General features: G+C 36.5%; 1 protein-coding gene across 1 annotated transcript; it reads right to left on the reverse strand.

Annotated features, from left to right (window-relative positions):
* Positions 1–1524: 1524 nt before the first annotated feature.
* LOC118729852 (ovostatin homolog 2-like) lies at positions 1525–42738 on the reverse strand. Its single transcript, XM_045587742.1, has 36 exons — positions 42588–42738; positions 42118–42301; positions 41437–41593; positions 40092–40144; positions 39636–39656; positions 36929–37097; positions 36345–36429; positions 34176–34293; positions 32735–32846; positions 32205–32314; positions 31710–31868; positions 30508–30735; positions 29497–29551; positions 27778–27923; positions 27247–27396; positions 23901–24071; positions 22981–23122; positions 20224–20320; positions 19554–19782; positions 19041–19170; positions 17833–17948; positions 17194–17245; positions 16329–16412; positions 15193–15369; positions 13826–13907; positions 13084–13240; positions 10832–10915; positions 9813–9978; positions 9031–9242; positions 7301–7510; positions 6740–6864; positions 4296–4386; positions 3857–3925; positions 3135–3237; positions 2072–2145; positions 1525–1653 (listed from the first exon to the last, which is right to left on the reverse strand). Exons 1-35 carry the CDS (start codon positions 42650–42652, stop codon positions 2093–2095), a joined length of 4362 nt encoding a protein of 1453 aa, XP_045443698.1. The 5' UTR covers positions 42653–42738; the 3' UTR covers positions 1525–1653; positions 2072–2092.
* Between the last annotated feature and the right edge of the window lie 26624 nt (positions 42739–69362).

Here is a 69362-nt window from a genome sequence, read left to right on the forward strand (position 1 = left end):
AAATGTACTAGAAGAGTCACATTTTTCCTTGAGCGGAATCTTTGAATAGCTATAGAGCCTGGGGTGGTTTTATTTATTTTTTTAAAAACTTTAACTTTATTATTTAAAATATTGCAGATGTCTTCCATTGACCCCCTCCACCCTGCTCATATCCCCCCTAGGCCTTCACACACTATTGTATGTGTCCATGTGTTATGCATATATGCATATAAATCCTATGGTTAATCTCTCCTCGGATTTATTAGTCTGTCCCATGCTTCCAGGTCTCTGGATCTATTTTGTTTGTCAGTTTATTTTGTTCAAGCCTGGGGTGTTTTAAAATACAAGAATAATGATGTCTTTTTTTTTTTCTTCTTAATCCTCACTTGAGAATATTTTTTCATTGAGTTTTAGAGAGAGTGGAAAAGAGAGAGAAAGACAGAGAGAAATATAGATCTGAAAGAAATACATAATTGGCTGTTTTCTGCACACACCCAGACCAGGGCCAGCCCCGTAATCAAGGTATGCGCCCTTGACTGGAATCAAACCTGTGACCCTTTGGTCTACAGGCTGACGCTCTATCTAATGAGCCAAACCCACCGGGACAAGAATAATGTTGTCTTATCTACACATAGGATGCGGCATGTTTTGGTAAAAACAGGAGAACTGAGATGGTAAGAAGAAATTATTAACACAGTAAAATAAACTTCTGTAGTATCAGACATGGATGGACCTTAACAATTCATCTATAATTAAATATTTATTAAGAGCCAGCTGTAATTTAGCTATTATAAGGGAGACTACAAAAATAAATAAGTCTAACCATCTCCTATTAAAACACTATATTTTAAATTTGTTGAACATTGACAGAGTCTAGGACACTCTGTTTTCAAATTTTTTCAATCCCAAACTGGAAAATTTATCTGTGGATTTTTCTTGTCTGCAACAGTAGCTTAGCATTCAAAGGTCTGTGTTAAAGTTAGAAGTGAAATCATTTCCCATTCCTATTTTCTCCAGTTCCTTTCTGCTCACTTTTCTCAATCTGAATTCATTATATTGATAGTAGTGTTAGGTTAAGCAAAGGACAGACTTTGTATATCACTTTTCAGTAGTAAGTGATAAGCTCAGAAAAAAAAATTTATTATGATAAAATGCTCTTGGATTACCTTCTCAATCATGAACATAAATTCACTCAGTGCATCTGTCAGTCAATTTGTGACTCTGCAATTCTCCTCTCCCCCCCCCCCCCCCATTTTTTGATAATCTTTTACTGAAACATTCCTGTGTGTTTTGGTTTTTATTTTTGTTTTCTTGAACTCACATGCAATTCTCTTCAATTTATTCTCTTTCTTTACTCTTCATCAACTTTGACTTTCTCTGGGTATTAGGGATTCCATATTTTCTGTATATCATAATGGCTAAAAACTTGAATTTAGTATTGACAATACTATGTAGTTTGCTAACAAATGAAGTCCTGCATTTTTTTTTTTAGGATGGAAATTATGAATAAAGTACTGAAAGAAAAGAAATTCATAGACTCAAATGTGAAATCACAGCATTTAATGGGTAATAAGGAAATAAAATTTGAGAAGTCATACAGGTTACAGACTATGAATGGTTTTCTTTCAGGTTGATTCAGAAGGATAAGTTTGTTCAAAGCAAATAGCTTTCCACCTGGGATTTAAAAACATATGTAGACATCAATAAATATATAAATATACAAACATACCTATACACACACACACAAATACACCCACATACACATTTAACATATACATGACTATTTATAAATATATGCATATACAGCTTAATGTATATGCATATACAACATAATGACCTATCAACTTATAAAACAAAAAAGGAGGATTTTATTAAGTGAGAGACTTGTAAAAGGCATGTACATAGCTATACATTCTTTCAAGCTATTTTAAAGAAATTAATAAAATCTTAATGACTATGAGAATACTCATCTAGCATCCAATCTTCCATAAATAAGAGACCTTTCTTTGTGTCATTTATTGTTCTATCTTTAGGTTTTCATTTGCTTACCAGTTGTGTTTTCAATGTTTTATGATATATTCAATTTCCTTACCTTTTCCTGTGCTTTGTTTTCTCAAAGGGAAACTGAAACACTGTTGACATTGTAAAAAACAATGGCATACTCATCTGGAAAATAAAGGAAAAATTCATCCTTCTTAGATCTCCAACTTTCTATAATCAGTTAAGTCACACAATTGTAGATACACTAGGTCTAATCTTTTCAGTAATTTTGCAAGACAGTCAATCACTTCTGTTTTTGAAATCCAAAAATGTCTTATTACAATTTAAGGCACTTGCCCTTGCCAGGTGGCTCAGTTGGTTGGATCATCAACCCTTATAACAAAAGGTTGCCGGTTCCATTCCTGGTAAAGGCACATACTTAGGTTTTGGGTTTGATCTCTGTTGGGGAATGTATTGAAGGCAACCAATGTTTTTCTCTCACATCATTGTTTCTCTTTCTCTCTCTCCCTCTCTCTCTCTCCCTCTCTCTCTCTAAAAATAAATAAAAATATATTTTCCAGTGAAGACTAAGAAAAAAAAGTTTAAGGCACTTGATGAAATATATTCTATTAGTAAATGACAGAGCCAGAATTTAAATACTTCCTGACAAACTTTATCTGACATTCATCAAGGAACTGATATCATTAACAATCCAGGGAAATTCTGTATGGTCTCTATGACACCTTAGTAATTGGTTTGGAACCTAATCAACCAACATTTTCCTATAACATTTCAGAATATTGCCTATTCCCCTTCTCAAATTGAAATTCATAAAGGTAGCATAAAATGGTAAGACTTGCCAGTAATAATAATAACAACAAAAAGGAGATGACACTTAACATAGTTTATATTTCAAGTTAAAGGGATGCTATTACACGTAGTATCTAAAGGATTCTAGGTTTGAAAAATTCTGGTAATTGGAAACTGGCCCTCTCAGTAGATATATCATGAAGTAAAAAACAAACAAAAAAAAAACACCAAAAACAAATCATCAGTATAAAACCATTTGCTATATAGTTTTTGTAGACTGGAGGTGATTTTAGAAAATTTGGCAGCTCAGGGATTGTTATATTTAGATATTATGTTCACTAGCTTTAGGGTTGTTGCTCACCTACCTGTTTCATAATAATCATAGACCATAACTGGGGCTGGCTGAATGTTGGACACAAGGTTGCTTTGCTCAACAGAGAAAGTGAAACTCTTTGCTGGACCAGAAACCTACAAAGATACAAATTACAAACACATCAGAGTAGATCTGGAAACAAAATCACTGAGAAAATAGCTCCAAAAGTTCATGATGTACCCAATTAAATAGATCCAGGGTACTAATACTTTACATAATTTTATGGAATGACTTAATCTTAATAATTAGGTAACATTAAATTGTATATAAATTTAAATGCCATTGCTTATATTGAGATGCAGGAAATTTAGTTGAAAGCAGTAATGTAGGCATTCATGTGAATGAATGGTAATGATATACACATAGAAAGAATGATTCTAGAACTCATGTCACCTTCCCTGGAGCTCAAGTCAAAGGTATAAAAGAATTATACATCTACTCTGTTACCAGACTATGTTAGATGCCATGAGGAGTGAAAAACAGGGAAATGATGCTTCTAAACCTGAGAATTACCTAGTCAGGCAGTCAAGACACATGAAATAATATTAGAGTTAACAGGGAAAAGGTGAACATTGGAATAGAAGGCCACTGATAGAAGACCACTGTCCCATATTTTTTGAGAAACCCTGTCATGTATATCTATAAGAAATAGACTCATCCAATCAGAAGAAAAAGAAAAGAACAAACCATGGGGAAAATTATTACTCAACTTACATTTTCCAAGAAGAAAAGAACATGGTCATTCTTGACTTTAGTCTTCATCACTTGGCCATTGTTCTCAAGCTTTGAAGAAATTGTCAGGGAAGGATGGGGAACAAATATTAAAAGGTATTATTCTGATATTGAATACTTCATAATTTTTATTTAACTAATTGTCAGGATCTATATTATGGAATGTTCCCTTGTGCCATTATGTTTGCATAAGCATAGTAGAATTAAAGTAAGAAATAGATTATAAGCTATGAAAAATAACGTCTGCTAATTGCTCTAAGTTGATAACACCATCCTTCCACTGTTGCAGCAAAAATGAAAATGTGAAGTATGAATAAATTTGTTTAAATGCAGAATCCCACAGCTTGGTTTTGCTAACCAGTTATTTCTTCTACACACTATTGCTTTTCCTGTGCTGAAAGACTGGACTTCTGTTATTTACCTCCTCAGTGGATGACATGACTGGAGTAAATCCTGAGAGCATTTTTACATCAACAAGGACCATTTTGGAGGTATTGCGTATTCCAATGTATCTGAAATTTAAAACAAAGCACAGCGTAGACATCAGTTTAGAAAAGTGACTCATTTTATGGTACGGGTTGTGGGTACAAACATACTAATTAGCCATAGGTCTGGAGGAAAGGCACAGCTAAAGAAAAAACACTTGATGAAAGCCATTCTTTTATTTATTTATTTATTTATTTATTTATTTATTTAATTTAAAAAAACAACAACATATCTTTACTGATTTTAGAGAGGGAGGAAGGGAGAGAGATAGAGAGATAGAAACATTGATGAGTGAAACATCAATTGGTTATCTCCTGCATGCCCTTACTGGGGATGTGCCCCTAGTGGGAATCAAACTGGGCATGTGCCCCTAGTGGGAATCAAACTGGTGACCTGTTCGTTCATGAGTCAGTGCTCAACCACTGGGACACACTGGCTAGGCAAGAAAGTCATTCCTAAACATCTTAGAATAGGCATAACTAGAATGATAATGGATGAGACGAGACAAAGCAACATAGGTTGAAGTAAATAATGGATTATTTGAAACTAGAATCTATAATACCTAAATCCTGCTTTTAAGATTACCTGAAGTCTTAAAGACAGAACTTATAAACAAAGCCTGTAAATTGATATTATATGTACCGATAGCAGCCTTAGATTTGAATAAAACTTAAAGAAAATATTTGTTTAAAAAGTGAGATATTGATAGAATCATAGACATGTCCCTAAGAGATCTAGGCTATGTCCTTAACACTGGAAAGGATTGTTGGGACATGAAGTTAAGAGTTCTACAATGTATTTAGTTCTTATTTTAGCTCTGGTGTTCATGATATTATCATTTGGAAATCCTAAGAAAATCCTCCAAACTAATTTTTCTCAGTGTTTATTCACATATTAACTAAGGTTAAAACTCTTTGGTGTCTATATATAATGTCTATAAAAAACCAATAATTATATATATATATATATATATCGTGTTTCCCCCAAAATAAGACATTCTCTGAAAATCAGACCTACTTACAAGTTTTCTTCTGAGTGAAATATAAGGCATCCTCTGAAAATAAGGCCCCCCTAGGCTAAACATGAGAGATTTGGTCCACTGATAGATACTGAAAGATCTTGGAGTCATAAGAAATTCACCAGGAAATTCAGGAATTGGATTGTTATGATGATGTTCCAGAAGATGATGACATGATTGTCATTGAATAAATGAGTAAATTCTTGATACTGTAGAATTCACAGTTTGTCTGGTTTGTGTTGACAACTACCATACTCTCGTACCGTATACAGGTAATAAATTTCCTTTATTTTCATTTAACAATAAATGTGTATCGTATTCTTCTTCATGGAAAAATAAGACATCCCCTGAAAATAAGACCTAGCACATCTTTGGGAGCAAAAATTAATATAAGACACTGTCTTATTTTCAGGGAAACAGGGTATATAATTGATTTTTTACAGAGAGGAAGAGAGAGGGATAGAGAGCTAGAAACATCGACGAGAGAGAAACGTCGGCCAGCTGCCTCCTGCACACCTCCTACTGGGGATGTGCCCGCAACCGATGTAGGTGCTCTTGATCGGAATCGAACCTGGGACCTTTCAGTCCACAGACCAGCCCTCTATCCACTGAGCCAAACCGGTTCCGGCTACATTTTTATATTTTAAAATACTTATTTTGCTATCCTACTGTGAAAATTAAAAATCTGAAATTTTACTCTGTACAGTTATAAAATAACAGTTGTAGGTTTTGCCCTCTAGGCATCTCTGTGCTTGTTTATAGGTGGAAAAATAGTATTTCTATTGTCCAAAATGAACAGCATTTCCATTAAAAACAAAACAAAACAAAACAAAAAAAAACACCCAAAAAACATTGTTGTAGTATTGGTGTGTCAGAAGCTTGCAAATTTCACTTACACACAATATAAATTATACTTGCATAATTCTAGCTTAAGATGTATTAAATTGCCGAGGCCGGTTTGGCTCAGTATCAGAGCGTCGGTCTGCGGACTGAAAGGTCCCAGGTTCGATTCTGGTCAAGGGCATGTACATTGGCTGTGGGCACATCCCCGGTAGGGGGTGTGCAAGAGGCAGCTGGTCGATGTTTCTCTCTCATCGACGTTTCTAGCTCTCTATATCTCTCCCTTCCTCTCTGTAAAAAATCAATAAAATATATATATATAAAAAAAGATGTATTAAATTGTGGTATCTAGACAAAAAGCCATAAAGTGATTATGCTATAGAAATTATGCACCAACAAGTAAAATCATCATTGGTTATTATCATTCATATTTTGTTATGTTGCTACTGTCTAAAATAATTATTTTTATATATATTTACCCTCTCTCTAATCTGGGAGTTGATATTAAAATGGACACTTACTTGATGGTTACTGTCAGCTCAAAATCATTCTGTAATTCATCTGAACAGTTTTTCTTTGCCATTTCCAAGGAAAGGAAAAATCCGGATTCCTTCTCAGATGGTAGCACATTATACCTAAGGGTAGCCTAGGAAAGATAACAAATCATTAAAAAAAAAAAATCCATCTACTTTTTCTGTAGTAAAACCTGTAGGACTTATTGTTTCTCTTATTTCCATGACTAATGTACTTTATTTTATGTCTCTACTTATCAGGGAATAAGGCTAAATGTAATTATTTAGCTTTCAGAATACACAAGAATCTTCAACAACATAATTTAATAAAAATGTCAGAATACTTTTTAACGGTGACATTCCTCAAGAAACTCCCCAGTTACCCAGTTATCCTTAAGATTAAATACCTCTCATAAAATAACCTGCATTTTCAGCTATTAATTAGAGAATGAGTAGAAATAATGACGGAATTATGTAAAATGGTAAAATAGCACTTCATATATAACTCAGTTGATAACCTGACCTTTTTACTGGCAACATTCATTTCCCTCTCAGGTAGACTTCTATTACCTGAATAAATGCAAAACCTTCTCCTTCTACATCCACTGTGTATTGTCCATATGCTTTTGTTAGTTCTGAACGCTGGACGAGTAAGCGGTTGTCATCGTTAACCTGGAAGACCTCACTGTATTCTTCATTGCTAACGGTAACATTGTTTTCACCGTTGGCGAATGTTAGCTTCATGTAACGGGTTACGGCAAGAAGACAGACAGCAGTGTCCTATATGGAAGAGTATAAGCAATAGTACCAGCTCCATTACGCTGCAAGTTTTAGTTATCATTTGACAATAGGATTGGACTAACAACTCTCAGGGGGTGAGGGAAGAGATTGGACAAGAATCTTACACCTATGGATGAAGACAGGGGTGGGAGGTAAGGGCATGGGGTGGAGTTGGGGATCAGGTGGAGGGGAGCTATGGGGGAAGAAGGGAAAGAGAAACACCTGTAATAATCTGAACAATAAAGATTTATTATTAAAAAAAAAAGACAATGAAATTTGAATCAGTCCATGAAACATCCCAAGACAGGTCAATCTCTCTATATAAAAGCCTAGTATGCAAATTGTCCCCAGTGGAGTTTGAACAGGAGACTCACTATGATGTGTGCTGACCACCAAGGGGTGGTGCAAAATAAAGGAAGGCACGGCTGGCAGCCGGAAGGTCCTAGTTGGCCCTGATTGCAGGCCAGGCCTAGGCACCCTACTCATGCATGATTTCATGCACTGGGCCTCTAATAGAACAATGAGAAGCAATATCTTAAAGGACAGGACATTTGCTTGTGCTAGTTGCTACCATTTAAATTGATTTTTTTCTACAGATCTCAATCAGATTTTATTTTTCTAAAAGATTATATAATCTCGCCGAAGCTGGCTTGGCTCAGTGGTAGAGCGTTGGTCTGCGGACTGAAGGTCCCAGGTTCGATTCCGGTCAAGGGCATGTACATTGGTTGTGGGCACACCCCCTGTGGGGGTTGTGCAAGAGGCAGCTGGTTGATGTTTCTCTCCCATTGATGTTTCTAGCTCTCTATCTCTCTCCCTTCCTCTCTGTAAAAAAATCAATAAAAATATAATTAAAAAAATAAAAGATTATATAATCTCTGCTTTTGTAAGTAGTGCCAAACACTTTCTGAAAAATCAAAATGTTATGTAATTAAGTTGCCTTGGATGATGACTGAATTTGGAGATAGCTGTTAAGAGATTCACAAACATGGTTTTAGTCAGAAGCTAAGACTGAAAAAAAGTAAAGCCAAGAGGGGAGTGAAGATTTTCCCTGTGGGAATAAAACTTCATTTCTTTGCATTTAAATTATTTTTCCTGCTAAGAAAAGATATATCGATACTAGTAATAATTGTTTTTCATAATTATTTTTTCTGTTATCCACTCATTTCATCTGTTTTCCCCAAAGTGCAGACAACAGAAGTAAAGAAAAATACTTCTTCTTGGTTGATATGTAGTTTAACCATAATATCATCAGCTATCTAACTTATCACCAAGAATCTGGTGTTTATGACAACAATCTCTTCTAGCCTTACATTTTATTTTTACTGAGTAAATAGAGATATAGATCAGGCAAAATTCATTGAAAAGGTACTTCACTTTATTAATCTGTACATAAATAAGAGTCTCTGATACACAAGAAGTAATAAATCATTGTTAACTGATTAGAATAGGACTTATAACAGCAAATATCCTTTATCTTTGCTGTCAAATATCTTTATTAACACCAGACTTGCATCAATTACCTGGGTGGAAGAGAAGCCTCCTTGGGAATTCATTTGTTGAGCAACCCACTGCACAATCTGACTAGCATAGGCGAGGTCAGGAGCTTTTTGGGAAATGATGGCCAACAGCACATAGCAAGTCTTTTCAGTGTCGGCAGAAGGGGCCGGAGGAATAAAGTATGGGTGTGCTTCTGTCTTGGGTTTCTTAGCTCTTTCCCAATATATTACATTATCTGAGAAAAAGGAAGAATTTTAACACAGTCCTTATAAAGAAAACTTGATTGCATATAAAATGATGCAAATTCCATTTCTTGGCCTCTGTTATAGACTGAATTGTATGTCTCAAAATTCAGATGTTCAAGTCCTAAATGCCAGAACTTCAGAATGTGACTCTATTTGGAGACAGGACCTTGAAAGAGGTGATTCAGTTAAAACAAGGCTGTTAGGGTGTGCCCTAATCCAATCTACTTAGTGTCCTTAGAAGAGGAAATTTGGATACGTGAAAGAGACACCAGGGGTAATGCACACAGAAAACTCGCACAATGTGAACATGGAGAGAGGAGATGGTTGTCTACAAACCAAAAATATGGCTTCAGAAGAAACCAAACCTGGCACAGACACCAGGGGGGTGAGAGCATGAGTGGGGGCAAGGTGGGCATAAGGACACATATGTAATACCTTAGTCAATAATAAAATAAAATAAAAAGAAAACGGAAAAAAAGAGAGTGTCCCTACATGAATGCTAAGAAAGTTTCATCACTTTATTCCCAAGGTCATCTCTATTAGCAAAAGTAAATAATTACTTTCTTTGGTAGCAGATTGATCCAGAATCTGGAGTAAGGATTCCACCTTCTCCTCTTTTCCAGCTAATGCAAAAACATAAGCTAGCATTGCCTGATTGTAGCCATTGGTGACACCATTTTCCATTGCCTCCTCCAGGAAAAAGAGCCCATGTCGCAGAGCAGGAAACTAGTCATGTAGAAAGACAACATATTTTAAAATTATACACGAACACTTCATAAACTTGCTGAAAAAACCAATCACACTTTACATCTGAGATTATGTATCCTTAAAACATATTTTACATTCAAACCTGTTCATATGTATACATATGTATTTTTCATTATAAGTATCAATACAATTAATTTTAGATGGATTACTAGTGTTTGAGAAATAAAATTTAAATAATCTTAAAATGCTGGTTTCTATATCTGATCTGTCATATTTCAGTTAATAATATAAATTTATTATATGTGGCTAAGAATACACATTTACTTTTAGACTTAAGATGCATTATTCGATTACCTAAAATAGAAGCTTATATTTCTAAAGATGGTTTTTGAGATAGACAATGATCCTGAAAGTTCCTAGTATCCTTTTTTAGGAATAGAGTGTGCAATCAGATAACTTAACCTTTGGGTTGGGAGGCAGCCAAGATGAACAACACTTACATTGAAATGTTTACACATTGAATTGGTTAGAGAAACAGAACCTAGGTTATGGTTATACTTAGTGCATGGGTTCTTAATCTAAAATTCATGGCTGAACTTCAGAAGATCTGTAAATACTGAAAACAGAATGAAAACCTCCTGTGTGTGTACATATACTAGTACATATTCTCCCTAGGGAAAATCTCAATGGTGTTCATCAAAGATTTCTATGAATGAAAAATAGTTTGAGTAACATCAACTCAAAGAGAGGTAATGAATGAAATGTTCTTTTGATGTTTCATCTGGTGTAAGAATTCCAAATCACTCTTATTTCACAGTCTATCCAATATGCATTCAGCTGACTGAAACAGAAAGATGATGAGAATCCTTACAGTAAAATTGAGCCCAGCTTCAAGGAATGCTCCAACAACATATGCAGTGAGTAAAATGTCCTCCTCCTCCTCTTCTACTTCTTCCTAAACACAAAGGAACAATGAGTCATACAGGATGGCAGAGCACAAAAGAACAGCTATCCTTCTGAAGTGAGACAAGGGATAAAAGAAGCACTGAAAACAATTACTATTATTTATAAACCTGAAAATGTGTAATTTTTAAATTAAGTTGTTAATAACTATGCTGTTTGAATAAAAATTCATTAAGATTCAATGTAATAATGAAATAAAACACACAATTAATCTCAAGTATACTTAATGACATGTATAATTGTATTTTTATGGCCTGGTATTAAGCATGAATTACAAGCAATTTATACGAAGAGCCGTATTTTATTTAATTTGGTTTTAATTTGAAAAAGCAAAGGATTTCTCATGGGATACAACAGAAAGTTGCTGGGAAACTTCTTAAACAACCCCGGAAAAGTATCCTAAGTGGTAACAATGATCTGGTCTCATGGATTCTTGCGGTATAAAATTAGAAAAACATTTGTAGGTTATGTAGTTTGCAAACTGTGCATAAAATTACCCTGGGGAACTTATGAAATAAACCAGTATTCACATAAGAGATTCTGATTCAAAAAGTCAGGAGTACAGAATAGGGAAATGAGTTTTAATGGGTGTTTTAGTGATACCAAAGCAAGTAACATTCACTAGGCATTTGGGGTCACTGATCTAATATTAAATTCTTGTTTTATTTATTTAAGCAAAAAGTGACTTCTCTCTTCCATATAAATAAAAAAGACACCTCTAAAGAGCTCAGTTATAAAGGTGTAAATAATGGGAGATGTTGGGCACTAAAATAAGATGTGGGGACCCAAAGCACACACTTAAGCTATAGCAGGTTGTATCACTATTCCTCTGCAGTGCAGGTGTTTATTCTTCTCCTTGCTTTTTTCTCTGACCCAATTCAAAATGCACACACACACACACACACACAGTTATGGAAAAAGGATTGGGTAAGATCAGACAAACTGATGTAGAGACCAGCAATGAAGCCATTAAGAAGAAATGAGGGGATGTTTTAGAAGAGAACACGAAAAATTCTGATTTTCCACATGGGAACAAGTGCTATTCTCTGTTAGGGGCCTCCTAATGTGAGGAGTAAGTTTGAAATAATTCAAAGACATTTTTTCATACTACGTAATCATAAAACAATGCGAAAACAATTCACATTAAAATTAAATACCATGCAGAGTTGTTATTCACCTATACTTTGAAGTGGATTAGCTTTACATTCCAAAAATCCAAAAATAAAAAGTGGTGATTATGAATAAGAGCCAAAAGAAAAGCCCAGGATATCCCAGAGGCTAACAGGGCATGATAAAATATCATGATAAGGGATTTATAGAGGAAAATAAAAATGTGAGGTGAATCAAGGACACAGGATGGGATGGAGGTGGGTAGCAGTCTACAAAGGAAAACAGGAGGGAGAATGCTAGTGATTTACCTAAAGATGGACAGAAAAGGGAAGGAATGATTGTTGTCCCAGACATACATCATCTCATCTGCGTTTTGACTTAGGGCAAGCTAGGCCTTCATGCTTTGACTTGATAAGGTATCGGAAGAGTGCTTCATTGAAAAAATGTAATTTACTAGATACTCCCCCTAAAATTTTTTGTCACTCATAAATAGGAATGAATTCCTTACTCAAGGCCCCCTCCTTTAGTATATCTTCTGTCTCTAAACTTATGAAGGTCTCCTCTCTAAGTTCCTTTTCTCACCCCATCCTCCTCTCTCTAGTTTATATCTTAACCCTTTGCACTCCGAACCATTCTGGACATTGGCTACCAGCTACTCGACGCTACTTTGCGGCAGAAACGTGTGTTGAATTAATTCAATTCCCTGTAATCACTAATAAACTGCAATGTCCCCCCTGAGAGGGGACATCCGAGTGATATGCTAGAATTCCGATGTCCCCTGAGAGGAGACAGTGGAGTGCAAAGGGTTAAAATAGATTGGTTCTATGGAAGGGCTAAACACAGTAAGGCAAATAAATAGTAGATTCAAGAGGAGCTATATCTCGAAGTGATGCTGCTGACTAATACACCACTGGCCTATGACTTCAGCAGACTCAGAAAAGGTAATATTCACAAGAAAAAAATATTCTTGTTCCAGGGTAGTTAGGCCAGAGGCAGGGAAGGTAGACAAAACAAAGAAGCAGGGAAAACATACTACTGTTAATCTCTCACCTCCCAGGCATTGTGGAAAATCTCGCCATCACTCTTAAAGCCACCATTGCTTTCCTGTTTGCTCGAAAGCCAGATGAAGGTCTGTTGTTGAACTTGTTCATCAATGAAAACATACTTCTTCATTCTCTCAAATGTCTTAAAGGTAAGGGCACTGAGCCTGCAATGCGTACCACCAGTTAGACAAAGGTTGGATAAGAAAGGAATGATAATGTCAGCAACTCCACAGATTCACCACCATTGTCTCCTTTGGGGTATGGGTGCATCCAATTTGACTACTGTTGACTAATGAGTATGGATAGTGGCTCTGTCCTTTGGGGCAATAAAATGTTTTGAATAGCAATATGTGAAAATAAGAGTAGGTAATTTCCACAAAGTTCTAAATATATAGTTCATTAGATTATCCTTTTATGGTGAGAGTGGGTATAACTAGATGCTTTGTTTTACTCTCCTGAGTAGAGCATGGGACTCTGAGAAATGCAGACTAAGTTGTGGCATTTTTCATGGAGTTAACAAGCTATGGAAGTAGAGGGGCTCTCATTAAATTTGCCATGAGACTTTAGGAAGACTGCATTAGAACTGGAATAACCAACTATTTTAGTATTATTTAGATTCACCTTTGTAAATTCACGTTGAAACCCATTTTGCTTTTTCTATTTCCACTGAACTCAACTGCTCTCATTCTCTAATAAGCCCTCCTCAGATCATTTCTACATTACTTTAAAATAAAATTTTCATGTCTCACCATATGCTTCCTTTCTGATTCCTCCGCCAAAATGTGCTATATGAGCCATCAATGTTCTTGAAAGACAGCTGCTTTTGATAGCCTAAAATACAACATTGCAGGAAATTATTTTGTCAATATAAGAAAGTTAGAAGAAAAAGAATGATGTAGTAAATGAGCCATGTGTTTTGGTGTTAGGTAGACATAAATTACTAGATGATCATTTCAATTTAACTTCTGAAACTCAGGTTCTCTATCTATATTGAGAAAAAATAACTTCTACCTTGTCCGGATTTAATGATACTATGTGACAATCTATAATAATAAAAGCATAATATGCTAATTAGACCAGAGAGCCAAACAACCTTTTGGACGTACTTTCAGAGAAAGCTACAGGGGCCAGGGCGAAGCAGAGGTGGTTAGGAGCGAACAGGCAGGCAGACAAGCAGTTAGGGGCGATAAAGCAAGCAGGCCAGCGGTTAGGGGCAATCAGGCACGCAGGCAGAGGTGCTTAGGTGTGATTAGGCAGCAGTAGAGCAGTTAGGGGTGATCAGGCAGGCAAGCGAGCAGTTAGGGGTGATTAAGCAGGCAGGTAAGTGGTTAGGGGCAATTAGTCAGGCAGGCAGAGGCTATTAGGGACAATAGCCAGGCAGGCAGAGTGGTTAGGGGCGATCAAGCAGGCAGGCTGGTGAGTTGTTAGGAGCCAGCAGCCCAGATTGTGAGAAGTATGTGTGACTGCCTTTTTTATGCCTGATCCCTGTGGAATTGCAAGAGGGTGCAGGCCGGGCTGAGGGACCCCTCTCGCCAACCTCCATGCACGAATTTCATGCACTGGGCCTCTCGTATAGTTATACCAGTGAAGTAATAAAATCATCAAAAAAGAGGTATTGGAATTTACAAAATTTCATTAAGGTTATTTTGTTTGCATTATCTTTCTGAAAAGAAAACTCAAATAAATAGTACCTCTGACTTTTCCTTAACATCACATTTTTACAAGGTTTATGTATTTTTTTTTTGGCACATACATTCAATCACTTCATTGCAATGAAACACAATTGAAAGATACATACAGAAGTTGATAAATGAACCATTTCTAGCTACAATAATAGCAGCAACAGGGTCACACAAAGTAGTTTGGCAAAATATTAGGCACTAAAAAAACCTGAACTCATAATTTGAAATGCTGCAGATTTAAATTGTAAAACTAAATGACCACACAGATATTAAAGTCTAAAAAAATCTTGAAAATACCCCAAACAAAACAAACAAAAACATAGTTCAAACTCAGCCTATACTCAGTTCAAATCCACTTTCAGCTTTTTGACATCTTGGTATCAGGAACCACTGATTTCATCTATTATGGGCAGAAATTACTTGAACCTTCTCACCGTTAGATAAGAAAGAGAAAGCCTTAGATTTAACTTCCTCTGTCAATTGTTCAGTAGATTGCAGGTAGTCAAGGACATAAGTATCAGACGCTAGCAGGGCAATATTCTGCTCTCCACCTCCACTGGGCATTTGCAGAAGATTCTCAAGATTCTGCATCGAAAGTCCTAGAACATCCCCTAAAAATAGGAAAAGCAGAAAGTTACTATCATTGAAAGTTGGCATCTGAGCATTAATAAGTACAGATTAAAGAGGCATAGTGAAAGTAGAAAATATTTAAAAATTAAGTCTAAAAGGTGGAAACAAGGAAATTTTTCATGAAGTAATTCTGAAAAAGAGACAGATATGAAGAGTAAAATTAAGGGAGTTTCTGAAAAAAATCTCATTACCAGGGAAGAGAAAGTTAAAAAATTAGGTTTGTTTGCTTCTTTGTTTTTTGAGAAATTGATCCTATGAACTATAAACTGTAATCCATTCCTTTCCTCCAAAATGTTAATGTTAATGATAGATAAACAAGTTTTACTTTTGTAAAAACAGATTTCTCCTATTACTGGGGATATTTCCAGCATTTAAAATAAGCAAAGATAGCCGAAACCGGTTTGGCTCAGTGGTAGAGCGTCGGTCTGCGGACTGAAAGGTCCCAGGTTCGATTCCCGTCAAGGGCATGTACCAGTGTTGCGGGCACATCCCCAGTAGGGGGTGTGCAAGAGGCAGCTGGTCGATGTTTCTCTCTCATCGACGTTTCTAGCTCTCTATCTCTCTCCCTTCCTCTCTGTAAAAAAATCAATAAAATATATTAAAAAAAATAAAAATAAAAAAATAAAATAAGCAAAGATATTCTGATTCCCCAAAGGAGAATTTAATATTTCATATTAATATAATACAACTTTGTTTTCTAAACACCAATTACCATCCACCGGAACAAATGTTCCCTAGGGACACAGATTTGAAAATAATGCTATAATTCCTTCAGATCCTCATATGAAAACAAGTTTGGAGGATAATCCTCAACAATAATTCTGTTCCAATGGATAGCATAAGAAAAATCTATCCATCCTGTTATTTTAAGGAATTTTTAAAGACCACCTCAATCAAGACTTTTCAAATAATTGTGAAACACAAAATTTAACCAACTTACCCACAACAGTGATAAAGGCCCTGGCTGATCCTTCTACCACATTATCTGGCAAATCCAAAACTATTGTCATGGAGACGTTAGTGCCTGGAAAGAAAATATCAATAAAATAAACAATGTGATGGCTTCTTTTCATAAACAATAGAAAAAGACTTGTGGTACAAACACATTATGAAACATATTCCTTTTAAAAAATTTTACAAGTTGCTTGTTAGAAGACATAAATTGAGGTTTTGATCAAGTTTAGAGTAACAATACATTTAAAAAAAATGGTATTTGCATTTGTATGATAGATAATGGCTACTATTCTCCATTAGTTTAGTGCCTATACTACTTAAGTATAAAAAAAAAAAAGGCAAAAACTGCTGACTAGGACATATAAAATAGCACACACAATAGGTAAAGAGATGCCTATTAGTCATTAAAATAATACCATTATCAATCAGATAAAACAGTACTGTGAGGCCATTAAGCAAGCAATTGAGGGGCAGTGATTGCTTCATCCCAAGAGTACAAAAGCAAAGGTTACAATATGTGTAATTTGGGCATAATCTTGATTTACCACTGTTCAACAGTTTGTCACAATCAGATGACAAGAGGAGCAGAAAATATATAAAGTAAGAAAAATAGTTTGAGGCAGACCAATGAGTTGGGTGAACTAAAACTAAACTAAAATAAAATAAAACAAAACACCCTAAATACTATAGTTTTTTAATGGCAAAAATTATACCATAATGGTAGAAAGTAAAAAAAATAAAAATAAAAATCCCCTATTAGGTAATTTGAATGAAATCTCTGGGATACTCAACATAACAAGTGTTGATAAATTTTCATTAGAATTAATCTACCACCTAAAAGATCCTCTTACCTGTTGTATGGATAAAGAAACTTTGAGTCATTTCCTTTTCAATACCTTCGGGCTGTCAAAGGGTAAATAAAAACAAGCACAAAGTAATGAGTCTGGATGATCTTTCTATGAAGGAAAAGTAATCAGCATCAACGTACATAGGTATGGCAGGACATGTTTGCCCCTGGGAGAAGATCTATTCACTGCCCCCTTCTGTTTATACCTGGAAGTCACTGTACATTACCAACATTCATTTTAGGCCCTGTCCTCCCATATTTGGGATAAAGACAACTTTGTTATCATTTTGGGACATGACAGATGCTGATACTGGTTAGCATCTCCAATAGACCAAGTTTTTGCAGGTGAGGATGATGGAAACGACATAGGACTGTAAAACAAGTAGACTTGCCTTGGATTGGAGTCAATTAAAAAGGGGAAGGGAATAAAAATAAGTGTACAGGAAACATCATGAGTTGGGAGCAAACAAAAAATCATCAAGCTTGTTTTAAGCGATGTTTTACTATTCTGGGTCAGATGACAAGGCCTGTGTCAAGAGTAACTATGGTCAATGAAGTCTCTTCAAAGAAAATGTCTTTTAATATTTAACCTATTAAATACTATTCTCACCTGGGAGAGCTTGATAGTTTGGCATGTACATACCTCTACCAACAAACTTTTGACCACAGTATCTTTCCAGCTTAGATTTTGCTGCTCATCTCCATTTGGGCAAGCACTACTTTGTCTGGACTCAGCGACTACAACGATATTCATTTTACCTGGAAAACATTCCCAAACATACATTAGATTGACCATTGGATCCTTCTATGATGGGAAATGATAGAATTCAATTGGAGGAACTGAATTCTATCCTATTTAAGCTTAGACTAAAATCCATTCTTTCTCTTGATAGGAAATAATTTGGTATATTCTGTTTTACCTGTTTCAAGATTCCTTCTATTAAATGAGCAATTCATTTAATTAATTAGAACTTGAGAAACTTGAAGGAAAAATAATAGTTTTGCAAAGTCAATGAGGAGATTCCTTGATATTGTTTATATTATAGATGACAATATAGGGACATACCATCAGATAACCAGGGCTCCTAACTTATCCTGAGATCAAATAAACAAAACAGGAAAATAAAACATTGTGGAAAGGGCAATGGATTTATTTTATTTTATTTTATTTTTAAAATATATTTTATTGATTTTTCTTACAGAGAGGAAGGGAGAGAGATAGAGAGCTAGAAATGTCGATGAGAGAGAAACATCGACCGCAGCTGTCTCTTGCACACCCCCTGCGGGAGATGTGCCCGCAACCAAGGTACATGCCCTTGACCAGAATCGAACCTGGGACCTTCAGTCCGCAGACCGATGCTCTACCACTGAGCCAAACTGGCTTTAGCCATTTCTATTGTATTTTAATCACATTATGCTTTTATACAATGAAGAGTGGTTTTCCTTTACTCAAATATTAGCAACCAGAAATTAGCTAATAAAAATAAGACTTTTTAATTGAGAATTTAAAAAAAGTAGGATTAAAAATGGGATGGAGAAAATTGTTTGTATAGACCAGTGGTCTGAAAACTCATTAATCAATAGAGCCAAATATCAAAAGCACAATGATTGAAATTTCTTTTGAGAGCCAAATTTTTTACACTTAAATTTCTTCTAATGCCACTTCTTCAAAATAGACTCGCCCAGGCTGTGGTATTTTGTGGAAGAGTTACACTCAAGGGGCCAATGAGCCACATGTGGCTTGCAAGCCACAGTTTGCTGACTGTGGGTATAGACAATTTAAGAAAAATAGGGTCAATATAAATGGGCTGGTTTTCCACCAGAGATTGGCATAGGTATATTGCTGCTTACCCAACTTCTTAGGCATAAGAGTCCAGACATATGTTTTTCTCTGTCCAGGTTTAATAACCTCACTGCCATTATTTTTAGGGGTGCTGATATTTGCCTCAAAATCCTCAGATTCTTCCAGTTGCACAGAAATCTAAAAAAGAAAAAATCATGGCAATGAGAGTGGCATGCTAAAATGCTTTGCTGTTCTTATTCCTCTTCCCAACTTGAGAAAATTCTGCTTTACCTATTTTAAGTTATCAGAGATAAAACATATCAAATGACTCTTCTTATACAAAGATAAATAAGCCAGAACACATATCATTATGAATTGACATTCTCAAAACAGTATTTAAATCACCGCTGTGAATGAAAGACGTTGTTTTCATTTGAGGACCATGGAAACAAGTCTTACTACCTTCCAGCACCATTTTGCATTGGAAAATGCAAAGAATGTGGCCATATTCCAGGGAAATATTAAGTACCTTTGTTTGCCCTTGTTAGATTTGGTCTCCAGAGCAAAGGGGACAGGCTTACCTCTGCACATGTACTCAGGTAGCTGAAGACACTGACAATCACATCAGATCGTTCATTTCGAACAACTGAGAAGGGTAGGGCCATTTCAACAAAGAAAGGTTGGGAGGCTTCCAGAGCAGTTGTTGACGAAATGCCAAACCCTGCCTCACCATTCACACAAAAGCCATTTGCCTCCCATTGAGTTATGGTATCAGGGATGAGGAATGAAACATTTGCGGAACCTGAGGAACTACAAGGACAGATTATTAGCAAAATGAAATTTTTGTCTAAACTGGGACCTAAAAATCAGTCCAGAGAAATAAATAAATAAATAGATAGATAGATAGATAGATAAGTATTAATGAAGAATTACAAAAGTCTCATAGTGTTTAAATGTCTTGAGAGCTGTATTTTTATGAACTTTAACCTTAAAAAGGTCACATTCCTTTAAACAAGGAATTGCTTTTTTTTCTTTATTAAATTGAGGCATGTTACATCTATAGGCATGAAATTAATAAATGAGAAAAATTCTGAAGAAAAAAAAATTTGGTCAGCACAGACAAATGAATGGTATTATATAATTTTACAGATGTGGTATTGCTTTATGTACCCAGCAATAATGTTTAGTAAATAATAACAAAAAGAAAATAGAAATAAAGACACATGAGAAGGAGAATTGTTGAAAGCTTACTCGACACTGACGAGGTCCCATATCCATGTCTCTGGAAAGTTCGTTCTTACTGTTTCTGTGATAGCCCATTCTACAAGGCCTAAGTTATCACCGGCGACTTCACCAGGTAAAAGAAAAGAGAAATGCTTTATTTTGGAAGAATGAAAACACGCGTTTCAATGACACACACCTTTAAGCTATGTCTTTAACCCTTTATGCTCAGTGTGAAGCAATATAAGAATTTGCTCCTGAGGCTCATTGTCAATAAAAGTATATCTCATTCTAGGTATCAGCATGTTGATGCTCATCTCTCTCCCATTATTATTATTATTATTATTATTATTATTATTTTAAAAATATATTTTATTGATTTTTTACAGAGAGGAAGGGAGAAAGATAGAGAGCTAGAAACGTCAATGTGCCCGCAACCAAGATACATGCCCTTGACCGGAATCGAACCGGGACCGTTCAGTCCACAGGCCGACGCTCTACCACTGAGCCAAACCGGTTTTGGTTCTCTCCCATTATTAACAACAAATAGTCAGCCTACATTGTTCCTCCACAGCTAAGCTTAGAAAAAGTGATGTCTAGTCACTGAATCCAGTTTCTCATCTGACACCCTAGTGTTGGCCAGAAAGCAGTCTGGTAGCTGCCAATTCTGCTAACATGACTTTCACTGAAGCTTCTAATGACATTAATATTGTCAACTCTGTACTTGCTTGGTCTCTAGGTTAGTTTGACATTCTTAATCACCGTGCCCTTTTCAAGAGTCACTGGTTAACTTGCATAATACCAGCTCCTTCTAGTTGACTTCTCATCTCTTTTCCCATTTTTGTTTGAGGATATGATCTCTTGTCCTTGATTTGTACCTAAGAGCTGTTTCAGGTCTTCTTTTTCCTACTGTGCACTATGTCTGCATTGATATCCTCACACATAGCTTCGTCACTGTGCACTGTGTCCACATAGATATGCTCACACATAGCTTCATTACAATACTTATGCTGAGGTGTCCTAATCTGTCTCCCATCTGGACCTCTCTTCTGAGCTCCAGGTTGTGCATGCAACACCCTTGTGCTCATTTCTTTTGGGCTGCCTAATTGGCATTTCAAATTGAACTGTCCAAAAAGTAAACTCATTGTATCTTCCCCTGCTTTTCTCCAGTATTTCCCATCTCCATGACAGGTCCCAAAATAAATCTACCCACTTAACCCAAATCGGAAATTTATGAATTGTCTTTCAGTCCTTGCTCCCTACATCCTGCTTTTCTTATCATAACCAACCAAATGAAAATAGCTTTTTTATTAATAGTCCAATCATCACTGTCTCTCAACTCTATTACTAGCTTTTGTAACATTTCATACAGACAGTCTTAGCATAAGTTCAAATCCCCTTTTCCACAGAGCAGAGTTCTTTTGAAAATACATATTAGGTTGTCTGCTTAAAACTTGTCAAGTGTATTACTGCATTAGAGTTAATTCCAAATTCTTTAAATGCCCTATAAGATCTTCATGACCTGTCTCTTTATCTAGCTTGACTCTTGCCTTTGAACCACATCTTCTGCCATTATTGGAGTGCTTTTAATTTCCTACTTTATTTTTCATAGAACTTCTTTCAGGCCTTAGTATAAATGTAACTTTTCCCAGAAGGACATAATAGGTCCTTGAGAAATTTAGGTAATTTCTATTGACCTTATTTCCATTTAATGTACTCTTCCCAGGTTTTTGGAATTACCTGTTTCACTGTAAGGTTTCCCTGTTAGACTAAACATTCCAGAAAAGCAGAGATTAAGCCATTGCTTTTACTGTATGTAACTAAATTTCTGACCCCAATAAATATTTGTTGAGTGAACAAATAAATGAACAGCTAAAGAAAATGAATGAATTTGAGTTTCAGTCCATTTTAGTCAACATTTAGATGTGTCTGATAAAGCTCTGTTAATATGGTTTAATCTAGTAGCAGAAAAGTAGACAGTTTCTACCTCTTGACTAGGACTTCAAAATGGTTTCAACTTCTGGACTTTATAGGGCCTCTTGAACTCAGAGAGTCTACCCTTGTATAACATTGTCAGGCCTCTCATTGTTCTCAAGTGGTGTTTCTGATACCCATCTTAAGGATCAACCCTACTTAAATTACTGTACTAATCCTCAGTGGTAGGCCAGAGGGATTTAAAAGATGTTAAGTGTTTTCAGATCTGGAATACAACTTTTATTTGGGTTCTATTCTCATGACCTTGTTTCATTTTGCTTCCCTGATGCAATGTCTGCCTTGGAGTTCTACCTAATTACCTTATTCAGCTAAGATTATGACTGAGTTTTGTGCTTCCAGTTCTTCCAGTGGTAAATGGAACTAGTATTTGAACACATTGCTCTGGTGCCATCTGTTTGGTTATCTGAGAATAAAAATATCCTCTGCCTTGAATTCTGTGAATTATGGTCTATACACAATAAGGATATAAAGCTCCATAAGGACACTTCATTCTCCTGTATCATACTCACTTACAATGACTGTCCTTCCATATCACCACACATTACCTGCTCCTCTATGCTTCTGATATTTTGTTCTACCAATAAAAATAAACTTCCTTTCATGTTTGAAGCCAGTTCTTCCATTTAGCCCAAACCATTCCCATCTTGCATTATTTTGCCTATTTTGCAGGATGTCTAATTGTAGCAAAAAAAAAAACCCTGGCATAATTCACAGGTAAAATACTATTTTTTATAGTTTTACCCAAAATACTCCTTTGGCCATCTCCCAAATACAGAATTCTAGATTACTCACATGCAGTTCCAGGTGGGGCACTGTACATCGGTTGATATGGGTTTCCAATTGGAAATGAACCCCTGGAGAATGGCCTCCACTCCATTGAGCATATTTCTGGCTTCCGATAATGGAGGTTAGTAAAGGCTTTCAGACCCATGGCCTTCAAATAAACAAACAGCAAAAGAAAAGTTGTGCATTTCCTTCACACAAGACCTAAAACAGGTCCATCAGCTAGATTATAGTGCTAAATGTACAGAGTTCCTCTCCTAGCAAGGGTCTGGGATGTTAGAAATTAAATCACTTGTATGTGAAGTATGAAAAATACCTAATTTGAATGAAAAAAAATGATAGTCTTATTTATCCACCATCAGTATGTGCTAGGATTTTGCTAAGTATTTAACATAATTTTTCATTTAATTTTAAGGGAAAAATACAAACAGCACTACTATGATCCTAACTAATATCAAACATATACACACTCACACACATATCCAATGTATAGTTAGTAATTTGGAGATCTGGGATTTAAACTAGAGTCTGTCTAATTCTTGCCTTAGTCCCTTTATATCTGTGACTTCCATGATAAAGATTCTTTTATGGAGGTCTCAGCATATCTAATTGGTAGACCAGACAATATTCTAGACTCTTTATTTGACTATTTCTGCATACGGTTTATTGCAACAAATTGAAGACTATCTCATTACTTCCAACATGACGTTTTATAATTTTAGCTGCCACTTAATTTATTTTCAACAAAAAAATCAACAGAAATGAATGTCTTTTTTTTTGTAAGACAATTTTTGAGTGATTTTAAAGCAGATTACTGATCTCTATCTCAAAGAATAGGAAAAAAACCTACATAAATAACAAAGCATAGATATGCAGTATGAGCATTAAAACTGAGATAGAATAAATGAAAAAAAATTAAATGTTCTTACCCTGATAAGATCATAGGTGTCTCCATCTCCATAGTTGCCTACAGGTATGTAATACAAACCATTGTAAAACATATCCTTCTGAGGAATGCAAGGGTTTTGCTTGCCATCATCAAGGTTGAGACCATGATGGAAATAACCATAGAGTTCTATATTTGGAAGCAGGTTATACACCTGTGGGAAAAAAAGCACATGGTTTTCAATGATTGTAAGCACTCATTTTATTTTTATAAAATTGGAAAGTTTGTGCCATAACCATTTCCTATGTGGTTTTTTTTTTTTTTTTTTTGTTTTTTTTTAATATTGAATCTATTTAATCCAACACTTTTGAGTCAACTCATTCTTCCACCAATTACCAAGAACTGGAAAAATGAATTCCAACAAAACTGCTGTAAGATAAAAGAGAAATAAAATCTAAATTTATTAGGAGCTCAAGAAAAAAGTCGACTGAAAGAAAACGTTAAAAAGTAGCACAGAAAAAAAAGAGAATAAAAATGAGAGAAAGAATGAATTAAAACAGGTCAGAGGCAAAGTGGTTGAATTGGAAAGCAGGTAGAGACAAAGCATATTTATAAAGTTTTACTAGAAGGAGGGAAAGAAACAAATGGAAAAATTAAAATTTAGAATTATAATTCAAGACAAATCCTGGAAATCTATGTTTATGCATTTTATGGGTCACTGTATATTTAGGAAAATTTCCCCCAAAACAATAAATTCTGACAGGTGTTTTACTAAAACTATCAAATTTAAGATATAAAGAAAAAAAAGCCCTCAAGGCCCTCAGGCAAAAAAGATTAAATATTGATAACTTACAAGGACAAATGAATTAGACTTATGTCAGAAGTCTTAAAAGCAATATTCAAAGCAAGGCAATAGGGGAGTGGCATTTTTAAGATACTAAAGAAAGCAGAAACCTAGAACTTAATATACAGATAACCTGCCCTTTCCTAACAAAACTTTAGTAAGATACTTTTATATTGGAAAAATTATACAGTTTATGTCTTGGTTCATGGTTATTAGGTATTGTCATTAATTAATTTTTATAGATTTATATTTAAAACTAGATTTACTATAGAGTGTTAAAGGCAAAATACAAAATTGCATTTTTCAATGAGATCTTTTTTATTTTTTTATTTTTTACAGAGAGGAAGGAAGAGAGAGAGCTAGAAATGTTGATGAGAGAGAGACATCGACCAGCTGCCTCTTGCACACCCCCTACCGGGGATGTGCCCGCAACCAATACATGCCCTTGACCGGAATCGAACCTGGGACCTTTCAGTCCGCAGACCGATGCTCTACCGCTGAGCCAAACCGGTTTCAGCTTCAGTGAGATCTTATTTGTAAAACACAGGTACCTCTTTCAAGGAGCACACCTGTACTTTTCCCTTCTCCCTCTTCTTTCACTCAGGTGAGTTATCTTTGCCTTCCCCTTCCCTAAGCTCCAAGGGCCCTTCTTTTGCTCCTGTAACTTGTTTTTCTAAGCCTTCACTGCTCAGCTGGCTTACTTTTACATTGGTTGCTTTCAAAATAAACTTTCACTAATACTAATAATTTGAATAAAATAAATATGTACATATGCAAAAATATACATATGCCCAACTTTTACAATTATTAGTGATTTTTAAAAAGATTTTCTTTTTTATCCTTTTATTTTGCACATTTTCGACAATACAGTGATGCTGCGGTCTGAATGTTTGTGTCTTCTCAAAGTTCATATGTTGAAATGCTAATGCCCAATGTGATGGTATTAGGAGTTGGGACCTTTAGGAAGTGATTATGTCATGAGGGCAGAGCCTTCAGGAATGAGATTAATACCTTAATAAAATGGCCCCAAGAAATAGCCCTTGTTCCTTTCATCAAGACACAGGGAGAAGTCTGCCACCAGGAAGAGACACTGCACCTGACTGTGACTGAAATATCTGTGATTTATTAGCTACACAGTCTGTGGTAGCCCAAATACTACAGCAGCCCAAGTGGATTAGGACACGAGGCATCATTTTAATAATATATTTTTGGAATGATTAAATTAGTTTTAAACATGATCATTAACATACAAACAGAATTAAAACAGACTCAAAGATACTGAGAACAGACTGATAGATGCCAGAGGGTAATGGGCGTGAGGGACTGGGTGAAGAAGGTGAAGGGATTAAACAGTACAAGTTGGTAGTTACAAAATAGTCACAGGGATGTAAAAGTACAGCATAGGAAATATAGTAAAAAATATTGTAATATTATAACTACGGATGGTGCCAGGTGGTACTAGAAATAATGGGAGGACCACTTTTTAAAGCATATGACTCTAACCACTACGCTGTGCACCTGAAACTAAAACAAAATAATATTAAAGGTAAGGTATAATGAAAAATAAAATTTCCATATTTATATGTACTTGTGTTAAAAATAAAGGGAAAATATCCAATAGTTAACTGAAACAAATTGGTGTGAATTCTGGGATTGCTAGTCTGAAAACGCTTATGAAAATATAAAATGAATCAATAGATTTTAACTTTAAATTAGAGACAAGCAACTTTTGTTGTTGTTAATCCTCACCTGATAATATATATATATATATATATATATATATATATATATATATATATATATATTTTTTTTTTTTTATTGAGTTTATTGATTTTTTACAGAGAGGAAGAGAGAGGGGTAGAGAGTTAGAAACATCAATGAGAGGGAATCATTGATCAGCTGCCTCTTGCACACTCCCCACTGGGATGTGCCCGCAAACAAGGCACATGCCCCCGACTGGAATGGAACCCGGGACCTTTCAGTCTACAGGCCGACGCTCCATCCACTGAGCCAAACCGGTTTCGGCCTGATGATATTTTTCTATTGACTTTTAGAAAGAGTGGAAGTGAGGGGGAGAAACACACAGAGATAAATATTGATGTGAGAAAGACACATCGATTGGTTGCCTCGAATCCTGACCAGGGCTGGGGATCAAGCCTGAAAGCTAGGTCCGAGCACCCATTGACTGGAATCAAACCGGGGACTCTTTCTGACCTGGGGCGGATGCTCTATCCACTGAGCCAAATCTGCTATGAGCCAAGCATAGCCAAGCCAAACACAGAGATTTAACTCCATACATATAATTACAACTATTACTTTTTTCAAAATCACGTTATTATATGATCCCTACCCTGTTATAACCATCTACTGAATTCTGTATTGCCCTAAGTGCTGGGTCTGGCGAGAGAAATAATTAAGTATATCATCCACGAAGGAACAAAAGAAGAGAATATGTGATATTTCAACATGTTCCATCTCAAAAATATCATCTGAAGGGTTAGACTTGCAGGAGTCCAGGTAAACACTGGGAAGTCAGAGAGCTTACACTTTCCGCGGACAGCTCTTGTTCTGATTTCAGCAGAAGGACACTCTTATCCACAGCCCGCAGTGCGCAGAGGGAGTCCGGGGCTGCTTCTAGATAGAGGGTGGTGGTGGAGCCAGGGAGTCCCTGCTCCTCAGAGAACTTGAGGCTAACCTGAAGGAGAGGAAGAAAAGAAGGAGAGCTAGATAAGTTCATATGAATAGAATTGGAATAGTCTCAGGTTTCCCCCCACAAACACATCTTTATAGATTTCTGTACCTATATTTTTCCTGCCTACTATCACCCTCCCTCCCCCTCCAGGAATATCCTCCCTTCATCTCGGGATTGGCATTGCTGCCAACATTTATTCATTCTGTTTTGGCGATTCTCTTATCCCCCTAATAATTTAATTTTACCAACATTTATTGTGAGAATACCTTGTCAAGTTTATAAGAGTGAGATGACAGGGAGAAAAGTGCTCACCTCTCTCACTCGGGACCAGCAAGAAATAGAAAACAAACAAACAAACAAACAAACAAACAAAAACCACATCACCTTGTTTTTAAAGCACTTCTCAACCTGGAACTTGACAGTGTCCGCCACAATTTCCCCGCTGGGGTGAAGGGTGTAGACGAGCATGATGGCCACAGGAGCCAGGTCAGCGCTGATGTGGATGGGGAATGAGAACTGTCCATCCCAGGCTGTGTAAATAGAAGATGTCATCAACGGATGCAATGCCAAAGGCTCCTGGCTCACGGGGTACCCTTACACAAAATGGGATGGCTTATGGATAGAAAGAGCAAACTAGGCTTTACTTAAAGACAAATGAATTACATAATGAAAACTCTGTATACTAATGTGAACACTGCATAATTGAGTCAATAATGGTATTTAGGTTTTGAGCATCATTTCTCTATAATCCTATCTGACAAAAGAGTAATATGCAGATTGACTATCACTCCAACAAATAAGATGGCTGCCCCCAGGTGGTCAGAGATGGCTGTCCCCATGTGGACACAAGATGGTCACAAGATGGTCAGCAGGGAAGGGCAGTTGGGAGGTACCAGGCCTGCAAAAGAGGGCAGTTGAGAGGGACCAGGTCTGCAATGAAGGGCAGTTGGAGGCGATCAACCCTGCAGGGAAGGGCAGTTAGGGGTGATCAGGCTGGCATAGGAGAGAAATTGGGGGCAAATGGGCTGGCAGGGGAGCAGTTAGACATCAATCAGGCTGACATGGGAGTGGTTAGGGGGTGATCAGGCTGGCAGGCAGAAGTGGTTAGGGGCAATCAGGAAGGCAGACAGGCAAGCAGTTGGAAGCCAGCAGTCCTGGATTGTGAGAAGGATGTCCGACTGCCGATTAGGCCTAAAATGGCAGTCGGACATCCCTCGAGGGGTCCCAGATTGGAGAGAGTGCAGGCTGGGCTGAGGGACACCCCTCCCAGCCCCATGCACGAATTTCATGCACTAGCCTCTAGTCCACATGTGTCAAACACAAGGCCAGCGGGCCAAATCTGTCCCGCCAGGCCTTGCAATGTGGCCCGCACCGCGCTGTCATCACTGCACTCCGCTGCGTTTCCATCACAATGACAGTTTATGACTGTTCAGTAAACCATTCGGCCCGCGATTTAGGCTGGATTTTAGATTTTGGCCCCTTCTCTGATTGAGTTCGACACCCCTACATACTAATAAAAGGGTACTATGCTAATTAGACTTGATGTCTTCCTGAACTCCTTCCAGACAAAGCCACAGTAGCAGGTCTGAGGCTAAGGTAGTTAGGGGTCATCAGGTGAGCAGGGGAGAGCAGTTAGGGATCAGGCCAACAGGGGAGAGTAGTTAGAGGGATCAGAGAGGCAGGCAAAGTGGTTAGGGCAGGCAGGAAGGCAGGTGAATAGTTAAGAGCTAGCTGTCCCAGTTTGTGAGAGGGATGTCCTATACCGTCAGTCGGACATCCTCGGAGGGTTCCCAGATTGGAGAGGGTGTCAGCCAGGCTGAGGGACCACCCCCCACACACACACTGCCCTGTACAAATTTCATGCACTGGGCCTCTATTGTACTTAATTACCTGGTAATAATAGAAACTGGCTGAAATCTCTTTCATCAAAATATTTAGTAAGTTATGTTGGATCACATTAACTATTGTCCTCCAATCACAAATGGTAATATTAAGCACGCTTCTAACCTAACATTTTGACTCTAGCACTATAACATTTTATTAAAAATAAAGAAAAATGAAGGTGGCATTCATATTTAAAAAATACTAATGTATTGTAAACACCTTTGTCTCTGATTTCCATTTGTCCACTGAGCAAGATAGCCCCTTTTGCCATCACCTGTGAAGCAAAAACACAATATTGGAAATCATATTATTTAATATATCATAAAATTATTAAATAATGAACAATCTAGTGTTAATTCTGTCATTCTGAACAATCTAGGGATCTATCTGTAAGATAGGATATTTTCCATGAACAAATATTAAAAAAAGGACTTTGCAAAACTTGGAAAAGAACAAAGTCACTGTAATTTATTGAGAATATATTAGGTGCTAGAAGCATGTTAAATAGTATGCAGTGCACTGAGTAAGGGTTGCATAAAGCTCTGAAATTGTCCAGCCTGCCTGGCTTTGAATAAGCCAAGTCATTTTAATTTCTTGCCTTTGTTATTTTATTTGCAAATTGAGCTACTCAGAAGGTTGATTAATGAGTCAACACATGTAAAGCCCTCATAACAGTGCCTGACACAAACTACTGGCCCTAGATGTCTTATCATTTCCAATTACAAATATACAGCCAAGGCTTAGGAAGTTTCAACAATCTAACTAGGAGAGGGTGGAGGATTTTAATTAGGAGCTATAATTTCCAAGTCTGTAGCTTTTCACCTTTCAATACGCCTTCTAGAGTCAAAATGAATAAATATGGGGACAGAACAAAAAGGGCTAATTTCTTTTAATATTTATCAAAATCAGCTTTCCACTTAGTTTCTGGTATCTCCCCAATATCTTACTCTCACAAAGGGGCATACTTACTTGATGTGAGTTATAATTAAATTCTTAAAATAGAAGACTCAGAAGAGTAAGTTTTTCAACCTTAGGAAAATTGCCTGAATCTTTTTATGTGTTTATTTATTTGTTTCTGTGTTTGTTTTTTTAGGTTGCCAATAGCATTCACCTGCAAAGTGAGGTTGGATTGGCCTCCTCAGACTGTCATGCATGACTGATGGAGAAGTTCTAAACTGTACCATGCTAAACAGACAGACAAAACCCAAGAATCTATCAGACAAGACTTACCAAATAAAAGAAGTTTATATTTGACTCTTCCCTGTATGCTTCACTGTTTAGGGAGTAAAGCACATTAACAATCTTTTGTTGATTGCATCTAAGCTGCTTTGGTTCAGGAACAATCTTCAGGAAGCTATTGGTTTTAGAGTAAAAGCGTGGGACTGATATTTGGGCATCCAAATACTCAGGCATCAACCAGCTGGGAACATAGCAGTTCTTAGGGTGAACAAATGTGGCCTGATAAGATAAAAGAAAGCAAAGGATCTTAGAGCTGTCTTTCAAGGACAGTAATTACTACAGACTTAAAAGCTTCTAAATCCCTTCAAAGCAGAGAGAAAATCTCAGCTTGTGGCTGACTTTAAACATTAACTTACTGGAATTTAAAATAATATAAGCACTCTCCTCCTTTTTTTGTACACAAACGTGGCCATAATTGTATGTCTGTTTCATTAGGCTTACAATGAAGTATTTATTTTTACTTTGTAATTGAAATCAGAGATGAGCCTTAAGGTCCTGTGTCTTTCAGTTGCACTTAACCATTGATAAATTGTTTAATTGTAAAATTCTGATTAAGAAGCAGAAAAAGAGAAATCATGCATCCTAATCTATGCATAAAACGATCAAAGGAAAAGAGTTAAATATTTTTCATGAGCTATTTCTAGTTTCTCAGGGGAAAATAAGTTGTTATAGAATCCTATACAATAAAAGACTAATATGCTAAGTGACCATTCGTTTGACCATTTAACCAACCTTTTGACTAGTTGCTATGATACACGCTGACCACCAGGGGGAAGATGTTCTCACCAGTAGGTTAGCTTGCTGTTGGGGTCTGGCAGAAAGGGTCTGGCAGAGATGGGCTGGACCTGCCCTGGAGCCCTCCTGTGGTCCCTTCCTGGCTGGATGGCCCCAATTAGCCCCAATTGGAACTGGGCGACTGGGTGAGACCAGCTAGACACACCCTGCGTGAATCCGTGTACCAGGCTTCTAGTTTATAATAATAAACTAGATAATGGGCTACTATTACCTCATCCTCTTGAATAAGTATTCTCGTGTATTATCTAATGAACAAGCAAATATATAAAATTCCCTAAATTTTGAAACTCTATTAAAATACATTCTCAATATAAGTTATCTTTTAAGAGATTCTTAACATTCAAAATTCCTAACACTGGAATGCACTGTGGGGTCTTATCTATTCTTTGATGTCTTACTTTCAGGATGAACTCCGGATCACATATATCTGAAGTGTCAATGGATAACTGAGCTTCACCATTCTCGTCTGTGGTGTAATTTCCTATAAATTTGTGATTGAGTTCCAATTGCAATAGCTTGTTCACCATCGGGACATTATTCGGACCAGAAAATTTAAGCTGTACAAAAAAAAAGAAGAGAGAGAGAGAATCATTGATTTTTAAAATTCAAAATGTCACATCACTACTGAGAAGAAATTTTTTATTCATAAATGTAATCATTTCTTTTCTTTTCTTAAATTCTGAAAGATGTTCCATTAAGTAAATATATAATATGAAAACAACTATACTTTTATCTATCACTTTCTTTTAGCCCAGGACTTTTTCCAGTATGTCAGATGTAGTAATATTGCAATGTGTTATGAAAGTAGAAAAAACATGTCCAGAAAATTTCAAAGGGCAATCTATGATCCAAGAAAGTGAAATGAGAACGTATATATTTTTAGTCAAACCTACTGTGCCAAAAAAAGGAATTCCTCTTCTATAGAAAGTGTCCGTGTTCTCAAAGTTCACTGACCCAAGAAATGAAGTGATAGAAATAGAAGCTTTTTCACTGATCTGCACACCTATAACAAATGAAAAATAGTGTTAAGAAAGATGAATCGTTTGATATGCGGTCTTGTGAATTTCTCACTAACTTTTGCACTTGCAATGTTCCCAGTTGTAGTAGATCAGAGATTGATACATTTCTCTTTTAAAAGATCTGACATAATGATTTTAAGCTTTTGGTCCCACGGTCTCTGCAAGGCAAACAAAGGTGATACTTATCCAAGTTGAGTGTAGCATTTATATAATATTTTTATTTTAAATATTATTAGAAAAATTTTTTTCAAAAACAACCCTCAAGTTGACCTCTTAGCAAATGTACTCCATTTTACTCTATTGAGCAATTAATGATCTGTAGTTGGTGAGTGTTTCTAACTCAATAAACTTTTTTCTAGTAAACTGCATATGTCCTCAAGTTGCCAATAATATACAACCATTACCTGTCCCAGTTTCTGTTACAGTTACAGTGATAGGAAATAACATGAAAAATCCAGAACGGGAAAGTTGGAAGACCTTTGTATTTACAATTTGAGAAACACAACCATTTTTCAACTGAAAAATAAAGAGAAGAAACAAAGAAAAAGTTAGGGATCCAAAAGTCTTTAAAAGAATATGTAATTTCAGCATACATACTTATCTCCCTCTACCACCCAATGGCTCCCTCTCACAGACTTGTTGAAATGACCACAGAATTCAAAAGATGGGGGGAGGAGGAGAAGTAATTTTCATTACCAATTAAAACTAAATAAGGAGATATTGCATATTTTACAGATGTCAGGGTTATTCTGGAAACAATGTGGATGAAATCAAGTTAAAAAAATAATCTGTTGAACTAAATAGGAACAGAGGGATGGATGCATGGAACAGTGTCAGATCTCAGAGGGGAATGGGGTAGAGGGGGAAATGGATAAAAGAAGGTTAACAATTAGCCTAAAGAACATATATGCATAGCCTATGGACACTGACAACAGTGTGTTGAAGGCTGGTGGGGCGGAGGGAGAGAGTGGGGGAGAGTGAGTGGGGAGAGGGTAGAGGGGGTGAGTGAAGGTTGGCAAAGAGGAGGAAAATGGGGGACATTTGTAATAGTGTCAACAATAAAAAATTTTGAAAAGATGAACATGGAACTGAATGATATTTAAAAAAATGAACTTCAAATCTAAAGTAATAAATGCAGATACTCTGAATTGCAGATGTTTTCAAATGACCTTTCTTTCATAAGAACAATTCTAGGTTGCATGGGGAATACTATGAAGGATTCATTTATTTAAAGGGTAATTAATGATTCTCTAAAGAAAGATCAGGGAGGTCACCTAGATTATTATGATCTCTGAACGCATAATAATCTGGCTACTCAGTGTATAGCCTATATAATAAAAGGCTAATATGCAAATTATCCCCTCAACCAGGAGTTCGACCAGCAGGAAGGACGAAAAATTGCCCATGTCCCCTCCCCTTGGCCATGCTGGCTGGACCCCACCCAACCACAAAGTCATGCACCAGGCCTCTAATATGTGTGTGTGTGTGTGTGTGTGTATATATATATATATATATATATATATATATATATATATATATATATATATATACTGAGTGGCCAGATTATTATGCATTCATCTGGCCACTCAGTTTATAACATAGGGAGCCAATAACAGCTTTCAATTCTAAAAATGTATTATTTCATTGGTAGGTAACAATTTACATAGCCTAGAGAATAAGAGACTATTGTTAAACATTGTATTTTATTCCTCATTCTTTACCTTACCTACCTGCAACCTCCATTATTCACAAGATAAAAAGTGTTATATCCCTTTTTATAAATGAAATCAAAGAAAGAATAATAATAAATTGAGCTTTTTTTGAAATAAAGATTGTGATCTGTACCTGCACAATAAATTCTTCACATATTTCATTGTTGTCTCTTTCACAATTCCCAGAGGAAAAATATTCTCTGCACACCTTGATTTGAGCTTTTCCTTGCACAGGTTGGCCAAAGGTGTACCTAGGAGGAGAAGGTGTATTGGTAATTATTGATGAACAAAACCATGGCAATATTTTATGGCCTTCTTCAGAAATTACATATGGAAGCTCTAAACTATGAGTACTTCAATGACCAAATTCTATTAGGAATTCCCATCTCTTGGTGATATCATCCCCACAGAATTTAGGTTAAATTAGGTATTTGATCAGGTAGCAGGATTCAGCTGCTTTTTAAATCAAATTCAATGTAGACTAAAATTTCAGTGAATAGGATTTAATGATTAAATTTAGTTTTTATTTTAATCTGATAGAAATATAAAAATTGTTTGTATCACTTTTTTTCTTTAGCAGAAAATATATATGTACACTACATATGCTTTGACCGAAAGCATAGGTCCTGATGCAGGTTATTGATCTCTTATATATTTCATTTATGAAATTCTGGCATATGTTCAGCTACTCTTTTTGAAACTCAAAAAGTATTATGTTTCTTTTTCTAGAGTCCAATGAACATTTTAAATAATATAAAAAAACTAAAAACTTTTTTCAAGATGCTTTGTGGCATCCATGAGCATGCCCCTAACTTGTTTATTAGATAGCCCTTTTCCCAATGTATCTTTAATATACTGCTTAAAATATTCAAAGGCAAGTAATTTGCATGTCATCAATTAAACAGTGTTTAAATATGTGGAAATGCTAATGTTTAAAATTTTGTTACATAAAGTACAACAGAATTTTTGGTTAGAGAGTGGTTCTGAAGTCAGATAACATAGGTCTAAAGCCAAGTTCTGCCATCAAAAAAGCTCCATTAATATTGATATGTTATTTCAGTTCTCTGTGACATAATCTTTCAATATAAAATAAAAATAATAATGGCATCTATCTCATAGCATGGTGGTAAGAATATAATAAGTGCAATGCTTAGCACAGTAATTGGCACTTACTAAATATTAGCTATTTTTAATTCTTTTTTAGAAATTTGAAAAATACATTACACTTTTAAAAGAGGTAAATATCATTAGAAATAATTTTCCAAAAATAAAAAAAAATTTTCACATCACATAGAAATGTTTTTTTTACATTAAAATTATTCAAATTAACTCAAATAAATTGGTAAAGTGCCTTCTTTTTCACCAAGACATTTCAAAAGTTTATGATCTTTTTTGAAAAAATGAAAACTCCCAAGATAATGAAGATTCAATGAGACAGGCAGTGTTGGAATTGTATATTGGGACAACATATTTAAAGAACATTATGGCAATCAGAAAACTAAAAGAATGTTATACATTTCATTTTGGTAATTCCAATTCTTGAAATCTTTCTTAGGGAATTTTTAATTCAGAAGCTACTTCTTATGCACTTACTGGTATACTTAAAGTATAATATTATTTATTATTAGTAGCCCTACACACTAATCCATGCACTAATCTGCGGGCCTGGCTGCTCCAAGTCCACTACCCAGAGGCTCTCCAAGGCCCAGAGGCCCATCCATGGCTGGGTGAGGAATGCTTGCCTCGTCACCGTGGCTGCCTGCTCTTAGCAGCCACCCTCCCGGGACTGGGGACTCCAGCAGGGCTGAGTGGACTAGGCTCTGCCATCTTGTGGCTATGGACACTGCCATCTTTGTGATGGAGTAATGGTTAATTTGCATATTATCCTTTTATTAGATTGGATTAGAAAAAAACAAATTGAACAGCCTACACGTTATATAATGAAAGTGATTAAGTAAATTTGATATAACCATAGAGACTAGAATTCATGAAAATATTGGCATACATGGGAACATGTTTCTTAATTATAGTGGGTAGAAACGTATGATTGCAATTATAGAAACATCATGAAAGATTAGAGAAAAATAAATTTCAGTATTAATTGCATCAGAAGAATTAATTATAGGTAATTTCTTATGTTTTTCTTCATATTTTAAAATATCTTATAATGGCAATTTATTACTTGTCTGATAATCTTAACATAAGCATACAAATAATTAAAGTTACATGCTTAATTTCATTTCTCCTTCTCTCTGAGCCTTGAATTGACATGTGCTGTCAAATCTCCTGAATAAATACTTACTTAGCACATGCATCCACTTGGAATTCCTCATCTGAAATAGTTACTGTTTGTGGTACATCGACCTTTACTTCAAACTTAGGCAATACTGGAAATAAAGAGAAATATAGATCAGCCCTTACAAATACTGAAGAGCAAAACTTATTACAATTAGGTAGCTAAGTGTGCTTCTATGCACCATATTTTACTTTGTGTACATCTGTATAGACCATGTTTCAATTGTCCCCAATCCTGTGTTGCACCAGTAAGTGATGGTGTCTCACTAATGATTAATTATTTCCTTTTCCTTTCTCTTCTCTATTCTTATAACTTTACATTTTATTTGTTGTAATACTTCCCAGAAGATTGTGTAGATTTTATAAAATGAGATATTTCTTAGGAAGTAAAGGCAAGGGTCAGAAAATAGGCTGATGGCAAAGAAGAGTGAGGAGCAAGAAAGATGACAAAGCAGAAAAGGCCAAGAAAGGAAGATGGGAGAACACCAAATAAAGCCTCACCTACTTTTCCTAATCCTAACATAAAAGTTACTTCTCGAGTCCTCTGAAAGCTTCATCTACATAGAACAATTATAAGCAGCAATTGGTTACCATATCTATTAACAGTAAATGGGTGTGCCAACATCCTTCCTGATGCTGTTTTCACAACTATAGAGTATTCGCCAAACATTGGTTCTGAAATCAATCTGAATGACAGTTGGGTAATATTTTGAAAAGGAGTCACATTTTCCCATTGAAAAATCCCATTGTTTTGAGGATCCTGGAAAATAAAGAAGAAATAAAAACAGAGGTCATGTAAGAGTTTTATCCTTTCCTTCTTCATTTGGGTTCTTTCTGTAATTATGGGAAGTAAAGAAAGCTCTCTCATTTTATTGAACTAGAGGCCCAGGGCATGAATTCATGTACAAGTGGGGTCCCTTGGCCTGGACTGCGATCAAGGTCTATTGGGGGGCCAGCTGGCCAAGGGGAGGGATCCTAGGAGGTTGGCTGGTGGGCCCCCTAATTGGGGCCTATAAGGGAGCTGGCTGGCAAAGGGGAGGGACTGAGGAGAGGTGGCTGTGGGAGTGCACTGACCACAAGGGGGCAGCTCCTGCATTGAGCGTCTGCCCCCTGGTGGTCAGTATGCATCATAGCAACTAGTCAACTGGTCGTTCTGGTCATTTTGGTCATTCAGTTGTAATAGTCGCTTAGACTTTTATATATATAGATATCTCAAATTGTAAAAATAACGTAATTTCCTCAAATCTTCAAATTCAACCTTATAGTATTTTATATCTTGTAAGCCCAAAAAAGATAATGAACAAAATCTATAATTAATGCTTTTGATTTTGATCTTTATGCACCAGAGTTGCATAGTTAAAGAACTTAAAACTCAGGGTGAAAGCTTCAGTGTGGTGCTCTCTCAAGTATAGTGACAAGCACCGATAGATGCACAGGAGATACTTATCTTTACAAATACTTGTAAACATGTTGGTTGGTTTGTAAGTAAGTTGGTCATGAATTCTACACTGAATACAACAGCTGTTAAATAGAAGTTCTACAACAAGAAAGGACTGGTAATGCCATCCTTTCTCTTTTATTTGCCTCTAGCCTATTGCAGCTCATGTGAGCTTGGCTTAATGCATTTATTGATATCATCCAAATGTGATTAAAGAAACCCTGGTGAAAATATTTTTACAAAGATACAAAAACATTATTCTCTGATCACTTTTTCTTTCCTCTACAATAAAATCTAGAAAGTTAAATTAATTTTCCAGACTTCCTTTAACAAGGATTGCCCATGTGACTCAGTGATGGCAAATTAAATGTAAGTGTCAGACACTGGGTGAAAATTCTTTCTAAGAAAATCAGTCTCAGCTGGCATTAAAAATAAAATAAGACATTGAGGATGGTAAAGAAGGAGAAGAAGCCTAGGTCCTTGGTAACATTATGCTGTTACTGTCCTAACACTGACGTGCCTAGACTCAGACATACAGTTCATGTAGAAAATATATTTTTTACTCATTTAAATTAATGTCAATTAAGCTTTCTATGGAACATAATACTAACTAAATTAGGCTGTGAAGATAATATTCTTCATAGATAATAAATCATGCAGAAAAATTAAAAATGGCTGACCTGACATCTATCCTACTGGAAAGATAATCTATTTTTGCTCAGAAAACAAAGTCAAAAGCATTTAAATTAAAAAGACTATTTGAAGAATGTATTTACACACAGAATCTCTCTCTCTCTCTATATATATATATATAAAAGCCTAAGCGACTGTTATGACTGAATGACCAGCTGGTAACTATGACACATACTGACCCAGACTTTGTTGCTAGGGCTTTGACAGTCCCAAATCTGGTTCACTTGCACCCTGGACCCAGACAGGAGGGAGGAGGGAGCCTGATTCCTTGCTGAATCAGTCATTGGTTAGCTTGCTGCTGGGGTCCTGACAGCCCCAAATCTGGTTCACTTGCACCCTGGAACCAGACAGGAGGGAAGTGGGAGCTCAATTCCTCATGGAAATTGGCCATTGGTTAGCTTGCTGCTGGGACCAACTTCCCATGGTCCTTCTCCCTGGCAGGCCAGCCCTTCCCATGGCCCTGGATCACTGGCCAGGCTGAGGGATCCAACCCGTGCACAAATTTGTGCACTGGGCCTCTAGTCAATAATAATAAACTTAGATCTCAGTGAACTAACCTTCATAATTAGTTAATAATAACGGTACATATACTTTATGTCAAAATTCAAATATATATGTTTGAGTTGATTGTTATTTACAGATAGGCATAAGACTTCAAATACATTTAGATGCCATACTGCACAGTATTAAAATCTGAATTAGTAGAAAGAGACTCCATTCACTATTTCCTGAAAACCAAAATTCTATTATAATAATAAAATCACCTTCTTAGCTAATTTCTAAATTTATAGGTGTATGTATATGCTTTCTATTTCCTTAAAATAAGATATGGCTAAAGTAGGATTGAGAAGGGCCAGCAGCCAAAATTAAAAGATTGAGTTCTTTTTAAAAGGAGGTAATTTTAAACATAAACTCCTTTTAAAAAGAGCTCAATCTTTTCTTTTCCTTGAAAACCTAAGTTACTGCACTTGCCACACAGACTACACTAAAAGTGACAGCCCTTTGTTTAGTTTTTCATCTAATATCTTATATGGTGTATAAAGATTTTCTCCTTCGCTATTTCAGTTATCTTAACTTGTAACTACATATAATGAAAACTAGACACAAATCACTATCTGAATATTTAAAATAATAGAAATTAAAAAAACAAACAAACCGATATCTTACCTGAAGTGTGATTAAAGGATACTGCAAGAGGGGGAAAAAACAAAAACAAAAACAAAAACTAGGTTAATATTGTAATAGTGCACTGTTTTGTGTTTTTTGTTTTGTTTTGTTTTGTTTTGTGGTGTGTTTTTTTTTGCCACATATTGCATTTATAAAGATTATTAGATTTAATTTAAGTATTGAGACTTCACTCTCATTTTTCCAGAGGGCAAAAGGTTTCATGCAACCCATCCTTCCATGATGGAAAAAAGTCTTAAAGAAGTATAAATTAACTCATGATAAATGAAAGTTTTATGTTTCAATTTGAGGTTTAACAATGAAACTATATCTGTAAAGTTGACTATGTTAGGATCTATTTTCATACTTACGAAAAACTTCCTGACAACACTTTCTATAGCAATAGATTTATTTAGCTTGCTGAAGTTTCACTGTATCTTTAGAAATTATTAAACTCACCATCTCTTCAACAGGTTTGAACTTGGTATTCAGTGTCACAATGCGAATTTGAACTAAAAGAAAAGAGAGGGGGGGGGGGAGACACACAATATTTTCTTGTTATTTCTATCCTAGGTATAATTGTTTACAAATAGACATGGAAATAAATTGCTTTCCTATCATAGAATACTGCTCTCCCTCCTCCCCTAACTGATTTGATCCTTGGAGTTCCATTCGGAAAGATCTCTTATTGCATAATTGTAATTCTCCTGCTGATGACACGGTTGCTACTAAAGCTGACACTAGCTACTACACCACTGGAATTTATGTCAGAATGAGTCATAGAAGGACAAATATGAAATATCTATGGTAGGAGTTAAACATAATTTTTCTGGAAAAAATGTATTGATGTTAACAAACATTACAGTATATTAATTTGAGCAGAATTCTAGAAAACCATCTTAGATATTTTTTTACACATGCCTGTCCATCATAGCATTTTAATAACTCCATAGAGAGAATATAATGCAGCAAAAAAAATCTCACCATATAAATTCTGTTTCAATTCTTTTATTTCTTTAAATCTCACCATATAAATTCTGCTTCAATTCTTTTATCTCTTCTCAATAAATCAAAACATGATATATAGATGCTCTCATTGAACCCTCTATTTTACATCTCTAAGATCAGAATTTGCTTGGCAAAGGCCAATAAATCATGAACAAAGTCCAGACAAAACTAAGGATTCTTTTGAGTCCTTGGTTAGTGTTATTTATGCTATCTCCTACTTACAATAGTAAAGAAAATAAAAGGGCTTTGCTTTGTTTTTCAGATTTATGATTACTTCTATTGAAATGAATAATAATAAGAGTGATTATAAATATCATTTATGGAGTCTCTATTATGTCCGAGGTACTGTTATACATTGACAATCTGATTTTATTCTCACAGTATTTGTATGAGTGAGATATTTTGATTATCTCCATTCTACAGATTTAAAAGGTTGAGACTAAATAGAGATTTAACTTGCGCATCCAACTGGTAAATTATAGATCAACAATTCAGGCCAAATAACTTTGTTCCACATCCCATGCTTGTAACCATTGTTTTATGTGTGCCTGTCACTAGAATTTGTACAAAATAAAAGTGGCATGCGAAGTTTTAAGAAGCAAAGCTCCTCAATTACTGGAGCTTGAGGGAACTATTTTATAATTGACCTACTCAACCAGCAAACATTCTAGAGATCCATGATTCTATAACATTAAGGATAAATTTAAGACTAAAATTCCCATGTTTGGGTTGCCCTAAATTTGAAGAATGTGTTCGTAAGGTCAAGGATACAAAGGAAACGTGAATATTGACTTACCATCCTCTCCAGGTTTGTAGACGGGTTTATCTGTCTGGACGAAAGTTACTGTCTCTTCTGAGACGAGTGCCACAGACCTCCTCTCAAAGATGTCAAGAGTATCACCCTTCACCAACAATGTCACAAAAGCTAACTGCTCAGAGGGCTTTTGAGAAACCTGTTTATGTTAAAGAACAGAGAATGGGACAATTATTTGTAGACATTAAGAAGGTGAACAATGTCTTGATTTGGGTTCTCAGTCTGAGAGCATTTTAAGCTCATTATTTTTTAATGAGAGACTGTGATTGTTTTAATTTCTTTTTTTTTTTTTTTTAGTATGAAAACAGTTTTTAATAAACTTCTTTTTATGTCTCCTTGCCTTCTATTTTTTTGTTGCCCCGAACTCCAATTCTGCTTTCCTTTACCTCAATTCTGTTTTCTCATATTGTTGAACAGCCCTATCAAAAAGCAGTAATTACATTTAATCGCTGCACATAATAGAAAACGGTAATATCTCACACATTTTTTTTTTGGCCTATGTTAATTTTTATTTTGTCTCCTGCCTCAGAAATTCTCTTGTTTTATTCCCTAGCTTCCATAAGTCACCTAAAATCCAGATTTGTTATCCCTCTAAAATGAAATTTTAAATAATAATTTCATGTTCCCATCCAAAGTTCTGAAATGGCAAATTCAGTGCCTCACCTGGAAATCTGCACAAGCATAGAAGTTCTCCTCCTCCACAGGCTGGTCAAAAATAGTGACGTTGACTTCATCATACTCTAGGACAATACTCAAGGATACAGACTCATTAAGGTTTAAAAGATGAAGACAGGCTTTTTCTGTAGAGTGACTCTGAATCACAGAGGAGACCCATAGAATATATTGCCTAGGTAGGAAAAATAGATGCAGAACATGCATAAAAGGCAACGTTAGCTTATTGAAATGGCCCTGAAACATACACATTTTTCATTACAATGAATGTTAAGTATACAGAGAGAGGTATCTTAAAAAAAAAAATCTCAATTCCTTTTATACACTTGTTTAAAAATGTATAAGGCGAACCAGCACTCAGTCTCAGAAGTGGTAAAGTATCAAATGCTAACACAGAACAGGGGTAACGAGGTCTCTTTGCTAGTGCTTTAATATGAATAGAGAGTATAATATTCCCTTACGGTTCTGAAGCCACACCAACAGTGAAATGAAGCCAAAGGGTGCTCAGAAGCAGGGTGAGCACCATTTTATCCCAATGCCCGAACAATAAAGAGTTCACTATAACTATTATCCCTCTCTCTCTGCCTCTCTTTTTCCTCTTATTAGATGGCAGCTGCCTCAACTCCCCACTGTCTTTCCTTCCTTCTACTCTGCCTCCCTCTCTGTACAGTGTTGCTTTTATAGCCACACGATGAAGGATCAATTACTCTTTTGGAGCAAGTATCATAAGAACCGTCAATCACACTTAGATCACCTTTCCCATTATTTTCCAGGGGATTGTTACTTAATATATGACTTCCTTCTTAAATTCACTGATGCTGCTGTTTTTGGAATTAGCTCTAGAGGCTGGACAGGAAGAAAGAGAAAAACAAAGGAAGCAGTTGTGTGACCCTTAGGGGTTCATTAGTTTAATGTAGTACCTTGGCCTAACCAAGGAGCTGTGGTTAGGACAATTCTCGAAAGGTAAAATTTCCAGACTTCTGAGAGAAGTAGCATATCTGATGTTGCCAAAAACCCAGATAAAAATAGATATCTCAATGCAGGCTCATTTTACAGTTAATAAAAACTATTAAGTCATTCTTTTATAATTTCATATTACAGAATATAGCATTTAAAACATTGCTATGCATTCAAAATTTACTATGATTTTTTTTTACAATGTTCAATATTCTTTTGTACCTTAAATATAAGAAGAAGAAAAAAAAGAAAGAAAATGTGTTGAATTTTTGTGCTTATATACACACGTACCAGTTACTTTTGGTAGAAAAGAAAAAAGATTTAACATAATTTTGATCGAAGCCATTTCTACCAGGAAAAAGAGCCATACCAAAGGAACTGGGAAACTTGTCAGAGTCTCCAGTGTGATACTTCTCTCTTCATCATGTTTTCTTTAGTATCATTTCTAGTTCAAATTTAGATGGAGTTATTACATTAGGTAACAGAAGACAAGAACTGGTATCAGTCTTTTAGAAAAGGCTTGCAACAGTGCAACAGCAAATACAAAAGAAAAAGGGGCATAATCAATTTTAACAGACTAGTAGCCCTGCGCATGAGTCCGTGCACCAGTAGCTCTCTGCAGGGCCTGGCCGCTCTGTGCCTGCTGCCCAAAGGCTCTCTGCAGTCCAGAGGCCCATCCGTGGCTGGGCACAGAATGCTTGCCTTGTGGCTGCAGTGATGAAGCTGGCATTCCACTCACGCTGCCTACTCTCAGCAGCCACCCTCTCCCTCCCCCAGAACTGGGGAACTCTGGTGGGGCGGAGAGGACTGGGCGCTGCCATCTTGTGGTTTTGGGCACCGCCATCTTTGTGATGGAGTGACGGCTAATTTGTTGTTACCCTTTTATTAGATAGCATGAGAGCTGTAATGGAAGGTAAAATACAAACAACCATGAGACCTAGGAAATGTGACAACAAGGGCTTCTTGATAAGCACGTTTCACATTCCAGTGCAGAACTGTGTTCATGACAACTCGGACGGTGCTGTTCACTCGGTTGAATTAAAATGTGGCTCCTTTTCCCATTCCTGTTTAGGACTTTTTTCCCCCTGCCTTTTCTCTAAAGTTGCTAATCCTCAATTGTTGACCTACCTTACCAGTTTTAAGATTTACTTTCTTTCCACTGAATCGTCAAGCTGTGAGCTGTTTTTGACCAATACCTTTCCCTCAGCCCCTTAGACTTATTATTATTAGAACTATTCTCCACACTCCACCCTCCATACTCATAAGATAAATTAAGTCACTGGTTTCCAAAACAATGGAAACTCACAACTTTCACTCATCAGCATTCAAGATAAGCAGCACCACAAGGCAGATTGTTTATAAATCAAAGCAACCAATTCTTTATTCTCAATGCTGAAAAAAAATATTAAGTAATGAAACTTCACTAAAATAGTTTTATTTTCCAAATGTAATTTTTTTTTTCTGTGTAAATGACCCAATTTATCTTATCTGGTCAACATGGTCCTGAGATTATTGGACTCCTATTCCAGAAATTCAGATATGAATCCAACAAGATCTAGTGAGTACTTATTTATTAGCAACAGTGTTAGTTTCTAGAGATAACAAGATGAATAAGCCACAGTTCTCTAAAAGAGTTAAAATGAGAGAAAGGAAAAATGACAATAAAGCAAGGGGGAAAAGTGTTGAAGAGGGAGGCTGCTTGCTGAGTACTTAATAATTAATAGGCAATGTGATATATGCTGATATTGACAGTACTCCATTTAATCTTCATGAAATACAGTTTTAAATGTATTATTTATTCTCATTTAACAAATAAGGAAAATAAAGCACCAGAAAAAGTCATTAATTTTCATAGGGTTACTCAGACAATAAGTGATTGGGAAGAATTTCCTTTAACAACTATAAATTAAGTGAGATTAAAGGATATTTTCATAGGTAAGAAATATGATAGGGCATGGATTAATGTACTATCATCTAAATTCTCAGCATATTTTTATGGAGGAAAGGGATATATAATAGAAAGCAGATATTACATCATTGTCACATGACAGACTCAATAATATTTACATTATTGGTGTTTCTTACTATGGACATACTTCTACTCATATATTCATTTAGTACATATTTATTATCTACTATCTGCTAGAATTATGGTATATGGTTGGGATGAAGAGATGAATGTAAGTTATTGGAATTATTCTATCAAGAAAGGCAAATTCTAAATAACTAATTGAAAAATTAAGTATTTCACTACAATTATGGCAAGTGTTGCAGAGGAAAATAAACTATAGGGTATCATGAGAATGGACATTGGGAAGGACTTAGTATTGAATCAGGTCCTGAGGATAAACAGATGAGTAAGACTACTTCTTTTCTTAGAATAGTTCCCTATTTGCCCAGCAGGATAGGTAATCATAAATTGCAATGCCATAAGCTACAAACAATGTTCTATGAAAACTATGAGCAATACTCAATGGAATCACATTAAAAACATATATGTGAATGCTGGAAAAGAATGAACTATGGAGTTTTGAGTTGGAAATACTAACATGATTATAATTTTTTCAGGTAGAGTAGAAACTGAAGAAATTATTTCTGAAGTAACAGCTTTTTGAAGAGAACTATGATTATAATCAAATATTGGGTATGTTTTAAAAACAATAGAAGGTTCAGTTTTGAAGAGCAATGAGTATAATAACTCTGTACTTGATAGAAAATAGAAATGAATGAGGGTAAAATAGCAGTAAGAGAATATGAGTTTGCTCAAAGACTATCCTAGGTTAAAGAGGTAAGAGCAATATTAAATAACATACATTTACTCTAATGCTGGAACTTGAGGTGGTTTTAATATGTGATGAAGAAGAGAAAGAGGATGAGATCAACGCTGATATTGAATGCTATTGCAATTAGACAAGAGAGAGAAGACAAAATGAACATATAGTGATGATTTAAGTTTAACATGTTAAGTATGGAGTTACTGCAATACAACAGAAATATGATACCAGATAGACAGATGAAATAAAAATCTGCTGCTCTGAAAAAAGTTGAAAATATGGATAAAGATTTGGAATCATTACGTCACATTTATGATGCTTGATATCACAGACATTGCTAACATTATATGGAAAAAATATTTACAAAAGGAAAAAAGATAACCAATGAGAAGGGAAATGCTGGTGAAGATCTGTCTGGCTACTCTGCAACTTCCAACTGGGTGCTATTCATCAAGCATGGGACAATATTGGTTTATTTTCCTACCATCACTGAGTTGAATCTGAACCAATGCCTGGGAGTGTGATTTTGACATTATATCTTTTACAAATTCTTGAAATAATGGGGATACATTTTCTTGATTTTTTCCAGCTGCATAAATAACGATAGTCCATTGTAAGTTACAGAATTTTGAAATCTATTTCACATTTCCTGAGTACATCTTGAACTTCTAGTTCACCTTTATAAAGTGTATAATCAAACACTACAAATAAGAATATTGCCCAAGATTAGTAATGTATAGGCTGTCAATTATGTTTTAAACTAAACTAAATTATACTAAGCTGTTCAGTTCCTGATGTTGTAATCCATTAAAAAGGAAATCACCTTTTCCTTATAAAAGAACAACCAGCTTGACAAGTGAAATCACCCTTCTTGTTCTCAGATCTTTATCTCCTGCAACACTGATTGATTGTTAGAATTGCCAAGAAATTTCTAATCACACAATAGCAACCTGTAGATGAGTGACAAAAAAAAAAAGGAAGAAGACGTGGATAATGAAGGGCAAACTAAATACTTATGATGTGGGTTTATAGAGCCCCTTATTATTATTATTATTTTTTTAATGGGCAAAGTTCAACACTGTTAAAGATAGGATTTTACCCTTAGTCACTTAGGGTCAGTTTTTATATTTCATGTTGTGACCACCACCAATCCTAAATACTATTACTTCATCCAAACAGACAGACAAATAAAAAGACAAATGTCAAATGGAGTCTTACCAAATGTTACCACCAATATGGTACTCCAGGCATCTTTGGTTGTGGGAGCCCCTTTCACATCCTGTGTGGTTCAGGGTTCCTGTTCAGGTTTCCTGTTCAGGGTTTGGGTCCTGAAGAAGGCCGGATACAAAATGAAGAGAGGCTAGAAAAGAATTAATTTGGGAAATGGGGGGCCAGGTGGGAGCCCACCTCTACAGAGAGGACAATCCCTGATCTGGCTTTGGTATCCCTTTTATTAAGGTTATGAGATACACCCATATCCTTTAAGCAGGAAATTCCAATACTAGACAATCAGCAAGAATTTACATATGATTAACAGGTGGAGGCTGCTTTAACTACCAATGTCTCAACTAAACAGTGAGTGATTAGCTCCGACCTTTCAGAGCAATTAAGGTTGACCAGCCTTCCGGATTCCCTTTTCCCATTTCTCTATTAGTGGCAATGATTGGTTTCCAGCATTTAGTTTTATAACTTTTTTTTTTTTACTAGAGAAAATATTAAAATCCTGGGATGAGGAATGGATAAGGTAAAGAAAAATTTGTAATAATGATAAAAATATGATATGGTATTCATAATTATGTGGTTCATCACTGAAACCACCATTTGCCTAGGAATTGCTGCTTTCATCCTTGGCCTTCAACTAATATTATCCATTCAATACAGAGGTTTATTTATTGGCTAAGCAATATTAATTGGATGCATTTTAGAATTTATCATTCAATAGAAATAAAAATATATATTAGTTCATTTTCTTCAAGAATAGGGTGATGTAATTGCTGAGATAAACCCCAAATTAACTTCAAACCATGTACATGCAATAATAGAAAAACATTATTAGAAAGTTTTCTTCCTGGAGAATGGCAGAATCAAAGATGATTGCACCAAAGAGGTGTCACTTGAGGATATTCAAGTTTTTATTTTGTTAATATATCAAACTCATGAGCCTAAATCAATGTTGTATTCCATATCTAGGACTATTATTACACTTCAACTTGAATAGGGTAGATGATGTGGCAATAAATCAAATTTGGAAGAGGTTACTAAGCTATGGGGCCAAAATAATGTTTCATTTGGAACCTGGACATTAAGTATGAGTGATGTACTATTGCTCCTAATGGAAGGTGACCAGATCGTCCCGCTTTTGGCGGGACAGTCCCGATTTCTAACAATTTTTCCCACGTCCTGTGGTGTTTTAAAAAAGTTCCGATTTTTGGAAAGATTAGAAAGATTGGAAAGATTCTTTCCAAAAATTGGGACTTTTTAAAAATACTGCGGGACGCTGGAAAAATTGTTAGAAATCGGGACTCCCAACTGCCCCCTTCCTACAAGCCTGATCGCTTCTAACTGCCCCCCCTGCTGGCCTGGTGACCCCTTACTGCTTCCCCCCTCCCCCGCAGGCCTGGTTACCCCAACTAGCCTAGTTGCCTCTCACTGCCCCGCTGCTAACCTAATCCCCCCCAACTGCCCCCTAATGGCCTAATCACCTCTTATTGACACCCCTCCCCCTTCCCCCACCAGCCTGGTCACCCAACACAGCCTGCTGTTCAGTCATTTGGTCATGTCTCACAAATCCCCCTGATGGCCTGGTTACCCCTCATGGACCTCCCACCAGCCTGGTCACCCCACGCAGCCTGCTGTTCAGTTGTTTGGTCATCCTTCACTAAACCCCTGCAAGCCTGGTTGCCCCACACAGCCTGCTTGTTTAGTCATTTGGTTGTCCCTCACTAACATCCCCTACCAGCCTGGTCATAGGCAGCCATCTTGTGAGGGCGTGATGGTCAATTTGCATATTGCCTCTTTATTATATAGGATTATTATGTAGGATAACTCAGGTACTAACAGGTACTAATGATTGACAGGACAAAGGGACAAAGAATGCTTTACCTATTGGTCATCTTGTGATGAATGATTGTTTATAAAACTTAAAGACATCTGGGTCATAGACATGGAGTTGGTTTTGTTCACAGCCAAATCTATAAAGGTATGATTTTCAACTTCTCCCCAGAATAAAAGGGATCAAAGTTAGCTAATATGTGATTCTGGATTCTCTAAACCAGTGGAACTTTCTCTCCTGTCAACTCCTGGATTGATAAAACAAATTAAGATGGGACTTCTGTGAAGCTGAAGGGAAGTGCAGGAGGTTATATCCTTATTTTCTTGTGCATCTTTTCCTTTACTTGATAAATGAAAAGATAGTAACATAAAAGCTAAATAATCTTAACTGAGTGACCATTTCACTGTGACCATTTGAGCAATCCTCAAACTACCTCAAGCAACCCTTCTGGTTTGGACACCTAACTCACTGTGATTGCCATTTTGATATTTAAAATAATATTTTTACATATGACCCATGCCATATTATTTTATGTAACTTTACAGCTCAGTCTTTCTGCTACTTTCTAATATCATAGTGGCACAGTGATGATGCATTTAAAGGAAATATCGGGTCTAGTAATAATTAATGTCGTTTTTAAACATTTGTTTAAAATCTTGCTTGGCGTTGACTTGTATTGACATAACCTTCAAACACGTGGTATCTACAGAACGTGTAAAGTGCAATTAACAAGTTTTGCTTGAAAAAGTTTGTGTTTGGTTTGGTTTTTGTTGCAAAACTAGGGCTAAGAAGATGGCGGATGAAGAGCATATTCGGCACTGCATGCTTTACGAGTTCCAATTAGGAAGAAAAGCAAGTGAGGCTGCAAAAAACATCTGTAGTGCTCTTGGTCAAGATGCAGTTAGCGCTAGAAAATGCCAGCGTTGGTTTGAGAAATTTCGCGAGGGAAATTTTTTGTTAGATGACAAGAGTGGTCTAGGCCGTGTGTCCAATTTTGATCAAGAAGCTCTTCAAGCTCTTTTGGTGCAAAATCCTCAAATTACCCAACAAGAGCTTGTGACAACTTTAAATTGTTCACAAAAAACAATTTCCAATCAATTGCGTGCACTTGGCAAAGTCCAAAAGTTTGGAAAATGGGTTCCTCATGAGTTGACAGACAACAACCGTAATCAAAGAGTCACAATTTGCAGTTCGCTCCTCTCTTGTCAAAACCGTTTGCCGTTTTTAGAGCAAATTGTTACCGGAGATGAACAATGGGTGCTGTATGTTAATTTGAAAAGGCGGCCTCAATGGTTGGACAAAAATGAGGCTCCGCAGCCCACGCCAAAACCTGACTTGCATGCGAAAAAAGTGATGTTGTGTGTTTGGTGGAATTTTAAAGGAATTCTTCATTATGAACTTTTACCATCTAACCAAACCATTACAAGTGCAGTGAATAGTGCCCAATTGGAAAGGTTAGCCCAAGCTTTAAGAGAAAAAGAACCCGCGCTGATTAATCGGAAGGGCGTAATTCTTCACCACGATAACGCATGACCGCATACTGCAAGAATCACTGCTGAAAAACTGCGCCAGTTGGAATGGGAAGTTCTCCCTCAACCTGCATATTCTCCTGATATTGCCCCTTCCGATTACCATTTGTTTCGTTCTTTGCAAAACTTTCTTCTTGGAAAAAAATTTAATAATGAAGAATGCCTCAAAAATGCATTGACCGAATTTTTTACATCAAAATCACAAGAATTTTACAACAGAGGGATTAAAATGCTTCCTGAGTGTTGGGCACAAGTAGTAGAAAACAACGGCAACTATATTGTTGATTAAATTTTGTTGTATTGTTTAAATAAATTCGATTTAAAAAAGTATTAGAAAACGACATTAATTATTACTATACCTAATATATTGTGTTGCTATGGCCTGAGTCATATTTTCAAAAAATACTTTTTCACAGCTTATTTTGCCTGGGGCCAGTCCACATTTTCTTATAACTTTGACTTTGTGTCTCTGATGATAAATACCATGCATTTTAAAATGAATTGCTGTTTTGACACTCATGGAACAAGATATGACATAATTCAAGAATCTGGTTCAATTGCCATTCTCTAATAAGTTCATTCATAGGTGATCATGACCTTTCAGGGATACCTCCAAGGCATCCAAATTGCTAACTGTATATAACACATTGCTAACTGTACATAACACATGGGAGTTCATCATTTCCCTCTTGTTTTGGACTCCTGTCAATGCCTACTACCTATTACTTAAAAAGGCCTCCAGGCAAGATATGAAAAGCAGGATAATTTGTTTAAAAGAGTTTATCATTCATTTAACAAATAATTACTGGACACTTACTACCTGCCAAACCTTTAAAAAGGCACTAGGAATTCAACAATTAATTACTAAGGTATATGTGATGCCTATCCTAAGAGATTTACAACCTAATGGGAGAGAAATTTTCAAGACCAGTTATAATATAGTGTGATAACTGCCTTGATGGGAGCAATAGAACATGTAAGACAGGTGCCTACCACAGACCTAAGCAGCAGGGACAGCTCCCTCCTTGAAAGTGTGATACCCCTGTGTTGGAGTAAGCCATAGGTCCCAAATGAAGTTAAAAATGTTCTACAACTTAGAAGTAAGAAAGAATCTATCGAGAAAAGGATTCAATGTGACCAGAGCAGCTAGAATACAGAACAAAATATAGGATGTAGTGAAGCTGGGCAGCAAGCACACTTGAAGCGTCAAATCATGAAGCCATTTTGCTTTTATTTTTGCTTATCAGGAAAAAAAAAAGATTTAGAAGGAAAAACATGAAAACAACATTTATTAAACTTCTATTATATGCCAGACACTGTGCCAGCTACTTCCATGTACATTTTCTCCTGCAAATGGAGCCTGGAAAAAGAGCGGTAATGAAGAAATGAGAAATGCATTGGATTAAATGTTCACCAACTCAGACTCATGTGACTTCAACTATGTGTCAAAGTCCCTAGCTGGAGTCATAGAATCCAGGAAAGAAGACACTATTGTCCTTTCTAAGAAGCACTGCTCTGAACTGCTGTCTTATCAATACAGGAAATTCTTTGCTCCTTTGATCTCTTAGATTAGGGTTCCTTAATCTTTTTCTTTTTTAAAAATTATAGTTTTATTGATTTCAGAGAGGAAGAGAGAGGGAGAGAGATAGAAACATCAATGATAAAAGAGAATAATTGATTGGCCACCTCCTGCACACTGGGGATTAAGCCCACAATCCAGGCAAGTGACTTGACCAAGTATTGAACTGTGACCTCTTGGTTCATAGGTCGATTCTCAGCCCCTGAGCCATACCAGCTAGGCAGAGTTTCTCAGTTTTTTGGGGCTGGATAACACTTGGTTGTGTTAACTGTTCTGTGTGTTGTAGGATGTTTAGCAGAATCCTTAACCTCTTCTCACTAGATCCCCGTAGTACCTCTCACAGTTATGACTACCAAAAATATCTACAAAACAAAACAACACAAAAATATCTCCAGAAATGGCCAAATGTCTGGGGGTCAAAATTATCCCCAGTTGAGAACCACTAGAGTAATGCTTTTCAAATGATGTGAGGATATCAGAGAATAAGGTACTGGTGTTGTTGACAAAGTTTGCATTAGTCCTTGGGGAAATAAGGAAACCTGATTACAAATTAGGTTCTTCATTCTGAGTTTACTTTCTTCTCACATGTTTGATACCAAATGTCCTTTCTTTTATAGAGTAATGGTAAAAATAAAGGGTTGTACTTTTTTAATTTTCCATTCCTTTCTTTGCAAAATAAAAAAGTCAGCCATCTTTTGTCAGTTTTCTAACTTGTGTTTTGTTATTTTATTCATCTATGAAATCCATAATATATAATATTATGTAAAGAAAAGTTAACGACCACCTCAGTAAAAAATAAGTATTCTTATAACACTGGGGAAGAAATATATCTGGGGTAATTCTGACTAAATAAGAAATAGAAAAGTTTGTCTTAGAACCCCATACATTCCATTTTTATCCCCCCTTGAAGAACCTGCTTCTGTCATTATAATTTATTTTAATAATAATGATGAAGGTGCTAGCTACTCTGGGGTATGGATATTATAATGTAAAGCGAGTGTATGCTAAAAAATGCTTCAAAGCCAAAAGAAAGGTCTCTTTAGTAGCAGAATTTCAGGCACAGGCAATTGTGGAGATATTAGGGGCAGGGAGTCTAGCTTAAAATATACTACTTTTGCTGCTAAGATTAGTCCCATAAAGTAATATAATTTCCACAGAAATTTAAAAAAACTCAGTATACCTGCATACTGAGGAGGAAAAAGAATAAAGTAATATTTCTTTATAATACTTTAAATTATACTCTTGCAGGTTACAAGGACTCTTTTAATAGTTCCAACAAAGATTTGAAACAATATTCATAAGGCATGACTATATTTTATTGATTTTTAACAGAGAGGAAGGGAGAGGGATAGAAAGTTATAATAGAAACATCGAAGAGAGAAACATCGACCAGCTGCCTCCTGCATACCCTCTACCAGAGATGTGCCCAGCTGCCTCCTGCACACCCCCTACCAGGGATGTGCCCTTAACCAATGTACATGCCCTTGACCAGAATCGAACCTGGGACCCTTCAGTCCTCAGACCCCGAAGCTCTATCCACTGAGCCAAACCCGTTTTGGCAGCATGATACTCTTTTAATTTGCACTCCGCTGTCCCCTCTCAGGGGACATCGGAATTCTAGCATATCACTCGGACGTCCCCTCTGAGGGGAGATTGCAGTTTATTAGTGATTACGGGGAATTGAGTTAATTCAACGCACGTGTCCGCCGCAAAGTAGCGTCGAGTAGCTGGTAGCCAATGTCCAGAATGGTTTGGAGTGCAAAGGGTTAAAATACTAATACATTCCAAGGCGTTATAGGAGGTGGGATAATATAATTCATCTGTGTGAAGCAAGAACAGTAACTGGATTTCCAAGTCCTGTGGATGAATCTATCCTCCAGGATCTGTGATATTGTAGAATTTTTTCACAAAGCACCAAAATACTGTTTCTGGCTAGTCTGTAGTCACATGTTTCCATATTCCTGAGTCTTATGTTTGGTTACTTATCCTTCCCTTCCATGCACGAAGATCTGCTATTTCCTGCATTGCCAACCTACAAAGTTGCTTTATTCTTCTCAAGGCATTTATGCCTTGAATCTGGCAGCAAATAGAAGTGTACTAAGAAGGTGTTAGAGGAAGAAAAGTGTGGCAGGGGGTACATTAATTAGCAAAAGAAAATAAAGGAGTAATTTTAGACCAGGACATCTTTGGGTTGCAAGAGAGGGTAAGGCAAGTGTTTTATCATGTAGATGATCTCTTCTTATGGGCAATGGAGAGGGCTTACATGGCAGTTTGTCTCATTGGTGTTGACTAGAAAATTCCAGACTGGTTGATTAAAAGTATATATTTCTGCAAAAAGTTGAAACTGCAGTTAAAATTGGGTATTAAATTTAAGCTTGAGTATCATGGGCTTTTAGCACAAGTGACACTATTTTGAGCCTATGGTTTCTTTTCAACAGCTCTTGCATTTACAGACTGATTAATCTTGGACATGTTGAAACCTCTTGGAAAAGGATTTTCTCATCTGAAATATTAGAAAAATAATAGTACCAATTTTATAGAGTTTTTATGAGGATTAAATGTGTTTGATGAGGATTAAGTATTGAGAACAATCCTTGACACTTAGTAAAAACAACAAATCTTAGTACATAAAGGGTGAAGTAAAACATTGGATGTAAGCACATTAAAACTTTTTGGCCGGGCCTCATGTTTGATTTTGTGGAATATGGCCATTGTAAAGTACATAGTCTCTATGATTCCTCCTTTGTTTATACATCTTATCTCTGAGATTAGAATCAATTGTTTAGGAAAGCAGTGCCATTTGGTTGGTTCCAAGGCAGGGATTTGCATTGTTCCAGGAAGAATAATCTGTTTCTTGCTATGACTGGACTCTCTCCAATTGGTCTGGAATTGTGCAAATTAGTCCAACAATATTTGATTAATTTAGTCCAACACAAACATGGAAAAATTGCTTCCTGAGCAACTCCATCCATCAGGACTGAAAAAAAAATCAAATGTAACTGAGCTCTCATAAAACAATGCATTTTCACTTATAAACTTAAGATTGTATGAATAAGAAAGCACTTATTCAGGACTGGAAAATATTCTAAAGTCAACAAATCATTAGGTTTGCTGTTGAAAGCCTTCTAAAGATCCAAATAGTGTGTTTCCTTTTGTCCGTTGACTTGGGATAGTTTCCAGGTATTATAAAGAAGTAAAGAGATGATTTTCCAGTCCATGTCCCATGTCAAATGAAAAATAAATGAAATACATTAATTGTAAAATTTTTATTATTCTAGAAAGCCCTGACCAAGAATCATGTGCTCTTAAAAAAAAAAAAAAAAAATCATGCTATTGAAGAAACAACTATACAAATTAATCCCTTTGAAAGCAAAAGTTTTGGTGGCCTACCTAGGGGAGTCATTCTGTATTACTGGTGAATTCTTTCATTTTTCCAAGTGAAATAAGCTAATATTTTGAATCAACTAGTTTTTGCTTCTTTATACCTATAAGAATACCTAGTCTTGATAATGCCTTTGCAATACGCAATTGAATAAGTTAGTCTAAATAGATAAAACTACTTCCTTTTTAATACTTAAGCCAAATCACACTTACTTTCCCCTATATTGCAACACACTAACTAGACTATTGATTTTAGCCTAACTGATGAATATTATCAAGATTAAGTCTGAGAGTTGTGGGGCTGAGCAGTAGGAGAAGACATGGAGCCAATGTAACTGATGAAGATCAAGATCCTAAATAAGTAAAGGGTGCCTCTTTGAAGTTGTGGAGAATTGGCACTCTTTGCTGTATAAATAAATTTCATTTACATAGTTTTAGAATAAGATACATTTTGTAGTTAGAACTTGTTTTTATTTTTCAAGCCCTAATAAACAAAGTCTAGACTCAATAAAAATCAGTAACAAAAGCAAATTTTTTTTAAAATATCTATTTTTTAAATTGGTTTTAGAGAAGAAGGGAGAGGAAGAGAGAGTTAGAAACATCAATGATGAGAGAATCATTGATGGGCTCCCTCACAACCCCTACTGGGAAATGAGCCCACAACCCAGACATGTGTCCTTGACCAGAATTGAACCTGGCACCTTTTAATATATAGGCCAACACTACACCCACTGAGCCAAACCAGCCAGCGAAAGCAAATGAGTTTATTAAAACAAGTTTGTCGTACTTCAGACCAAGTGGACTTCTTTTAGTTTCTCAAATAGAAAGTTCTTTCTCACCAGAAATCTTTTACCCATGATTTTTAATTTATTTTCATAATGTATATGGATTTAAAAATATAAATTCATTATTTTGGGACAATATTATCTCTTACTGGGAAGAAATACTCTGACAGAGCCTATTAAGGCATAAGGACACTAATATCTATAAATCTCAGAGGACTATGTATTTATTATGCTTTGACATAAGAATTTGTGCCTCCTCTATTTTCAGATTATATTAAATTTTAAAAATTATTGAAGAGTGTCAAATACGTTATAAAGACTGACTAGAATGCTTGAAGCACAGAGATGAGTACAAAATGATTCTAGCACAGATTAGCTTGAAAATATGCATCATTGTGCTCTTTGTAATTGCAGTTACATAATTTTATTCTCTGATTGTTGCAATTCCCATTATACAGGGTGTGACAAAAGTAGGTTTACAGTTGTGAGTATGTGAAACAGTTTACTCTTTATTAATTATTGTATTATTTTTCATATAAACAATTGTAAGCCTACTTTTGCCCCACCCAGTATAATTGAATATAGATCTTTAAGCACAGTGTTGGCTTAATAGTTATTATTCTAATCAAATTGGATTTCATATTAAAAAAATTTCTCTAAACTTTTCTTTGCATACCTGTTCACTAGTCCAAATCAACAAATTATAAACCCCTACATTTAGTAATGATCAATCTACTGCATTGTGGTACATGGACAGGTTCCATAAATTCATCTTGGTTTTATTTGTACTCCTGTCCCCAATATACATCAGTAAATACATTTTTTTCTTGAGAGTTTGTATGTGTTATACCAGAGGCATGGACATGTGAGTCCCCAAATGTCCAGATAACAGCTTCCAATTCAGTGGAATTCATAATCATATTAATGCAAATATATTTCTTTCCTGAGTTCTTAAACATCTATATCAGCAAGGTCCATTGTCTGAGAAGGGGAAAGTAGTGTTTTATAATAGCCACTGCCAAATCTACAACTTGGCCCCCAGAGTCATATAGTTCCATCTCCTCAGAAAGAAGAACAAACCATTCAATATAACTCATTCTTAAACCTCCTTGCATCAATCCCTCAGAACATCTTATTGTAAATTTATAATCATCTTGAAACAGATTTGTTAAGGCTCATAGAGTGGTATGAATCTTTATCTCAGGCCATCTGGTGGACTTTTTTAATACTTTGGTAATTACCCAAGAAATAAGTTAGAAAATTCCATTTCTAGATTACCTTACAGCCAGAGAGCAGATAAAAAGTTCTATCAAATCCATGCATTGTTATGAGACTTGGAATCAAAAGTGAGAGAAATGAAGAGGCAGTGGAGGAAAGTAAAAGTGGTAATTTTAAGGACTTAAAGGTTTATAAATATATTTTAGGAAAATTTGAGTATATTTGAATTTGAAATTTTGAATTATTTTTGTTTTTAGATTTATTTATGTATGCAACTTACTTTCAAAGCATTCAGAGAATAAAAGGCAATATAACGCAAGAGAGATTGGTAAATATATGTGAAAAAGTTGCAATAATTTTGGAAGAAGATACTCTAGGTAAGAAAATACTGGTTTTATTGACCTATTCCTGAACTTTTGATAAACATGAAACTTTCCCTTTAAAAATTGCACTTCTACCATTGCAGTTGTGCATTATAGTCACAAGGGGGCAATAAACTCACTTTTACATAAGAACGCCTTACTGTCAAAAGGAGAATCCAGAAAAAAAGTATTTCTTAACATAACAGTCTCAAATGCTGGCTTTAGGAGGAGAAACGTGTAAAAATATCAGAAAACAAGGAACTCTGGAAAAAAGAAACAAACAATATACTTGAGAAGTTAAATATTCAAATAGACATGCTGGAAAGTGGAAGAAACACTGAAACAGGACGAAGCAGCAAGGATTGATCATTTTGAGAAATCTGTTTTAGACCTGGCTCTTTTGATGCTTAATTCTGTGACCTTACCTAGGCAACTCTCAAGTGTAAAATGAGCAAGTTGGACTTGGGAATCTTTGGCTTTCTTCCCAGTGGTAAAAAGAATAGATTCTGTTTTAGGTTCAACTTGAATATAGTAACTCTCTAATAATGTACATCCTGAGTCTTAGTCGTCTGAGACAATACACTAAACTCAATGACATTCTGTTGCTGTGATAGGTTCCTATGGAGAAGGAAACTAAATTATCAGCATTTATGATAGCTTATTTGAACAATATTTTGACAATCTTCTTGAAAGAAAAACTCATTTAATATTTTTACTAATTGATCCATCTGATGTCTCGGGGATAATGTTTCATTACACTCCCACCCGACAGATGTATGGGATTGAATAACCTTCATAATGTACTGGATTTCCTGAAAATAGAAAGGAAAGAATATAGTTCTATGGAAGGAGCCAGGGGACAGGAAGGCAATTTTGTGTCAGAGACTCATGGGATAAGGTTATTTAAAAAGGGAGGTTATTTGGAAGCTACTTTGACTTCCTTTTTCCTGAAAAACAACTTCCAAACTCACTTTCCCATTTTCTTTCATTGAAATGAAACAATAGCTACTCAGAAGTAGCCTGTGAGTGATGAAACAGAAACACAGTCCCCACTACTCAGAGAGCTCTCGTCCGCTTCCTCCATACAATCAATCCACTCTCAAATTACGGTTCGCTGCTTATCGCCTATTCATTCCAAATTCATCTCAGGCTTTACTTCCTCAGGTAAACTCTCTCTGACCCTCTAGAGAAAGCACTTAAGAGTGGAAAGAACTATCTGTTTTATTTCAGAAGAGTCAAATATAGTAACAGGCCTGCGATTGCTCAATGACTGACTGACTCAAAATAGCCTTCTTACAATAGACTATTTGTGCCTGCATTTTTATGTCACAGAAAGGAATAACATAAACCTATAATTGCAAAGAAAATTCCTTTTCTAATTAAATAAGGACCACGAACATTTTCAGACACATATTCAAGTTCTCACCAGTTCATTCATATCCTGGACCATGGCCATGGCCATTGCCGTATATTTCTCTTTACAGTGTTCTCCTCTTCAGCCATGTTTCATCTTTCTTAGAAACCATTAGCATGCTTCTTTCTAATGCTTCCTTCATGGGGGACAGAGTTGAGCTCTAGAGACCTCTCTGGGGGGGACAATGAAGAGGAGACTGTCAGTGTGGTGTGCTTTGAGCAAAACTGTGAAGAACTCTGCACACTTTCCTGTTGCCCTTCAACACTGTTCCTTCAGTGTGCTCCTTCCCAGTTCCCAGTTCCCACTCTGAAACTCTTCCCCTGGCCTTCCTCTGTTGTTTTCTACCTGGTCCACCTTTCTCAACAATTCCACAGGTCGTCAGTGTTTCTCCATCACTAGCCAGTCCATCCAACTCACTTGCAAGCTAATGAACAAAATAAATACAACAAACAGGGATTAGACTCACAGGCAGTGAAGTTCTCAGAGAGGAGTGGGCTTGGGAGGCTGGGTAAAATAGGTGAAGGGATTAAGCAAACAAACAAAAAAATAAAACCTTATAGACAACAGTATCTTGGTTAGCAGAGGGAAAGAGTGGAGAAGGAAGGGCAGGTAAAAAAAGGACAAAACGGAGGATAAGGAGTGACCAAAAGAGCCTTGGCTTTGGGTGGAGAATATACAATACAATATATAGATGATGTATTATGGAATTATACACTTGAAACTTGCATAATTTTATTAATCATGGCCACACCTCAATACATTCAATAAAAGTTAAGGAAACAAAACAATCAAACTCACTGTCTAATGCCCTATTCCCTAAGAGTGTGGCTCTCTGGCAAGAATAAACCAATCAATTGTTTCAAGATAATCCATCATTCAGGGTCTGCCAGTCAGCCCTGGCAAGAGCTGTCTATAATTTCTCTTCACTTTCCTCCTGTTCTCTCTTGAACCCATTTGTTCAGATGTCTTTTTCTATTTGTTGCCCTACCACTCCATCAAAACTGCTCCGGTCAAAGTCAACAGTGGCCTTCATGTCATTGAAATCCAGTGCCAGTGTCTCTGCCTCCCTTGCCCAGATGCACCCAGCCTCACCCCCATTTCTGGGAGGGAGTCCGGAGCAGGTAGGACCAGGTCCCCAGCTTCTGGTTGGAAAATAATTCAGGGTGGGAAAAAGCCTTATTGCTCTTAAAGAGCTCCTTGGAGCCCAGCCTGCCCTCGGGGCTAGGGAGATGTAGGGGTGTCATACAGAGAAACCATCACTTCCTCCCTATGCAAGTTGCAGGCTGAGAGCTGACCCAGAAGCGGGCAGACACCGAAAGAAACTGGTGGGAGGAGAAGCCCAAGGAGAGTGGGTGCAGGGCTCTGCAGGACGATGGACTGTTAAGACCAGCAGGGACAGGATGTCCCTACCTACCCACCCATCCCTCCTTACCGATGTCGTCTCATGTTGTGCACCTTCTCCCCTACCATCTGCCGCCTCCACACACACACACACACACACAGAGAAAAAAACTGAAGCCAGTGCACCACTTCCTCCAGCTGAGATTGAACACAGGGGCTGGCAATGTAGGCTCAAGCTGGCCTTGATTTTTTACACATTCTTGTAGTCTGCTTGCTGTACTCAAGCCACACGTTGGCCCAGTGTGTTAACCTACGTCTCCCACTGCTTCTCCTTCCCCTCTCCCCCCACATGTTGTTCCTTCCCTGACAGTTCTGTAAAATCCTCTACATTCATCACAGAACAGAAAAAAAACAAAACAAAAAGACAATGATCTCTCTACTGGGAATAGTATCAAGTCTGCTATTCTCCTGGCAGTAATATCTACATGGGCTTCTTGACTTTCCTGTTGCACGATATCATCAAATCCTTCAAGCTACATAGTATAATAGATTGCAGCGGTTGTAAAGAATCTCATTATCTTTCAGTCATATAATCCAATTGGGATGTTGGAAGTGGAAGGAGTAATTTAAAAGTAAACTCTGGATGAAAAAGAACCCTACACATAGAGCAGGGAAAACTGCAAGGTGTGATCAATGTAAGAAAACCTGGAAATCCTGCATTTGGATGGGTTGAAGTAGCGTAGTGTTGCCTCAATCCAGAGGGGGACACCTTCTGTAATTCTTCAACTCAACCCAGATGCTTTTACATAAAAGCCCCCTGGCCTCCTGCAACCCTCTCAAGGGGTGCTTCTCTCATGCCTACACTGGGTATGACATAGTTAGCAGTCCCTCAAAGTTCACAGGGCTTGTTGATCTCTGAGTTAAATTGTCACCAGTCATATCTGGAAAGACAGCTTTGAACGCTGGGCCCCCTGGGGCCTACTTGAGGGAGGCACATAAAAAGGCTGAACCTCAAAACACGAGCAGGAGATGGTTGATTATGAAATGTCAGTCTCTTAGGAGTGGGAGGGCACCTCTGACTTTCCTCAGAAAGTAAGTGATTTTGCCAAGAGCACCAGCTGATAGGCTTCTATGCTATTCCATGATGTAGGAACCAGGCTGCCTGGTTGGGATCTTTGACTCTCTGTTTATTACCTCTGTGACCCTGGGTAAGCTCCTCACCTTCTTGGACTTCATTTGTATCTTCTGTAAAATGGAGTGTGGGTTATTTGTAGCTGTCATCCACAGATAGTTTCCTTTTACTCTAAGGCTTATCTGAAACATCATCCATAATGAGTTAGAGGTCATAATTTGTGCCTTCAATGAAGAAGGATCATCTCAGAACATGATAGCAAAGGACTCCAGGCACCTCAAACTTCCTAGTCCAAAGAATAGGCCCTTGGGGTCAGACTTCAATGGCTTTGTCGGACGATGTTCAGACTTTTCCAGGATGCTAATTGTGGTTTTCAGAACACTTTTTAGTTGAGAAATGGGAAATTTAATGAGACTGTGATATAAAAATTACTGACATAAGGGAATGAACTGATGAGGTAAATTGTACTGTGGTTGTTTGAAATATTGTTGATGTTGTTTTAATGTTTGATCGTCTGGACTTATAAGGAAGCCTTTCTCTTTCTTCATAAGCTGTCTATAACTGTTAAAAATTTAATAGATAATCTGTCTCAAGAACCTCTCTACTGAACAAAACCTCTTAATAATCTGGGACCAGAATAATGATATGCAATAGGCACTAGCAAAGCACGATGCCAAATATTACAAAACCTATCGGATACATAGATATTATGTAGATATTATGTAGGAGAAAAAAAAAAAGCTATTTTCAACTTTTCTCAAAGAAGCAGGAACTATCTGCAAGTGCTCCTTTAATACTTCCAATAAAGTAAGTCTTGTCTGACTTTTATGAAGTTCAATATAATTTCCAAACCGTGTATTTCAAACTGCCATCAGACCCACTGAAAAAGACACACAGTCCATAGCTTCTAATGCTCACATGGGAAAACTCCTGTTGGCCACTAAGGAACTTGTTGAACTCCAGCCTATGTTACTATAGCTGTAGAAGTTTCTTCCATATTCTGACATATGTGTTTTAAAATTTAATTTATGGTACCATTCTGGTCTTTCCTCAAGTCATATGTATTGCAGAGCATTTTTAACAAGAGGTTGGAAGGAAATAGCTTTTCATTGAAAATCCCTGTCCCTTTTAGACCTGTGCTGCTATTTGCTTCAAAGGTGTCTACATGATCTCAGTAAAAGGTTTAGAAGCGACCACACTTCTAGCATTGCTCCCTTATTTTCAGGGTCTCTTTAAACACCATCGTCATATCCAATCTTGCTTCACCTGGATCATAACCTCTATACCACTGCCAAACACACACACTGAAGAGGGCTATTGTTTATAACTGCTTTAAAATACTTTCAGTTATATGTGGCTCATTATTTTAAAAAAAATTAGATGGAATTCATTTCCTTCCACATTTAGAGCAAAACTGTCATCTTCATTCTAGACCAACATGCCTAATCAACTTTTGGAAATGATGGGATTCTTCCATATCAGTGCACCCGAAATTATAGCCATTAACCACATGTGGCTATTGATCACCTGAAATGTGGCTAGATCTTTGATTTTATTTTATTGTAATTGATTATAATTTCAATAATCACCATGGGATTAATGGCTAGTATATTGGATAGCAGCTCTATGTATGGTTGGGATCTGGGCATTAAAGCCTTTAGAGAAGAATTTTTCACTGCCAATGTTTTTGTCAGGAGTGGAGTGGTAAAATCAAGAAATAGTTCAGAAAAAGCTCATGGTTACTTCTGAAAAAGTGGTACATTTACTGATCATAAATGGGTTTTTTGTTATGCTTACACAAATGAACACCTGAACAAGGGTTGATGTCAAAAGCTCTGTGCTTGTGGTCAGTCAGAAGACATTGTGTTAGAGAAGTAGTAGACAGACAGTGAAAGAATAGTGCCTCAACAACAGTTTTAATTAGGGGAAAACTATAATAAAAAGTGTAACTGATGGTTACAAGGATGGGCTTTGGAGATGAACAGGTAATCTCCATTATTAGCTGTGTAATATTGACAACTTACAAAAATTCTATGAAATTCATCTATTTTACTACTAAAGTGGGAATAGTAATAATAGTTCCATAACTTTTAGGGTACACAATAAAATGCCTTGGGTAAAATAAACACTCTATATGTGTAACTTTTAATATAATTAACTCCTCCCTGCACATCTAAAGTATGAAATTATACAAATTCAGAAAGATGTGAATATTGCAAAAGAGTACCTCTGGTAACACACAAAAAATACTTTAATTATGGATAAGCAAATAGATCTTCAATCTTCCTAAATCCACAAGAAAGAAATAATGTGGGGGGTGAGGGGGAAGAAATTATGTGTGTTCATTAATAGATGACTGTGAATATAAGTTGGTACCACTGGGAGGCAGCATAGAACATTAGACTAAACAGAACTTTGGTACAGGAACAGATTTGTGTATAAGTCCTAGGTATATTATTCAGTAATTCTGTGATTGAACAAATCGTGTAACAATTTCAAATTGAGTATCAAGTAGGAATAATAATATATGACTTGCCTACATCACATTAGAGCTGTGAGAAAAATTTAAGAATTGTGTTAAAGCATCTTTAATCTATTATAGAGAAGGTCTTCATTCTCAAGAGTTTATTCACAGAATCATTGTAGTTATGAGGTTGTATATGAGAACAATAACTGTTAAGAGCAATAGAAGCACAGTTATCCTATTCTATAGGATACTAAACATTTTCAAAATGGTGCCCATTTCCACCTGTGAAGGGTCATTTTGGCTGTTGTTTCACAATCTTTTAGATATTTGCTAATGTTAGAATGTTCTAAATTTTACCAATCTAAAGGCTATATAATTATATTTCTGAGTGGTTAAAATTCATTCACATTTTTTTCCTGATTATGACTGAGAATGATCAGCTTTTCATATTTGTACTAGTTATTTGGATATACTTTTATTGTGAAAATCTTTTCAATTTTTTTGCCCACTTTTGCTTGTGGGTAATCTATATCCTATGCTTTATTGGTGTTTTTGTGGTTTTTTTTATGTATGTGAATGCTAGTCCATTATCTTTTATAAGTGTTGCAAATATATATATATATATATATATATATATATATATATATATAGTCATTTTGCACCTATATTCACCAGGGATACTGGCCTGTAGTTTTCTCTTTTTGTAGTGCCCTTATGTGGTTTTGATACCAGAGTAATACTGGCCTCATAAAACAAGTTTGGGAATAATCCTTCCTCTTCTGTTTTTTTATTTTTATTTATTTATTTATTTTATAGCTTGAGAAGAATTGGCATCGATTCTTCTTTAAGTATTTGGTGCAACACCTCAGGTGTACAGCATCAACTGCATCGTCCTTAGTGAATGTTGGGGGGTGGGGGGGGTTCATGATGGCTGAAAGAGCTGTTGTGCTCCTCAGTGGCATCTCTGGGTCTAGTAGCTAGGAACCAGGGCAAGCAGTAGCTATGGCTGTAGCCAATGCTGAGCACACTTGGTTGCAGGGGTCATCTGCAGGTCCCTATGCAGTGGCAGGAACCAGTTTCAGACACATACACAGTGATGGGAGCCAGAGCCAGCAGCAAGAGCTGGTGCCAGCTGCAGGTGCACTGGCAGTTGCAGGAGCCCTGGCTGTTTGCATGCATTGCTAGGTTTTAGAGCAGGTGCATGGAAGTGGAGGCTGGTGTTAGAATTCAGGCTGTGGGCATGCCAGTACACAGCTGGAGGGGTCAGTGACAGGGATCAAATCAGATTTGGGCGGACAAGCAGCCTAGATCTGATCTTGCCGTGAGTGCACATAGGTAGGTGGAAGCCAGCGATGGGAGTCAGGGCAGTGGAGTTCAGGTACTTAGCGCTGAGTGCACATGCATTGTAGGAGGCAGCCCTGGGAGTCTGGGCTGGTGTCGGCTGTCTGTGTTGGTCCTGAGCTTTAGCAGGGTCAGAAATGGGGTGAGGGAGCCAGGAAGCACTCAGGCGAGAGTCTGCGCACATGAATACCTACAGGACCAAAGAAACAAAACAGTGAAATCTGTAGTGGGTTTGTGGTGGCTGAGCTGGACCTTGTTTTGTTCAGTGGCAAACATTCCTGGAGTTCTCATCAGAGGAGGTCATGGGGAACTTTTCTGCAGTCACTTCTGCTCTGTGGCTGATACCAGCAGCCCCTGCCACTAGTATCTGCTCCTAGAGTCTTCCTTGTTCCTGCTTGGCCATCTCAATAGCTCTCAGACTAGCTGATCTCTGGTTAGGATGAAACTGAAGGAGGTCGCTCACCCAACTCTTTGTGTGTGTGATTTTTTAATTTTTTATATATTTTTTATATTTTATTGATTTTTTACAGAGAAGAGGAGAGGGATAAAGAGCTAGAAACATCGATAAGAGAGAAACATCGACCAGCTGCCTCTTGCACATCCCCTACCGGGGATGTGCCCGCAACCAATGTACATGCCCTTGCCCAGAATTGAACCTGACCAACGCTCTACCACTGAGCTAAACTGGTTTCGGCTCACCCAACTCTGATTCCCAGGGAGGGGAACACTTTCTAGCTGGGGAGTTCCCTTTTGGTGCTGAGTAATGGGCCAGCCTGCAGGATGTGATGATGCAACCAAATGAAGCTGTTATTCCCATTTCTTTCAGTCATTTCACTCCCTCCCCTCTCCCAACACAGGCTGCTTTACTGAAGTTTCTTAAGTAGACTCAGATCTCTCCCAGTACTGTTTTGTTAGTGGATAGTTATCTAATTGGGTTTCTTTTGCCACCATTATGGTGACCAGGCCTCTCCTTTCTTACTATCTATGAATTGAGGGCCTTTCCCAGCTTTTAGTAACTGCTGCATTCCTTAGTTTATGGTTCCCTTTATCCTTCTTCAAGGCCAGAAAAGGGTGGGTTGAATTCTTTGAATCTTTTTCACATTCCATCATTCCTGACATCTTCTTTCACCTTCAAAGACTAAAGTGCTTCTTCAGTAATAGGTATTAGGAGGATATTCTTCTGGTTGAACCAAATTTACAGTAGGTCATTCAAAAGATGATTATTCACACGACATTTGCTAGTAAAATTTCTTGTGGGATAAAGGGAAATTAAGTAAAGACTTTAAGGGGGGATAGAATGGATATCTTTGGAAAAATAATTTTAAGAAATGACATAACCACATGTTTAAGGGTTCAGGCTCTGTGTCAGACCGCATGAATCCAAATTCTAGTCCCAATGCTACAATAAATAACTTGTTCTTTCTGCTGCTCAGTTTCCTCATCTATAAAATGGGGATAATAGCTTTCATAGAATAGTTGAATAGTTAAAGGAAATAATACATGTGCCTTTAACATTGCAAATACTCTCCAAACAATTTTCAAATTTCTTATTATTTAAATAAATAATGTAAATCATAAAAAATTTACTTTTATTATTTCTAAACTAGAGGCCTGGTGCACAAATTTGTGCATGGGTGAGGTTCCTCTGCCTGGCCCATGATCCTGGCTGACTGGGGCCAGCCGGCCAGGGGGCGGGGCCATGGGAGGTTGGCTGTGGAAGTGCACTGACCACCAGGCAGCAGCTCCTGTATTGAGAATCTGTCCCTGGTGGTTAGTGCATGTCATAACAACTGGTCAACTGGTTGTTCGGTTGACCAGTGGTAACTGTTGCTTAGGCTTTTGTATATATAGATAGGTGAACAGCTAGCACATATTTTTCATTTCCTGGCTCCAATCATAAGTGTGTTTGTGTAAACAAATTGCACTTTGCATAGAGTGGGTTTTATTGACCCCCATTGTGTATTTGTTTTATTTTCTACATATTTTTTTAAAAGTTCCATTTGTCAGGCATTCTGCTAGGTGATGGAATACCAACAATGAAAAAGAAACTACCCTTTATACTTACACAGGTAACTCCAATACTCATACTGTAAGTACAAGGACATAAAAATTCATAGTTACTACATGATCCTGAGTTCAACCTGCACTTTTTACTCTGCTTTTTCAACTATCACAAATTCTATTGCAATAATAGTGATATCGTTTCTTTTTAAAAAATATTTATTTATTTATTTATTTATTTATTTATTTATTTATTAGGCAACTATCATTTTCTTCACTTATTTGCCATATTCTGCCCTCTATGTGCTCCTACTCCCCTCCAGCCCCTCGGAGAACATCTCTTCTAGTAAGCATACTGTGAAAAGGTCTTCTTTAGTTCTAAACCTTTTCTTTTCTACATAAGTTCTTCTGAGAATATACCCAGCTCTCAAGCAGTGAGTTTGCTGCTTCATGTCTGTTTACATGTGTGTTGGTCTAAATTATTATTTTATCATGAAAAATTTTATACACTTGAGGAAAGCATAGGGTATCTACACTAGTAAAAGAGAAGGATGCAAATTGACAGTACTTTCAGGACACACACCAGCCAATCAGGAATGAGTATGCAAATTAATGCATCAAAGATGAAAGGTTAATTTGCATACACAGGTGCTGATTGGGTGGGATGCTTGTGTTGTTGCCATGGAAATGTGGGAAGGCTGAAAGGCACCTCCAGACTGGGCGTAGGTAGTGCGGGCAGCCAGGGGAAGGAAGGCCCATTCTTGCACGAATCTTCATGCATCAGGCCTCTAGTATATGATAACATTTTAGGTAAACCACAGACAACAAGATATGCTCACGAAATGCCATGTCATTGCTGAGAGGAGATAAGGTGCTCCAGGAAAGGAAGAGGCTGTGGTTGTCCTTCCACAGCTGCTTTTTTTTGATACCAAAAAACTATTTAGACATTTGCAAGTTAAATCACCAGCCATCATTACCTAAAAGATAAATCATAGGTACTCACAACTGTAAACCTACTTGTATTAGAGTTGTAGACAATAATATGAACTCATGGAGCCAACTAAAAACATTTCCAATGGCCAAAGTTGGAACAATGTGAGAAATTAAATGAGTAAAATCATATTGAATTATAACTTAAAAGATAAAACAAATATGAATGAGTTTTTAGTGAAAAAAAAAGTTTTAAATAAATAAATGGGAGATTAGACAAATGTCACCTGAAGAATTCTAAATAGTTCTGTAGATACTTTGTCCTCAAAGAAGTGGAACATAACTCTTGACTTGAGTGTGAGCTACAAATCTTGACTTCCTTCTAAAGAGTGCAGTATGGAAATAAGGATAAGAGTAACTTTACAGTAAATAAACCTGAAAAATGCTACCAAGTGATTGAAGTTAACATCAGATCATCCGTGATAAGCCATGATGATAAAGTCTGTACCCTTCATAAGATGGGATAAGAATGGCCATTTATCTCTGTCTTCTTCCATTGAAAAGCTATAACCTAATGATAATCATGAGAAAACCATTAAACTACTACAATTTGGGAACAGTCCACAAAATATCTGACCAACATTCCTCAAATATTTAACAAATAATCAAACACAACGAGCGAAAAACTGTCACAGCCAAGAGTTTCCTAAGGAGACCTGAGAACTAAATGGTTTGTGATATCCTAAATGGGAACTTTGAATAGAAAAAGGCATTAGGTAAAAACTAAGTAAAAACTATTAGGTAAAGAGTAAATACAAAGGAAAAAAAAACTTTAGTTAATAATAATGTATCAAAGTCAATTTTTGACAAATGTACTAAACACTAGGGAAGTTGTGTGTGGCTATATGGAAACTCTGATGTTTAGATTATAAATAACTTCACCGCTTATTTATAAATCTAAAATTATCCCAAA

Source organism: Pipistrellus kuhlii, unplaced genomic scaffold, assembly GCF_014108245.1.
Source record: "Pipistrellus kuhlii isolate mPipKuh1 unplaced genomic scaffold, mPipKuh1.p scaffold_m20_p_3, whole genome shotgun sequence".
NCBI lineage: Eukaryota > Metazoa > Chordata > Mammalia > Chiroptera > Vespertilionidae > Pipistrellus > Pipistrellus kuhlii.

Coding starts and splice junctions, on each gene's coding strand:
- LOC118729852 (XM_045587742.1), bottom strand. CDS start 42,652: ATGGTGCTCACCCTGCTTCTGAGCACCCTTTGGCTTCATTTCACTGTT. Junction 37,098..39,635: donor ATCCTTTAATCACACTTCAG/GTAAGATATCGG, acceptor TTTATTTTCCAG/GATCCTCAAAACAATGGGAT. Junction 31,869..32,204: donor GAATTCCTTTTTTTGGCACA/GTAGGTTTGACT, acceptor TTTTTTGTACAG/CTTAAATTTTCTGGTCCGAA.